General features: G+C 32.1%; 6 protein-coding genes across 7 annotated transcripts; 4 read left to right on the top strand and 2 right to left on the bottom strand.

Moving 5' to 3' along the window:
• The first annotated feature begins 22,509 nt into the window (after positions 1–22,509).
• On the top strand, positions 22,510–25,488 carry LOC115707046 (phragmoplastin interacting protein 1). Its single transcript, XM_030634869.2, has 4 exons — positions 22,510–23,164; positions 23,706–23,877; positions 24,160–24,206; positions 24,293–25,488. Exons 1-4 carry the CDS (start codon positions 22,560–22,562, stop codon positions 25,284–25,286), a joined length of 1,818 nt encoding a protein of 605 aa, XP_030490729.2. The 5' UTR covers positions 22,510–22,559; the 3' UTR covers positions 25,287–25,488.
• LOC115707008 (protein SOSEKI 5) lies at positions 25,150–27,647 on the top strand. The gene is made up of 4 exons (XM_030634803.2): positions 25,150–25,290; positions 26,383–26,638; positions 26,727–26,796; positions 26,875–27,647. The coding sequence occupies exons 2-4, from the start codon at positions 26,401–26,403 to the stop codon at positions 27,461–27,463; spliced, it is 897 nt and encodes a 298-aa protein (XP_030490663.2). The 5' UTR covers positions 25,150–25,290; positions 26,383–26,400; the 3' UTR covers positions 27,464–27,647.
• A 1,262-nt stretch (positions 27,648–28,909) lies between these two features.
• On the top strand, positions 28,910–29,218 carry LOC133037663 (secreted RxLR effector protein 161-like). Its single transcript, XM_061115063.1, has one exon. It carries the CDS (start codon positions 28,910–28,912, stop codon positions 29,216–29,218), a length of 309 nt encoding a protein of 102 aa, XP_060971046.1.
• A 3,269-nt stretch (positions 29,219–32,487) lies between these two features.
• LOC115704021 (protein ALP1-like) lies at positions 32,488–37,011 on the top strand. Its single transcript, XM_030631244.2, has 2 exons — positions 32,488–33,224; positions 34,634–37,011. The coding sequence occupies exons 1-2, from the start codon at positions 33,089–33,091 to the stop codon at positions 35,713–35,715; spliced, it is 1,218 nt and encodes a 405-aa protein (XP_030487104.2). The 5' UTR covers positions 32,488–33,088; the 3' UTR covers positions 35,716–37,011.
• LOC115704024 (actin-depolymerizing factor 2) lies at positions 36,519–38,330 on the bottom strand. Its single transcript, XM_030631246.2, has 3 exons — positions 38,053–38,330; positions 37,128–37,393; positions 36,519–37,012 (listed from the first exon to the last, which is right to left on the bottom strand). Exons 1-3 carry the CDS (start codon positions 38,053–38,055, stop codon positions 36,856–36,858), a joined length of 426 nt encoding a protein of 141 aa, XP_030487106.1. The 5' UTR covers positions 38,056–38,330; the 3' UTR covers positions 36,519–36,855.
• A 542-nt stretch (positions 38,331–38,872) lies between these two features.
• LOC115704023 (transcription factor bHLH114-like) lies at positions 38,873–42,223 on the bottom strand. Of its 2 annotated transcripts, none has more exons than XM_061104257.1 (8): positions 40,920–42,223; positions 40,646–40,810; positions 40,420–40,529; positions 40,180–40,332; positions 39,944–40,024; positions 39,751–39,816; positions 39,587–39,643; positions 38,873–39,442 (listed from the first exon to the last, which is right to left on the bottom strand). In XM_061104257.1, the coding sequence occupies exons 1-8, from the start codon at positions 40,963–40,965 to the stop codon at positions 39,323–39,325; spliced, it is 798 nt and encodes a 265-aa protein (XP_060960240.1). In that variant the 5' UTR covers positions 40,966–42,223; the 3' UTR covers positions 38,873–39,322. The 2 variants fall into 2 exon arrangements, with proteins under 2 accessions (XP_060960240.1, XP_030487105.2); XM_030631245.2 differs by having other exon boundaries at positions 39,069–39,454.
• Positions 42,224–72,089: the final 29,866 nt, after the last annotated feature.

Genomic DNA, 72,089 nt, shown 5'->3' with positions numbered 1-72,089 from the left:
AAGAGTGTTTGGATGTGCATCCTATGCACATCAGAGTGTTGGTAAATTGGAGCCTAGAGCTCTCAAATGTGTAATCCTAGGCTATCCTGAAGGCACTAAAGGTTACAGGTTATGGGTAAGAGAAAAACAAGGGTTTAAAGCTATAAATAGTAGGGATGTTATTTTTAAGGAAGACTTATTTCCTTGTACTACTAATAATAATGCTTTATCTAGTCCTACTTTAGACATTAACCCTGCAAGCACATCTGTGGACATGCAAACAAGGAACACTCAACCTAATACTGTTCAGGTGGAACCAGAACAGGTGGAAAACACTCAAGGAGATGAAAACTTGGAAGGAAATGACCAAGTTCAGGATGACAACATTCAGGTGGAACCTATTCTAGAAGAAGAGCAAGAAACTGAGGCAATACAAGATTACCAATTGACCAGAGACAGAACTAGAAGGGTTTCTAGACCCACACAGAGATTTAGTTTCACTGCTTGGGAAGAAGTGCTAGCCTATGCATTCTTCTGTGCTATGGGAGTGGAAATGACAGAACCTAAGACTTATGAGGAAGCTATGACTGATAATGTAACGCCCTAAAGCTAAGGCACGCTACAGTGCTTTTTCAATTATTGTGCAAACTTTGCTAATCAAAGTAATTTCTCGAAAAACGTGTCAAATTAAAATTTTTGCTTTAAACATTAAACTTTATAAAATAATATAATATTTACAAATCCCGGGATCCCGATTTCAAACTTTTGAAAATTTACTGTTTAAACTTTACATTCAAAATATACAAGTTCTGGGTCGCACAGCGACTTTCAAAATACAATACCCAGATGTCCCGAGACCGAACACTCCAGGTCGCGGCTAGCCGACATGTACAATCTCACCCGAGCTCGTGTTCACTCTCGTTCAGCTTTCGCCTTTCCTTTACCTACACATGGAAGCAGAAACTGTGAGTCGACAGACTCAGCAAGAAATGCATATAACATACCATATAATTTCCGACCTGTAAATAGGCGCCCATACACCTATTTACAGAGCTTAACAGATGAGCATGAACGTTCAATACCAGGGTACGACCACTATACCACATACACAACGTACCTAGCTGTACGAGTGTTGGTAGGGTTTACCTCGATCAGTGAGTAACACTGAGTAATGTACCACACACCTTAGCATTTTCCTATGCTTGTGTTGGTATCACCGTATCGTACTCAAATCAACAACAATCACTGTACCAATACACTCTATAACTTAATTATACAAGTGTTGGTAGTGTTTAACATAACTCAAGCATGCATATATAAACACATATACACACATTCAGATAATCACATCATACATTATACACAGTTCTTACCTGTTTTCCGAATTCAAGTGTGCTGGCCGACCTGAACGGAATTCACGTGCTAGATGGATGCCCTAATCACAATAACGGTAACACAGATGAGTGACTCGCCAAATCACTTTTCGGGACTTAAAACTCGAAACTAAAAGTTTCCCTATCAATAAACCTCATGGCAATACCCTATATAACCCAAAATTGGCTAAAACTAGGGTTCTGGAAAAACCCCCAACAGGCAGACCGGATCCAACCGGTATCCCGGTTCTGGGTCACCAACCGGTCGACCGGTTGGTATAGACCACCCAGAACCGGAATTCCGGTTCATCTGCAGAAACCCAAAAATTTCTCCCCCTTGATTCAAATCAAGCCCAATCTTTACCAAACTCTCCAGTATACCTATACAAAGCATACACAATGATTTCCAGGCAGTAATTCACAGAACAAACCATCACAACCCAAGTTGCCATTAATGAACAAAGCTTGAACTTTAAACCTAAATTTGCATAAAAACTATCTACAGCCATTAAAACCAGTAGCTAGGACTTAGAATCAACTCATCTAAACCCTAAAATTCGAACCTTAAACTTACCTAAACCTAACAGCCACCATATCACAAATTCATTAATTCAAACTATCATAAACTTGAAAATTCACATACACAATGATTCTAGGGTTTACCTTGCTTTGATTCCTCTTGAATCCTTTGCTGAAACACAACTTAAGCTCCCAAAATTCCTTGCCCCTTGCTGCCTTCGAAGAGAGAAAGAGAGAAGAGAGAGCTTCTCTTGATTTTCTTTGATTTTTTCCTTATTTTCCAAATGAAAAAATGAGTTAATTACTTAACTCTTCCAAATTAGATGCTAGGTGTCAACTATATGGGCAGCCACCACACTAACCTTAACCAAAAGACTAAAATGCCCCTAGACTTAAAACTAGGGTATTTCTAAAGCTAGGGGTAAAATGGTCAAAATCCATAACCCCGCTCAATCCCGGTAATTTATTTTCTCTAAAATATTCCCCACTATAAAATAGGGTTCTAAAATTACCCATGTGATTAATCTAGCCATCCATCGCATTTTCCGTTGTCGCCGAATAAAAATTACAAAAATAACATATTACACATATAAGCTAGATAATACCCCTAGAGTTTAATAAGATCTCCGAAATTGAGAAATTATAACTCTAATATTTATTTCTAAATATTGGGGTCCACATTAAAATTTAATTCACAAATAATAATAAAATAATAAAAATTAGTGCTAATTGCCTTTACTAATTCATAAACTAGAGCGGTCATTACAGATAAAGATGCCAAAAAATGGTCCAAGGCAATGGATACAGAGATGGAATCTCTGAGAAAGAACAGAACCTGGATACTAGTTAAGAAACCTAAGGGAAAGAGTATAGTTTCATGCAAGTGGCTTTTCAAACACAAGGAAGGACTTACTGAGACAGATCCTAAGAAGTTTAAGGCAAGACTAGTGGCTAAAGGGTTTACACAGAAAGAAGGGATTGATTTTAATGAGATATTCTCACCTGTGGCTAAGTGTAAAACTATTAGAATTATACTTACCATAGCTACTCAATTTGACCTAGAAGTTGATCAAATGGATGTAACTACTGCATTTCTACATGGGGAACTTGAGGAAGAGATCTACATGCAACAACCTAAGGGATGTAAGGAAAAAGGCAAGGAAGACTTGGTTTGCAAACTGATTAAGTCCTTGTATGGACTTAAACAGTCACCAAGACAATGGAACAAAAGGTTTGATGAGTTTATGATCAAGAAAGGGTTCACTAGAAGCTACTATGATACCTGTCTATACTACAAGGGCACTAAAATTGATGAAGTCATCTACTTACTTCTGTATGTAGATGACATGCTCATTGTGAGCAAAGAAAGGACCGGAATTGACCTAATGAAGGGTTGGCTAAGAGAAGAGTTTGAGATGAAGGACTTAGGAAAGGCTGCTAAGATCCTAGGCATTAATATCTCTAGGAACAGGGAACATGGAACACTAAGGCTACATCAGAAGAACTGTTGGAATATTTATTTTACCAGGATCTTAGATCTACTCACAAGTATGTTGTTTAAACACCCTAAATATGAACTTTCTAAAACGATAAATTAAACACATATAAAGTTAAGAAAACCTTACATTGATGCAGCAGAATTAATGTCTCCTTCCACTCAGATCTCTAACCCTCGAATCCTTTCTGTAGCAGAGTATAATCAAGATCTGAGCCCGAATGTCCTTCTTCTTCAAGTTTGATCCTTCACAGTCTTCCAATCTATGATTGAGTTACTGCTTGCTGTGTGTGGGCACTTACTCTTTCACTAGGGTCGAAATAGATGAAGGAGAAAAGAGGAGAGAGGGTTTCGGCCAGGTATAGAAAGTGGGGAAGGCTCAGTTTTTCTGAAGAGAGAAATTTCTGTCAGATTACTAATGAAAGCATATGAAAGCATGTGTTGTGACTGAGCCATCACTTTCTATTTATAGGCAACTACTAGGTTTAGGTTAGGAATTATTTGGCATTAAAATAATGAAAATATTAATTTGAAATCCTACATTAAGTGGCCAGCCATGGTGTTGTATTGGGCCCCACTTGATTTTGCAGTTTTATCAAATTTTATCTCTATTTTCTCAAAAACGCCAATTTTCCAATTCTAACCTTTTAAATGCCAAAACTAATTATTTAATAACTAAAATACATTATTAAATAATATTGTCATTTAATTTAATTATTAATTAGACATATAAAGTCCATTAATAAATAAATAAACCTAGAAACTCTTTTCTTTACAATTTCACCCCTGCTTAGTGAAAATTCATAAAATTAGACATAGTCTAACTTTAGAATTATAATTGATCAATCACGAATCAATTAATGAGTCTTACAAGCAGAATGTTCTCAACTAGAATGGGGACCATGGATTTATATGCTGAGCTTCCAATAAGTGAACCAAATTTACCAAGTAAATTCCTACTTATTAATTCTTCGTTGAATCCACTCTTAGAACTTAGAATTGCACTCTCAGACTTATATAGAGCATATTGTATGTTCCACGATATCAACATGCTATCTCATTTAACCATTGTTATAATCTTATTGTGATTTAAAGATCCTCTATATAGATGATCTACATCGAGATGGGATTTTTTTACCGTTCTCACCCCTCAATGTATTTTGCCCCTTAAAACACTTAGCTACCTGTAAATGGTGTTTAGTGATCTAATAATTAGTCAGTTAAACAAGAGCTCATCCATTTACTTCTATTTGCTAAGCTAGAAGGGAATCATCACTTGACTTCTATACACCAAATAGAAAGTTTATAGATTCCATATTTATGTTCAGCACTCCCACTCAATCATACTATCATGTTCCCAAAATATACGTATCACCCTGACCCAAAAGTAGGCTTAACTAATAAATCAAAGAACATGAATAGCACTCCTGAGTTGAGCCTAAGCATATCAGGATTTAGATTCTTTTAATCTTAAGATCAACTACTGATATTGACTTGGAAAGATATGTATAACGGTAAGTTTGTAATATCTTAACTTAGTTGCAATATCGGTCCAGTCCAATGTATACTCCATACATTCGAAACTAGTATACTTTACTAATGTCCTGGAAAGAACATAACACTTACTCCAAGTGTAAGTACACATCATCGCTGATTATCACATTAGTGTAAATCTAATAACACTGATGAAACAGGGACCAATACTTTTGATTCATATGATCACAATCACATTCCACTGTGTTGACGATACTATAATTGTGAATAAACATATGATCTGGATTTAACTGATTTTGTGTGTATGAATGTAATAAACATATTAAACCATTAGCATGTAAAATTCATGCAAACATCATTCACTTTAAATTTCTTATATTGATAACTAATCAGATTGTAAAGAGTTTTATTTAGGGCATAAAACCCAACAAACTCCCACTTGCACTAATATAAAACAAACTGTGCAAATAGGTCAATTTGATGTCTTGATCTTCAGATCAAGTGTAGTATATTTGAATCCACCCAAACTTCTGGAACTAGTTCATAAATACTCTTATGAAACATCATTTACTATATGCTTTACTTATCAAGGGATACTGAAATCTTTACTGTTTAAAAGTACATCTGAATTAACAGAAGACATATCTCTCATATTTTAAAATATGTAATTGAGATAATACAGTGTATACTTTTCTTCAGTGATATAACTTTCTTGGATTTCGAATACACAAAGTTATAATTCTTCTCTGGTAGAGCTTGAATTATTATACAATAATTCCTCCACCCCCAAAGTAAGCACCATCTCAAGAATTTCGAAATTAGATGGTGAGATACAAGGACAACTGATACACAGTTCCTTAATATCTGACATATAGATCACTTTCATAAATCTTTCTTGAATATCTTCTAATGTTCCCTATTTGATTACATCTCAGATAGCTCCCACTCAATAGCAGATGTCTGGTTAAATAATACTTTTAACCTCTGATTGTTTGGAGAGTTACCTAGTTGTGACTTTTGTATTAGTCTAAAACTTTAAGTTAAGACTAAGTCATCAACATAGCAGACTAGTATTTTGAAGTGAAAAATACATGCCAGAGATAAAGTAATCAAAATTAAGATACCATAAAATTTTATGAGGATTAAGAATTCTTGGTTCAAGTCATTCGAATGGACTGAACTAGAGTTCTTTATCTTATTCTCATAATTCTGATAAGCTATACCTATCCATGTGAATGGTTAGATTTGCTTTTTAGTAGTGTTCTTAAGTACCTATCACAAGTATCAACCTAATGAAGATGGGTATAGAACTTTAAAATTCTCCCACTCAATTATGGTAGTGTGAAACTTTATCAAAGAACTTTCAAAGGTATCAAACTTTTACTTACAACAGTAAAATCGAAATGGAACATACAATCAAGATCAAGAATTTATATTGATAACAGCTAACTCATTATATTACTTCCATGTTTAAAGAAGATATGTGTTACATAGGGAATTGTGGAATGGACTCCACCCCTAAGAATATACATATAGGGTACTATGGATAACCTCCACCCCTAAGTATATAGAGATTATGATCCACCCCTAAAGGTTGTAAAGATCATGATTCTCTTAGTGTGATAGAGTTTATGTGGAGTTGAATACTATCCAGAGTTCATTAGATATAAAAGATCGTTGAACTGCATAGTTTTCTTAACTTTTCTCCACCCCAATCAGATCAAAAGATCCTTTTATTAAACAAATTCTTAATAATTGTATGAGAATTAACAATTATTGATAAACATAAAAATAATTTCTAGTGTTTATTTAATATAACTCTATGAAGAGTTGTAAATATTATAGAATTTGCATCAATAATAAAAACACTTACACATACAAACATATAAATATAATGTGGTAATTGTTGATGAAGATAAAATAAATGAAGCTCAATCTCATAATTTGCAATGGTGATTTCGAAAATAAAAGAAACTTTATTAATAATAAAAAAAAATGTATTGCAACAATATGAGAAAAACAGGGATAAATATCCCTAACTAAAATTTGAAATCCAAATTGTCTTTAAACTAAAACAATTAATTCAAAAATAAATTGAAGAGCTTCATCTTCATCTCGACGATTTAACCCTTTGGTCCAGTTTTCTGATCCAACTCAATTGAGTTCAAGTAGCTTGGCCTATCAGAAGAAGAAAACAAATAAACAAAGTTAGTCCAGAATCATAAATCCAGTTGGATAACAATTCACTAAACTCTTAAAGTTTATTAATGGAAATACGTTGTTTCTTTGCAAGAACTTTAGGACACTGGAGTTTCCAATGACCTTTTTCATTGCAGTAGAAACACTTTCCTTTAAGTGTAGCATCACCAGAAGGAACAACCTTTTTATTCTTCATGGCTTTTGTTCGCTTCTTGGTGTTGTTCCACTTCCTCTTCGATTTGGGCTTTGAAGCAAAGGCAACATTTGCTTCAGGTGTCATCGTCCCATTACCATTCCCAGGATTATGAGGTTTACTCCCTTTCTTCTTGGGTCCTCCAATCAAATTTTCATAAGTTTGAAGGTCATTGACTAATTCATGAAAGTCAATTTCCTTTTTATTCATGACATAATTTGATGTGTATGGTAGAAATGCTGGAGTCAGGCTATTCAAGATAAGACTTACTTGAGTAGCACTGTCTATTTCAGCACCATGATCCTGGGCTTCTTGGAAATAACTTGACATGAGGAGAACATGGTCACGCACGTTTTGATGAGGTTGTATCCGTGCATTAATGTACTTCTTAGTCGCGTCAAAGCGTGACTGAAGTGATGCCTTACCGAATAGCTCATTTAACTTCTTCATAACTTCAACAGCCTTCTCAGTTTTAGAAAACCGAGTTTTGAGGGTGTCAACCATGCTAGAAAGCATAAAGTATAGAGCTTTGTCATTTGCTTTCTGCCAACGCTCATACTTTTCTTTCACAGCTATGGAAGCATTGTCCCCAGGCACTTCAGGTGACAGCTCAGTTAAAACAAACAAGGCACTTTCTCCTATGAGAGCAATATTTATGTTCTCATTCCACTTATTAAAGTTAGATCCATTCAGCTTGTTTTCAGTCAACAGTGATAACATGGGATTCATTTTGATAATACAGGATACTACAAAATAATAGAAATCAACAAATAGAAATTAATAATGGTTTAACACAAAATCAATTCAGAAATTATAAGCACATAGCAAGTAGGAATGATATGAGAAAATACTTAAAAATTCAATCCTAAATAATTTCCAAGGTTTTTCAACAAACTGATATCAGTGTCCCGTTTAGGCGAGAGTCAAAGCTACCATCCATTGAATAGAGTTGTCAGCTCATCTAAAATGTTAAACATTCTAGCAACCTTTTATTCGATCAAGATTGGAATCCAGCGTTGTCCCGTTTAGGCGAGAGTCAAGGCTATTCTATCTTATGAGCTTCTACCATTGTTTTGCAATTTGCAAGTCAAATATGGTCGCCACCATTAGGGTGATCCATACCATATAAAACACTTACAAACCACTTATCATGCGAGATTAAACGGTGCGAAATTGCTAATGAACGTTCCTCCATTAGGGAGGATTACTCACTAAAACAAACGCGGTGTAAAACCCACAATGGAGATCGAATATCTTAATAATAATAAAGCTCATTCTTTAAAATGTATTTTCTTTATTATTCTAATAAATAAATTCTCATTAAATTCGAAATTAAGAATTAAAATTCAAAAATAAGAATTTTATATAATATTTATAAAATTATACTTAGATGGTGATTGAAATAAAATAAATTATTTCCATCTTAGTAATAATCTTAAATATAAATATTAAGGAAATTAATTTAAGTTGAATTAAATTAAATAATTAGCAACTTAAAAATTTCCTTTGAGAATATATTTATTGAGTTCGAAAATTTAAAGTATATAAAAATACAATTTTCGAAAATAATAAAAATAGAAAAGAAATACTTCAAGCAAAAATATCACCTATCTAGATTTTCTTTTGACTAATTAATTCAATTTCTAATGTTATATATATATATTTTTTAAATTCATTTATTTTAAATTAATCAATTAAATGAAAAAATCATTGATTGTAGTTGGTCCAAGAATTAATTAAAATAAATAATTAATTTACAACTCAATCTATTTTTCAAAATAAAAAATTCGAAAATATTGCATAAATAAAATGCAATTTTCGAAATTGATTAAGAAAATAAAGAAAAAATATATATATTGAAAATTATTTAAATTTAAATTGAAAAATTAAATTTCAACCTAAAAATAATTTTCTATTTAATTAAGTGTCATGAAAAATAAATAAATATTTAAGTATCATGATGAAAATCAACTTAGATATTTAAATTTTTCAAGTTAATTAAATGTATTAAATTCAAGAAATAAATAATTAAGTGTAGAGAAGGCTTAATTATTAATTTCTATTTAATACTAGGAAAAATATACTTAATAAAATTGTACCAAAATTAATTATTTAAATAATTAATTTCACAAAGTATAATATTTTCCTATTTAAATATTAGAAATAATAAGTAGTCTAGAAATTACTATCTAGAAAATATCATATTTGACTAAGTATCTTTTCAAAAATTTAAAAAATATCTAATTTAAGTTATATAGAAAAAATCTAAAACTTAAATAATTTCAAATTTAGATTTAATTAAATATCAAAAATTAAGTTATAACCACTTAATTTGAAGATATCTTTTTAAGTTAATATTCGAAAAGATATTAACCTAAAAAATATTCAAAGTATTCCATTTTAAGTTAATATTCGAAAAGATATTAACTTAAAAAATATCTTAAGAATCTTTAATAACTAATGCCTAGGATTCCTCAACTTGATTTAAAATTTAAATCAAATATTCAAATTTAAGTTAGATAAGAAAAATCAGTTGTTACAACTAATTTATAACTTAAATAGGAATATTTAATTAAATAAGCTCCAGAAAAAGAATCTTAGTTAGTTAAAATTCTATATTTAATTAAATACAAGAAAAATACAAATAGTTTGTCTAGAAATAATATCTAAAACTAAAAGTGTTTTTCTTAAAATTAACTTTAAAATATTAAAATGAAAATAAATTTCATATATTTTAAAAGTTAATTATGTTGCTAATTCAATTTTATTAGGTCAAACTAATATAATTAATCTAGTACAGTTATTCAAATCAGGCAAATGGGCCTTCACAATTGGGGTAGTTCATGTGAGGGGGTGCTGGGTTCAGTATCTCGTACCCACTTCTATGGCTCCCAACTCTCACACAAGGTCCAAAAGAGAGGAATTTAACCTTAAAATAAATAACTGTTATTAATTGAATAGGTCCAATAACTAGATGGACCTAAATAAAATCTATCATGGTGTGACATTTTATTTAGCAACAACCTACATGCATCTATATAATAAAATAAACACATAGGCTCACACAGGCACACTTTGGATGGATCCTATCATGTTGCTAGGTCATACACAGATGAAAGAAGATTGTAAAATTTACCTGTTACAAATTATTAACTTGACCAAGGGAGCCATCAGATCATTAGATCTGGCAAAAAGTAATCATGGCTATTTGCAATCAAGTAATAATAGGTTTTGAAAACTTACACACAAGCTAAAACCACATACTCTTGCAACAAGGTTAGCTGGATAGTTGGAAGTAGGATTTATTTAATTTTAAATAAATAGATTTCGAAATTAATAATTACATAAAAAAAAATTAATTTTTCGAAAAAAAAATAAAATAAATATTTATTTTTCGAAATTAAAAAAAATATTAATTTAAATTTCGAAATTATTTTAAAAAAAATTTATTTATAATTAAACCTACAATTTTGAAAAAAAATTAGGTTTCAACCAACCTAAATATTATTTCAAAATTTGCTAACTACTTTTAAAATTTATATGTTATTTTTATAAATTAGATAAAAAATTATAAAAGACAAAATAAAATATCTTTTTCAAATTTTAAATTTAATTTAAATAGATAAAATAACAAAAATTTAAAAGTTAGCAAAATATCTTACATCTATTTAAAATTACATGATTATAATTATCTTATTTTAAATTTAAATAAGGTCAAAATATTTAAAAAAAATTAAATTTAAAAATATTTAAAATCTTACCTTAAATTTAAAAATAAGATAAGATGTAATCAAATTTAAAAATAAGATAGATAATTAAGCAATAAATAGATATTTACTATTTTAAAATTCAAATTACACTAATATCTTGAATTAAATTTAAAAAATATTAAATTAATTCATAATGATAATTAGAATTGAATTAGGAATAGTAAATATATAAATACAAAACTACACAAAAAATCGGAAGTTAATTCCATGAAAAAGCATGAAAAATCGAAGAAAAACGAAAAAATTGTGAGTTGTACGGACAATTTTCGCGATCGCAGGAAAATTTCAGCACAACTCCGATTTTGTCGAATCTTCAAAAAATCATAACTAATTCAAATTAAATAGAAATTAAAATCTGTAAAAGAATAACTTACTTAATTTTTTTCATACTATTCCAGAAACAGAATCGCAATTATTTTTTACGAAAATTTACAAACATCAATCAATCATCAAATAACACTCAATACAACATGATACCATCCAAAAACAAACAAACAATAAATTTCATGTAAGTAAATCAATTACCATGGCTCTGAGGCCAGTTGTTGGAATATTTATTTTACCAGGATCTTAGATCTACTCACAAGTATGTTGTTTAAACACCCTAAATATGAACTTTCTAAAACGATAAATCAAACACATATAAAGTTAAGAAAACCTTACATTGATGCAGCGGAATTAATGTCTCCTTCCCCTCAGATCTCTAACCCTCGAATCCTTTCTGTAGCAGAGTATAATCAAGATCTGAGCCCGAATGTCCTTCTTCTTCAAGTTTGATCCTTCACAGTCTTCCAATCTATGATTGAGTTACTGCTTGCTGTGTGTGGGCACTTACTCTTTCACTAGGGTCGAAATAGATGAAGGAGAAAAGAGGAGAGAGGGTTTCGGCCAGGTATAGAAAGTGGGGAAGGCTCAAGCGAAGAGAGAAATTTCTGTCAGATTACTAATGAAAGCATATGAAAGCATGTGTTGTGACTGAGCCATCACTTTCTATTTATAGGCAACTACTAGGTTTAGGTTAGGAATTATTTGGCATTAAAATAATGAAAATATTAATTTGAAATCCTACATTAAGTGGCCAGCCATGGTGTTGTATTGGGCCCCACTTGATTTTGCAGTTTTATCAAATTTTATCTCTATTTTCTCAAAAACGCCAATTTTCCAATTCTAACCTTTTAAATGCCAAAACTAATTATTTAATAACTAAAATACATTATTAAATAATATTGTCATTTAATTTAATTATTAATTAGACATATAAAGTCCATTAATAAATAAATAAACCTAGAAACTCTTTTCTTTACAATTTCACCCCTGCTTAGTGAAAATTCATAAAATTAGACATAGTCTAACTTTAGAATTATAATTGATCAATCACGAATCAATTAATGAGTCTTACAAGCAGAATGTTCTCAACTAGAATGGGGACCATGGATTTATATGCTGAGCTTCCAATAAGTGAACCAAATTTACCAAGTAAATTCCTACTTATTAATTCTTCGTTGAATCCACTCTTAGAACTTAGAATTGCACTCTCAGACTTATATAGAGCATATTGTATGTTCCACGATATCAACATGCTATCTCATTTAACCATTGTTATAATCTTATTGTGATTTAAAGATCCTCTATATAGATGATCTACATCGAGATGGGATTTTTTTTACCGTTCTCACCCCTCAATGTATTTTGCCCCTTAAAACACTTAGCTACCTGTAAATGGTGTTTAGTGATCTAATAATTAGTCAGTTAAACAAGAGCTCATCCATTTACTTCTATTTGCTAAGCTAGAAGGGAATCATCACTTGACTTCTATACACCAGTAGAAGCTATAGATTCCATATTTATGTTCAGCACTCCCACTCAATCATACTATCATGTTCCCAAAATATACGTATCACCCTGACCCAAAAGTAGGCTTAACTAATAAATCAAAGAACATGAATAGCACTCCTGAGTTGAGCCTAAGCATATCAGGATTTAGATTCTTTTAATCTTAAGATCAACTACTGATATTGACTTGGAAAGATATGTATAACGGTAAGTTTGTAATATCTTAACTTAGTTGCAATATCGGTCCAGTCCAATGTATACTCCATACATTCGAAACTAGTATACTTTACTAATGTCCTGGAAAGAACATAACACTTACTCCAAGTGTAAGTACACATCATCGCTGATTATCACATTAGTGTAAATCCAATAACACTGATGAAACAAGGACCAATACTTTTGATTCATATGATCACAATCACATTCCACTGTGTTGACGATACTATAATTGTGAATAAACATATGATCTGGATTTAACTGATTTTGTGTGTATGAATGTAATAAACATATTAAACCATTAGCATGTAAAATTCATGCAAACATCAATCACTTCAAATTTCTTATATTGATAACTAATCAGATTGTAAAGAGTTTTATTTAGGGCATAACCCAACAAGAACTACATAAAGAAAGTCATAGAAAATTTTTCTCTGACTAATGCAAAGCTAACTAAACAACCTATGACTAATCAGTACTACCTAAGCAAAGACCAATGCCCTAAAACTATAGCTGAGAAGGAAGCTATGAGTGAAGTGCCCTATTCAAGTGCAGTGGGATCAGTGATGTATCTAATGGTCAGTACTAGACCAGATTTAGCCTATGCCATTAGTGTACTAAGTAAGTACATGGCAAACCCAGGTAAACAACACTGGGAGGGTATGAAGTGGTTGTTCAGGTACCTATTGGGATCTACAGAAGTAGGATTGAACTACAAGAGAAGGGACAATAGTAGAATGATCACTGGGTACAGTGATGCAGACTATGCAGGTGACAGAGATAGTAGAAAATCTACCTCTGCCTATTTCTTTACACTATGGGGAAATTGTATCAGCTGGAAAGTACAACTTCAGCCTGTTGTAGCATTATCTACAACAGAATCTGAGTATGTAGTTGTTACTGAGGCAATTAAAGAGGCTATTTGGCTTAAAGGACTACTAGAAGAGCTTAACCTACTAGATGAAGAACCTATAATCTACTCAGATAGCCAAAGCTGTATCCACTTGTGTAAGAATCCTGTCTTTCATGACAGAACCAAACATGTGGAAATCAAGTACCACTTTATATGAGATAAAGTGACACAAAAGGTTGTACAGATAGAGAAAGTTCCCACTGAAGAGAATCCTTCTGATATCGGTACTAAGGTGCTACCCTTAACTAAGTTCAAGCACTGCTTGGACTTATTAGGGGTTAGTAATGGTGGATGACCATTACCACAATGAGCTAAGACCCTTGAAGAAAGATGCACTATAAGAATAAGTATTCCAGGAGAGATCTAAGGTGGAAATTGTTAAATTAGATCCCCCCTGTTATACTTATTATTACAGTTTTACAGAAAAGAGAAGAAATACAAATAAAACAGACTTGATCCTAGGTGGCTTCGCCTCTAGTGGATCAAGATTTAGTAGTTAGTTACAACCGAAATTGTAACTAACTCCTAAACCTCTGATCAACCCTAATCTACAGCTATAAAAGAAGAGCAGAGACTTACCAATCTCTCAGTCGAGAGATACCAGAAGCCAAGAGCCAGATCTGAGAGTTTAACTCTCAAAGTTGTAGATCCAAGTGTTCATGCAAAGAGAAAAGAAAAGAGAGTTAGTGAGATAGTGAGAAATCAAAAGAAAAACACAGAAAAGAAATATTGAGTGAATATCAGAAATACCAGTCGAGATTGTGACTTGTATTTCTCACCTGTTTTGTAATGTTCTTCTCCAAATAGTGCAGATCTGAGGTCGATCTTCAAGGCGAGCTCATCAGAGGACGTACCCCTAATTTTAGGGCGAACCTCTATAATTTTTGGTGTTTGTTTTTCTTTCTAACTCATATGTTTTGGTTCGATCTTTGTGCGTGTGTGTTTTATGGGGTTTCTGGGATGATTTCTGGGTGAGATCGATCAATAGATCGAGAAGGATCTCTGGTTCTAGGGTTTGAGAACCAGAGAGAAAGGAGAGAAAGAGAGAGAGAGAGAGTCTGAGAACTCTCGAAGGTTCGAATTGAGAAATGAGCTAGGGTTAGCTCTGATTGAACTTGGTTTTGTTCAAGGAAGAACGAAAAATCGTTTTGTGCAAAACGATCTGTCGTGCAGGAAGGAAACGACAAGTTTCTTTGTCGTTTGAATGTTTTCTTTAATTGACTTTTCTGGGACAATTTTGCCCCTGTCGTTTTAATCAATTGCTTGAGTTGGTGTAGGGCAATCTTGGAAATTCACACCAAGAAATCCTACAGATTTGATTGATGTTGTCACCTTGCCCTTCTTTATGGTTATTTGTGGTTTTTTTATTCTGGTTCTCCTAAAAATACATTTGATGAGCTCACTAGAAAAAAAAATTTGAGGTGTGTGGTTCTTTTATGTAATTCTAAGTGGTTATATCTGCTTATTATTTTACTTTTATTTTTGTATTGTTTTAGTAGTTTTTTTGTTCTGATTTTTTAAGATTGGGCTTGCAAATATAACTGCTATTGCATTTGGTATTGAGATTGTGCACAACATTTTTTATTTTTTTAATCATTTTTTCCTTTCTTTTGTTTGATTTATTTTAGTATTGTTTTACAATTGTTTTGTCATAATTATTTATTTGACGTCGATTTCACTGTTTTTTTCTCAATCTCACCGGAATTGATGGTTATTTTCCAATTGTTATGGCGTTCCTGTGGTGGTTCTGTCCGTGGGTGTGGAAGATGGAGGCCTCATTTTTTTTTTGGTGTTTACAGTATAAAAGAAAAAAAAACTGGCCAAGACAGTATAAAAGTTATTTCTGCCATGTGGCAGTATTTTTGTAAGTTTTCCTTTAAATTTAAAGCTTCTAAGGAAGAGATAGATGACAAGTAAAAAATATAATTATATCTTTTCCCTTTTCTTTTTAAGCTAGATTTCGAAATTCCTATGCAAATAGGAATAGGAATCTAAATTTAAAAGGTAATAATAATTCCCAATACTATTAAGATTAAGGAAAATTGGAGAATTAAAACAAAAAGATAAATGATAAGTAAAAGACCAAAAGTCTTTTCTCTTTTTTTTTCTCTCTCTAATTTTGAATGGCATCCCTTAGTAGGATTAAGATTCCAATCCAATTAATCCTCATTCCATGACAAAAATAATTAAAAAAAATTCAAAGAAAAAGGTTAAAGATAAGTTTTTTCTCTTTTTCTTTGTTAATTAATTTTCAAAATTTTCAAGGACTAAGCAAAAGATTTCGAAGTCCTAATTTAGTTGGAAATGCTTGAAGAACAGATACAATTGACTAAGAATATCAAAATTGATGCCCATCTGGTAGTTTCAAGTGAAGCAGGCTCAATGCACGTCATCAAAACACTACACAAGTGTAAAGTTGATTTGGGGTCAAATTTTAACTCAGAAACTTTTCTCGGTGATGTGGACATCAATATTTGAAACATGGCAAGAAGGATGATATCATCGAGTTGAGTAGACTCGAGTCATAGCAGTTAACCTGGCAGGGGACCCTAGCCCTATGCCCAAGTTAACTTCGGAATAGAACTTTGAACTTTAACAACTTGAATCCAACTCACTATCTTTCAGTATTATGTACCATGAAGACATGGAGCAACCTAATGCAATCCATGGGAGCTAAAATTACAAGAACCCGCAACATGGAAGCCAACTTCGGCACCTAGGGTTTCACTCGGCGCCGAGGTTGACATTTGCAACTAAGGTTTCAATTTTTAGGACTGTCTTAATGCAAAAGGGTCAAACTTACATTGGGACATCAACTAGACATTGTTGGGATTTTATGCCCTAAATAAAACACATTTCAATCTAATCTGATTTGTTATCAATGAAAGATTAGAAGTCATTTATGTTTACATGTAGTTTTCATGTTTATGGTTTAATATATACAAAATCTGTTAAGTCCAGAACATATAGTCATTCACAATTACAGTGATGTCAACACAGTGGAATGTGATTGTGATTATATGCTTCAAAAGACAAAGTCCCTGATTCATCAGTGCACTGGATTTACACTGATGTGATAATAAGCGATGAAGTGTACTTACACTTGAATAAGTGTTATGTTCTTTCCAGAACATTGGCAAAGTATGCTAGTTTCGGATGTATGGAGTATACAATGGACTGTGACCGATATTGATCTTGGTAAAGATATTATAATCTTACCGTTATATCTTTCTAAGTCAATATCACTAGTTGATCTTAGATCAAAAGATCTTAATCCTAACATGCTTAGGTTCAATCTCAGGAGTGCTATTCATGTTCTTTGATTTGTTAGTTAAGCCTACTTTCTGGTCAGGGTGATACGTACATTTTGGGAACATGGTAGTGTGATTGAGTGGGAGCGCTAAACATAGATATGGAATCTATAGCTTCTATCAGGACATAGAAGTGAAACGATGATTTCCTTCAAGCTTGGCTTAATAGAGATAAATGGAAGAGCTCTTGTTTCAGTGATTATATATATTAGTTCACTGAAACATCATTTACATGAAGCTAAGTGTTTTAAGGATAAAATACATTGAGGGGTGAAACGGTAAATTTATCCCTACTCGGTGTAAATCATCTATAGAGGATCTTTGATTATTGAGATTAGAACGATGGTTAAATGTTTATAGCGTATCTATATTGTGGAACATATAGAGCGTTCTATATGACTGAGAGTGCAATTCTAAGTTCTATGGTGGATGCAATAAAGAATTAATAAGTTAGGGAATTTACTTGGTAAATTCTAGTTCTGCTTATTGGAAGCTCGGTTGTATAGGCCCATGGTCCCCATACTAGTTGAGACCATACTGCTTGTAAGACTCAGATAATTGATTTTAATTAATCAATTATAATTCTAAAATTAGACTATGTCTAGTTTATGAATTTTCACTAAGCAATGACTTAATTGTGAAGAAAAGAGATTCTAGGTCTTATTTATTAAATAAGAAACTTTATTAAGTCTAATTAATAAATATATTAAATGACAATTTTATTTAATAATTAATTTTAATTATTAAATAAATAGTTTTGGCATTTAAATGGTTAGAATTGAAAAAATTGTATTTTTGAGAAAATAAAAGGAAATTTGTCAAAAGTGGAAAAATTCCAAAGTGGGGCCCATTACTATGGCCGGCCACTTGTGTGGTAATTTCCACTTAATTTTTCTATTATTTTAATGCCTAATAAATCCTAACCTAAACCTAGGTGGTTGCCTATAAATAGATAGTGATGGCTCACACTTAAAAGATGATGAAATTTCTTGCCTTTAGGAAAAAATTAAGCCATCTATTCTATACCTATTTTCGAACCAGCCCCTATCTTTTCTTCTTCATATTTTCATACCTTGAGTGATAGAGTGAGTGCCCACACACATCAAGTGGTATCTCAATCATAGTGTGTAAGGCTGTGAAGAATCCAGAATCAAGAGAAAGACATTCGAGCTCAGATCTTGGTGATACTCTGCTACAGACATGATACAAGGGTTAGAAATCTGAGTGGAAGAAGCCATTAAAATTCCGCTGCACCCAATGTAAGGTTTTCTAAAACTTTATATGTGTTTATTTATATTGTTTTAGAAAATCATATTTAGGATGTTAAATAATATACATGGTAGTAAATCTAGATCCTGGTAAAACATATTCCAACAGACATACCACAACATATTTGAGGCATCGGAATAAAAAACATAGCAAGTTCATTTTTGAGCAACCGAGTCCCCTAGCACTTAGGTTGACAATCTGTCAATCTGGATGCCTTCCAAGTATCAGATCAGAGATTTGACTTTTAAATCTTCTTCATCTTCATCAAAAACAGGGAAAATAGGTCCTTTTTGGAGAAGAAATAACACTTCTTATGTGCTAAAGACGAGGCCCAACACCCAGGTTTACACTTAGGGCTAGCCCAGCGCCAAGGTTGATATTTTGTCAACCTGGGCCATTTTTGATGATGTTTTTCAAGAAATCTTCTGAGGATATTCTTTATTTTATAAAATATTGAGATTTAAATATTTTTGGGGACCAAATAGAATTTTTGAAGGGGCAGAACTAGGACCCAATCCCTAGGTTGACACTTAGAGCTGGGCCCAACGCCGAGGTTGACATATTGTCAACATGGGTTGTCTTCGATCAAGTTTACCAAAAATATTAAGGCATTTTTTATCATTAAAAATAATAAAGATTCAAGCAAACTTAGGGAGAAAACCACAAACCCGAGCTCCTAGAAATGGGGCCCCAGGTTGACCTAGTGTTGGGCCCAACGCCTAGGTTGACCTAGTGCTGGGCCCAGCGCCCTGGTGTTGGGCCTAGCGCTCAAATTGACAATGAGTCTGGGGCGCTACCTTCAATTGATCAAATGCCAAATCTTATTCGACCAATGAATCTGGGATGGTCAAAAAATGGGTAGGAGACCTCGTGCTCAAGTTTATAAGCGTTAGAAGTATCAAAAATGAGATCCCAAGAGCTTGGGAGTAAGTACCCAATGCCCAAGTTGACAAATGGCCCGGTGCGCTAGGTTCTACTTATCCAATTCTGATTCTATTTTGGTTGTCTGTCTAGTTTTTTACAATCACTAAGATCCATGAAGTCAGAGAAGTCAAATTCACAACTTCGCATTTCTCATTTCCAACATGGGAAACTCACTCGGAAATGAAGAATTTTGAGCCTCTCATTTATGCAAAACGACAACATCTCCGAGAATCGGTGACCAACTTCGCCAGATTACAGAAATAGGCTAAGTGATGTCAAAATATCACTTAAACACCTTAAAGTACATCCCTTGGACATTTTTACACTTACCCAGCATCCAGGTTGACGTCATATGTCAACTTGGGCGATGGGTCATGAATTGTGTTCAGTAAAACAACTATAACTCACTCAATATTGATCTAATTGATGTGATTCAACTTGCGTTTCAAATCTAATTCAATGCTCTATCAAGTTTTGTCTCACACTTGAATCACAATTCTAAAGCTATCGTCCTCAAATTTTACCCCAAGGGAGTTACAAAAATAAGTTTCGAGTTACATGCAGCGCGACCCGCCGGGTTCCAAAAAATGGCTACACCAGCAAGAGATCATTTTCACCGTTAGATCATCATCAACGGTCAAAAACATCCAATTTGTACTTTTCCTATTTTTGTGGGCCTCCTTCACCTATAAAAGGAGAGCTCCATAAGCTCACTTTTTAAGTTCAGAAAACTACCAACAAGGTCAGAGCTTCTCTTTCTATTGGAGCTTTTGATTTTTACTTTTTTTTTTCCTGTAATTACCATCTCGTGAGAAATGAAAACTCAAGGTTGACGTAGCTCCATTACTGTCGCAATACAGGGAGTGAACTACTATAAATTTGTCGTGTCTCTTTTATAATTGCTTAACTACTCATTCATTCTTGCTAATCTAGCGAGCGAGTGTGGCTTAGAAGTTTAGTCCAAATTTTTGAGTCAACATATAACATACTACCAACCAAACAAAATGTCAAATAAGAAAATAATAGATAAATAAAGGGAAATATAAAAAAAATAATGAGACACACACCTCAAAATACTATTGATAACCACACACTTAAGCAACACACAACCCAAAAGGAAGGAGCCACTGCCGATGACCATCGAACATAGTAGAAAGCTCTGATTACCACTGAATAGAGAAGAAGAAGAAGAAAAAAAAGGAACAAGGAGCAATCCATTAACACAATATAGAAGAAGAAGGATCCAAAAATAATATAGTAGAAGGAAATGATAGAGAGATAGAAATCCTAAAATACAAATGCAAAGTAGACCAAAAAAATAAAGAATCGATCGTTCTTATAACATATAGGAGAAAATGAGCCAAAAAAATAGAGTAGGAGAAATAGGGGAACTCATTACATGTAGAATTAGAAAAGATAACTGCTATTTTTATTTTAATATATATAAATAAATTTGTTTAAAAAAACTGTTTTTAGCTTGTATAAAAATTACTAACTCACCTTTTAAAAGTTAGGTTGAAAATAAAAACATGAAATATAAGTTTTGGACATTAAATTGGCCATGCCCCCCCCCCCCCCCTAATTTTTTAGAAAAAGAAAAAAAATATACATAATATATAAATTAAATTAAGATAATTAGATTTTACTTATTAGAAAAATGTGATAATTCTCTTATTACTAAGCCTAATAATAAATTGTGAAGTTGAGATTGAAAAAGAAGCCCAAACTCAATAGCCCATTTAAATTAGTTATCTATTCTATTTTATGGTAAAAATGACAAAAAAATGATTAATATAATTTATTTTTGAAGAGTACTTTTGTATGATATATATTCATGTGTCTTTATATATGTATTTTTATGGTATCCAATACCATATTAATATGACACTTAACGGTTTCTTATATTATTTATTAAATCAAAATATATAGGACTCGATATTATTTTATAGTACTTGGCACTATAAGGTGCCCTTTATTATTTTTTATTTTTTATATGTTGTATAAAGTTACTTAACTTCTTATATTGATTTATAAAATACTACATACTAAAAAAATTAAGTGAAAATACATTTTATTTAGCCCCTCCTTTTTTCCTCGTTTGGTTTCGCCACTGTTTACAAAAATGTGACATATAAAATACCATAAAAAATCTTAAATGTAAAAAAATACCATAAAAAGGTGGCAAACTTATAACTGCCATATTTTTATAACTTTGTTATAAAATCTCATATTTCATATAATTTTTACTAAAAAATTTACCTTTATTTTTGTAATTTAAAAAATTAATGTTTTTTTAGGTTCAAAAGAATTTTATACTTTATTTCCCAAAAAAAAGGAAAAAAATTTACATAGACCAAAAATTTGAAAAAAATTACAAAAATACATCAACACGAAAAAATTTTTATTTTTACGCTTTGAACTTTTTTATTTACAAAAATATATCTTCAGTAAAAATAATAGACCATTTTTTTTGGTTATTTTATAATTTATTTATAGTTGTCATGAAGTTATTTTTTATTATTTTATAGTTTATTTATAATTGTCAACTTGTCATGATATTTATTTCTCGTTTTTTTTTTTGGAATTACCCTATATACTATTTTTTTAATTTTTTTTTTTAAATTTACGGTTTGAGTTTCTAAAGTGGTTGTAGCGCTAGTTGCAATGGGGGTTTCTCTACGATTTCTTGTTGCAATTTAAGTTGTAGCGCTAGTTGCAATATGAGTTTCTCTGTAGAATTCCGTAAAAATATAAAAAAAAACTGTTTTGAAGTGTAAAAATGAATTTTTTTTTTCCTTTTTGTTTAGCGAAGCGTATATTATAATTTTAAAACTTTATCAACGCATTTTTGTAAATAAAAACTTTAGAATGTAAAATTATAAATAAAAAAAATGGTATTTTTGAAACTTTCCCAAAAAAGAAAAATGAGTAAAACGACATTTGGTTGGTATACATGTGAATAACGACATGTCGTATCTAACACCTGGTGCGCTCCAAGCCTAAAACCCCTTCCCTAGAATGAATTAGCAAAACCTCAGGTCTCCGAATCACAGCAGCAGGGTGAGGCAAACATGGTTTTATCGAACAAGAAGCTGAAGCAACGTCTCAGAGCAGAGTTGGCCGAGTCTTTAGCTGCATCTGTAGCCAAATCAGATTCCAACAACGATGCCTCCTCCGCAAATCCAAACGGGGATAGTCATTTGCAGCAGCCTAAGCCTAAGCCTCAGCCTCTAAAAGTTCTTTTGGACTCGGCAACTCAAAGGCAGAGATTGTCCAAACGTGAAAAGCGCAGAAAAACCCTATCTTTACAAGGTCCCAAGGCGGTACACTGTGATGGTTCTGAAGAGAATATCAGTAAAGGAGGAGGAGGAGGAGAAGAAAATGGAATTAAGGAAGCTGGATTAGACGGTTTAGGGGATAAGAAGAAGAAGGAGAAGAAAAGAAAGAGAGAAACTAATGTAGACGAGAAAGATGGAGTTTTGGTGTCAGAGGAAAATGGGGTCGATAAATCGACTGAGAAGAAGAGCAATAAGAAGAAAAAGAAGAATAAGTATAAGAAGAAGAATAATAACAAGGCCAAAGTTAAGGATGAGGAAGAGAATGAGAAAGAGAAAGAGAAAGAGAAAGAGGACGAGAAAATGGTAATGGAAACGAATACGAATCTTCTGAATGATAGGTACTTTAAATTACACCCAATGCCCATATTTAGTTTAGTCATTTCCCTTTCAATTTACTTCACATTTGGTTTCATTGCGGTTGTGTTTAATTTAATGCTCTATATAGTTTTTGTTGTTTTTGCATGTTGTTTATTGGCTTGAATTTTATATTGAATCTTAACATGAACATCTCTGCCTGCCTAGAGCTCAGCATAGCTTGTGTATTCTGTTTAACATAAAATTGGATTGTTGAATGACTGTTGAATTTGTTCAAAGGAAAACTGAATTATTAGAAGGATTTGAAAGTTTCACTCTACATTTCTATGTGCCCTTAAATTTGGAATTTGTCCAAAGGGAGAGATGTTATGATTTGAGACTGTATTCATGAATGACATGCTTTTTATTTTGTGGCACAGTGGGAATTAGCGTTAATGTTGTTTGATATTCAAGTATGCTCTGGTTTGTTTGTTCTATATTTTCACTGTTCCTGGTTTTGCTGAGCACCTAAGCTTGTGGGATTTACACCGATAATTATTCACGTTTTCTCCTTTTTTTTTTCAGTCAAATAAATGGAAATGTTACTACAAAGGTTTATGTTGGAGGAATTCCTTTCTACTCAACTGAGGATGACATTCGAAGTTATTTTGAAGCCTGCGGCACAATAACCGAAATTGATTGTATGACATTTCCAGAGAGTGGAAAGTTTAGAGGAATCGCCATTATCAGCTTTAAGGTAAATTACTGTGTAAAGTAAGTTTGCATTATAGTTATGCTATATTGGAAATGGATCTGCCGTACCATTGTGTTGTCTCACTCAAAATGCACTAGTCTTTTTATGACTGTACTAATTATAGCTTATTTTCTATAGCATTTTCAATGATTCATTGTAAGTTCTTTATGTATAAAAATTTGACCATCGGAATATGATGTATGTATCTTAAACTTTGGCTCTTAAGAATTTAGAAACTATGATCTTTACCTGATACAGATCTTTCTTTGCCTTGAATTTGTACAGACAGAAGCTGCAGCTAAACGAGCCTTGGCTCTTGATGGAGCCGACATGTGAGTAAACAAATTCTTTAGTTTAAATCAATTAAATCACTATTCTTGCTCAATTCTCACATCAAGCATATTGCAATACATCTCAGGGGTGGACTCTTCTTGACCATCCAGCCATACAAAACAAATCGAACCAACAAATCATCAAATTTTGCTCCACAATATGTAGAGGGTTACAGAAGAATCTATGTTGGCAATTTGTCATGGGACATCACTGAGGACAAACTAAGGAATTTTTTCTCAGACTGCAAAATATCATCTGTACGATTTGGTATGGACAAGGAAACAAGTGAATTTCGAGGTTATGCTCATGTGGATTTCGTAGACAATCTTTCTTTGACATTGGCACTAAAATTGGATCAGAAGCACGTTTGTGGAAGACCCGTGAAGATAAGTTGTGCAGTCCCCTTGAAGAAAGCAGCAGGGACGGAGTTCTCAAGACCCATTCCTACATCTACAGAGATTACTACATCAAGAACTGTTTCGGCAACAACAGAAACTACTGCTTCAAGACCTGTTCCGACAACCACAGAAACTACTGATTTGAATACTGTAGTGCCTGCTGTTGGTACTGGTAAGATGAAGAGAAGGACATGTTATGAATGTGGTGAGAAGGGTCATATTTCTTCTGAGTGCCCAATGAAGCAAGCAGCTGTTTCAACAACTACAGAAACTAGTGATTTAAGACCTGTTCCGACTACCACAGAAACTATTGATTCAAGACCTGTTCTGACAACCACGGAAACTATTGATTGGAATAATGTAGTGCCTGCTGTTGGTACTGGTAAGTTGAAGAGAAGGACATGTTATGAATGTGGTGAGAAGGGTCACATCTCTTCCGACTGTCCAAAGAAGCAAGCAGCTGTTTCGACAACTACAGAAACTAGTGATTCAAGACCTGTTTCGACAACCACAGAAACTACTGATTCAAGACCTGTTCTGACAACCACTGAAACTAATGATTGGAATAATGTAGTGCCTGCTGTTAGTACTGGCAAGATGAAGAGAAGGACATGTTATGAATGTGGTGAGAAGGGCCATATTTCTTCTGACTGTCCAAAGAAGCAAGCCACTACAGATTAAACCTGTATGCCATCTTTCTATGTTTTTTTGTGAAACATATGTAGGGGAAGCACTTTTCAGTTAGACATGTAACATTGTTTTCAAAGTCAGTATTGTGGCTTAGTTTTTATTTGACTTGGAGAAAAAATTTTGTAGCTCTGTAAGTCAGCACATTTTTTCCCCCTCTTTATGAAAGTTTTAAAGAAGAAAACTATTATCCCAAGACTTATAATTATGAACAACACAATTACTTCATTCATACTGTTAATAATGGAATACAAAAACTAGTTTCTCTTATATGAACAGCAACACCCAAATAACTTCATATCTTTCACTCCAATATAATATGCCTAATCATTTGATTTGGATTGCACATTCTCATCATAGAAACCCTTCTGTTAAAACCAGCCGGCAAAAGAGTTGACCTGAATATTTTATTTGGTATGTTAGCTTGTTGCAAGTGGTGTGTGTTACTAAATAAAAAAATAAACTATTTTTTTTTGGCTTAAAATTCTAATGTCTGAAATTATTGCTAAAACAAAAGTTTATAATCTTAATAATAGAAGAAATTGTAACAAGGTCAAGGAATATGGACACAAATAGAGGCAAAGCAGGCAGTGCCATAAGTATCATGGCATGTAATGGCCGGACTTGGGGGGGCATGATATAACTATTGTTCATTCTCTTTTACTTATTCTGCTTGGAGCTTTGTAGATTGTCTACTAAAAATTCTCATTTTTTTCTGTTTACAAGTGAGAATTTGTCAAACTGTGTTAACTGAGTTTCATAGTTTCATGGGATTACTTTGACTTAGTATATATCGAAAAAAGAAACCTTTGTCCTTCTTCTGACTTGGGTCCCTAAACTTGTTAAGAAGGTATTAGTCAATGTGATTAAATGAACGTTTTAGAGTTTGGTCCCTATACACTAACTACAATAATAATAATAAAAAATGGTATTGATTTTATTAAGATCAATATCATATAGGATAACATGATGAAACAAATGTAGTACTTCCAAGCTTTGTTCTTCTATAAATTACAAACTTCCTTCTTTTCCTCTCAGCTGTTCCTTACTACTAAATTTATTCATTACTAATAAGCTAAACCTCTTTCAGTAAAGCTCTGTTCCAACAATGGCGGTTAGCTTACTAAAGCAGGCTGACATTTCCATGCCACAAAAATGGCAAGATATGAAAGAGAATAATAGTAGCAGTTGTAGTAACCGAGGAAGTAGAGCTTGGACAGAGACAAAGTCAGTGAAAACAGATAAAAAAGTTCCAGTGATTTACTATCTTTCAAGGAATAACCAGCTTGATCATCCTCATTTCATGGTGGTTCCTCTCTCTTCTCCCCAAGGACTTTATCTCAAAGGTAAAAACTTATACATGAAAAATAACTTCTAACATCAAATTCTTACCTTGTTTTTGTACATAACTTGTAGTATTGCTTATCTTTACAGATGTGATAAGTAAGTTGATTTCCCTTAGAGGACAAGGCATAGCCACCATGTATTCTTGGTCTTCAAAGAGGTACAAAGGTTTAGTTTATTAGCAATCATTGTTATCATTTCATGATTTTCCTTCATTAAAAGTTTTTGACATTTTCAGGAGCTATAAGAACGGGTTTGTATGGCAAGACTTATCCGATAATGATTTCATATATCCATGCCAAGGCCATGAGTACGTTGTAAAAGGGTCACAACTGCTTGAATCTTCTTTGAGCTTCAGGTCTTTCGAAAGCACGATCTCATCAAACTCATCATCGTCTTCATCCTCCTTAATTTCCCGCGAAACAGACAGTCCTATCGAGGAACATTCCAGTGTTGATCTTGATCCAACCAAAATCATTAGAAGAAAAAATCAGTCATGGGGCTCATTTGATGACCTCGGAGAATACAAAGTCTACAAGCCTAAAATCTCTAAAGAACTGGCTGCCAAAGGCACAAACGTTTCTACTCAAACTGACGAGAAGGTCAGGCCAAGAAAATCAAGACTCAGTGAGGTTTCTGGGCCTGAAAGGAATGGTGGATTGGAGAGCTCGCCGATGGAGTTTGAAGGGTCTAGGAAGAAGGATCAGACAGTTGAGAATGCTTGTGAATGTGGAAAGGCAAAGGCCTCAACAGTTTTGATGCAATTCATCACTTGTGGCTCCACAAAAATCAAAGACTCTGGGGCCATTAAAAAACAAAAGGATTAACAACTTGGGCATTCATAGAGTAAAAATCAAGGCACTACAAGAATTCAAATGTGAGAAGAAGAGTAATGTTTTACTATATCAGATTATGAACACACTTTAGTTCCTTGTTGCTGTTATGAAGCTAGCTAGGAAAGAACAAAGTATTTTGTTTTCTTTCAATAAACAAGAATTAAGAACTTCACTTGTTAGACTTTTCTCTTTAACTTTTATGCTACATTGTCATTCTTGAAATTCCAAATTGCTGAAGCTAAGTTAGATCAGATGATAGTAATAATTTTTAGATGTCATGTATAAATGGAAGCTTTATTCAAGTGTCATCATATCAACTTCAACAAGCTCAAGCCAAATGTCTATGACTGATTTCCAAGTGTTAGAGACTCAGAGTTGTTTTTATGATCAGAGATAGCTAAAGCTTAAAGGCCAATTTGGGTTTTCTCTTCTGACCAAATGCACAAAACGAAAATGAGGATATAAATGAAACCGAACCTTCGAAACGACATTAAAACCATAAAAAATGAAAAGAATGGAAGCCAAAAACCAATAGTAAAGTTAATCAAGAGGCACAGGAGGAAGATAAAGATGTAGCCCAAGATGATAAGCAGAAAACACAAGTTACTTATGATACAGGGGAGGGGATGCTTGAAATTACCATTCAGTGTGATGACTTGTTGTGATTCAATCATGCACACAACAAAAAATAGAACACCTTAGTGTGATCAACAATTAATAAAATGAAATCCAGCAAAGATTAAAAAACCAGAAAGTTAACAAAATGGAGACTTAGAGCATGTTTGGTATTGTTTTCTGTTTTTTGTTTTCAAAAAATTGTTTTTAGAAATGAGAACAAAAAATAGTTTTTGGAGTTTTTAAAAACAAGTCATGTTTAATTAGTGTTTTTTAAAAACAATATTGACCAAAAGTGAATTGGTTTTTAAAACAGAAAATAATATTTTGTTGTTTTCAAAATTCTTGTTTATTGTAACTTTGTTTTCTGAAAACTGTTTTCAAAAAACAAGGTCAAACAAGCCAAATTATTTTCAAAAAATAATTTTCTGTTTTTAAAAACAAAAAACAGTTTTTTAGTTATGATGTCAAACATGCACTTAGCTTTTACGAGGTTCGATCAATGAACATGGTGTCCATTGTCTACTCCTTAGGGAAAAAAGCCATTGTTGGCTTTGGATTTTGTTGATCTTTAGAATGTAATATATTAGTGTGCTAACTTTGTTGACCAAAGGATTAGATGTAAAATCGTGTTTAAATAGAATATTTTTTTAAATAATTGTAAGTTCACTAAATAAATATATTCAATACTAAAAGTTTATAAATTTCGAGATCCTAACGAAGTTCAAGATGTAAGATTCTAAGAGCACTTTAACAACTCTTGGAGGAAAGTTTGTATTAACCAAGAAAGAAAGCCCTACAATAGGGGAAGAGAAAGAAGAGATGGAAGAAATTCCATATGCAATGGTTTTGGAGTGTTTCATGTATGTCATGGTTAGCACAAGACCAGATATTGCTCATGCTTTAAGCATATTGAGTAGGTTCATGTCAAATCCTGGGATAAACCATTGGAGGGCACTATGGTTGCTTAGATATTTGAGAGGGACATCGAATATTGGATTGACTTACAAGAGAATTATAGAGAAAGTAACCTTGAAAGGATATGTAGATGCTGATTATGCATCAAGCAAGGATACTAGGAGGTCTACTACCTCTTATGTGTTTCAAACTAATGGGGATTGTATTAGTTAGAAATCATAGCTCCAATCCGTAGTAGCACTTTCAACTGCAGAGGCAGAATTCATGGCAAACACAGAGGCATTCAAAGAAGTAATATGGCTACAAGGAATTCTGAAAGAGTTGAAGCTTCTAGTTGGAAAGGCAAGGGTATATTCTGAACGCCAATCCTCGATTCATTTGTGCAAGAATCCAGTTTATCACGAGAAGACAGAACATATTGATATTCGGTTGTTTTGGATAAGGGAGAAGATAGAAGAAGTAATTGAGCTGGAGAAAGTGAAGTCATAAGAGAATCATGGTGATATTGGCACTAAGGTGTTACCTGTTAGTAAGTTCAAGCATTGCTTGAACTTACTCAACCTTAGTTGCTAAGTAGCTATACATGAAAGCACTACCACCTCCATTGGATAGATATGCTTAGCTTATTGGGGCTTGAAGAAATAAGGTGGAATTTGTGGTATTATTCTTTAAATCCCCAACCAAGATTCGATCAGTTAGTTAGTTGTTTATTAACTAACTTAACTATAAAATATGACAGTAAGTACTTTGGGTCCTTTGGTCTATATAAAGAGGACTACTCATCTCATTTCAAGAAAGAGAGAATAGAAAGAAGAGGAAGATGAATAACAAGAGAGACACAACACAGTAGAGAGAGAAGTTAGAGTGAGAAATTGGGAGAGATTTAGGATTGAAAAATTGTATTGAGCAACATTGTCGATTATGTTGGCTCGGGTTAGTGAGTTAATGAGTGTTGAGGGATTACACCATGGATGACTTACTGTGATTATTTTCTTGTAGCTTCTGAGATTGATATCTCTAATTCTCATTATTAATAAAGATTGGTGGCAATACTTTTAAATTGGAGTATGACCAAGTTCACATTGAACTTAGGATCAGAACTAGTATAATTCTCGTGTGTTGTTGTGTTTGAAAGCTATCTAGATTCATCTGTGTTATCTTTCTGGTTTAATATGTGTTTGCTGATTTTTGTTCTTAATTTGTTTATTTTAATTTAACTTTTATTTGTTTAAGTGTAATCTTGAAGCTAGAATTACAAAAGTTAATTCCTATGTATCATAGCTAAATTTTCTACAGATTACTTTATGAAGTAACTGTTTTAGCTTGTCTTATAAGACAAATAAATGTGTATTTTAGATTGTTATGCATATGTGATTAATTGTATCTTTTTTGACTTACGAGTGTTTTGTGGTGTTGGTAAGAGCAAGGGTAAATTAGGGTAGTCATGAGTCAGCAGTCTTCTCCGATGAATGTACATATCGACTTAACCGGCCTGTAGAGTCGAGTTGTCAGTAGATGTTTTGGTGCCGCATCTGTATAGCATTTTGAATGTAAACCTTATATTAAACTTTTTGTAAAATACTTTTATGATAGGGGATCCCCAAGATATTTATTAATGTAATCTTTATAATTAAAGTTTATTTAAATAATTCATAAAAGCACACACGTGACATTTTTTAAGGTGTTATAGTAAACCATAATTTGTTGTTCATTGTAATACTCTTCACTGTCTAAATCAACTAAATCTCATAATTTTGTGGTTTTTATTATATTATCTTTCTGTTATTTACATATAATTTGGAATTAGATTCAATTTGTCTTGAATTTCTAATTGAAGATAAATTTTTTTATTATGATCATTAATTGTACTTGCAATATATAGTATTGATTATTGTATATTATTTTTTGTGTGCAAACTAACTTTAAACGTCTTTCACTGTTAAATTTGTATGCATTTATTTTTAATTATTCCTTGTGAATTTAATTTTAATTATTATTGACACCCTAAAATATTACCCAAACAAAAGGATTTAACATGTTGTTCCTATAGCTCATTAAAAAAAAATACACAGTATAGAAATTAAACATGAGCAGGATGATTGACACGATTAATTACAAAATAAATGAAAGTTGATAATGAAGGTTAGTGGTTTCTATATTTTACTCCATAGTCTTTGGTAAAATATCTATATTACAAAATGTGAGTGAAATAGAATTCTAATGATAATGAGTTTGCATCTATCACAACTCAATATTAACAAAACATATGTCTTTTTGTGGTTTTCTCTCTTTCTAATTTATTATTTTATTAGTTTTCTATTTTTTAAGAAATTAAAATTTTAACAAGATTAATTAATTGAAAAAAATAATAGATTTTTTTTTGAACAACTAATCAATTTTTTTTTTTAGAAAAATATCTTTAGATTTTCAAATTTGTTTTTTTTTTTTTTTTTTTTATATTCTAATTAAAAGTTTCAAAAAGAAAAAAAAATAATTATATATGTAAATTGATACCATATATATGCGCGATAAAATTCAATCTCATAACTTTCACAATCATATCATCGTCGCTAAGTATTCATTGCTGTCATAGTTGTCCATGAGATCTCGACATCCCCGTTTTCAAGATTACGTTGTTGCCACAATCGACATTGTTATTATTTTTATTTTTTAATTTTTTTTATTAGATATTACTTTAAATCTAAATTTATTTAAATATGTGTATGATCGATATACTTAATAATTTATTTTATTACTTTATTCTCAATTATTTTTCTTCTTTTAGTTATATGAACATATATATAAGGACATAATTTTGTCCTGTGATTATACTTTTACGGAATGTATTCCGTGATGTACGACAACCGTTAGATGAGGGAGTTATTTGATCTGAGGGCTGAGATTGATTTAGGAGTAATTAGGGTTAAAAAATAGTAACGTACCATGACACTCATCTAATGTACCTTGAGACCCATCTAATGATATACTACGGAATACATTCCGTGAAAGTATATTATATATATAAATATATCTTTAAAATTGGTGTACTCAATTATGTAATTTGTTACATTTTTTTGTTGACAAAGTTTGATTGTTGTACTTTAAAATGTAAATTATTTTAAAGAGATGTTGATATTATATTTTATCTTGCACATTAATTTTATTTTTATAATTTAAGTAAAATTAAAAAATAGTATTTAATCCAGTTATACGAATTTGTTACGCATATAATCTTATACCCAAAAACGTTATATGAGTGTTACTAATAAATATTATAAAAATTAAAAATATATATTTAAAATTATTAAAGTTCAAATTTAATACAATTTTATTACTTGATTATTATTAAATAAAATATATAATTTACAATTTTCTTTTAAAATTATTTACTAATTTATTATATATCAATAAATATATTTTAATTTAATAATTATTATAAAAAATTATTAACCATATAAGGGAGTACACCAGTAATACATAATATCAATGTGCTTACACATATTGGAAGACATAATTTGAGGATATGTGTTTACATATATAATTTTGGAAGACATATAATTTGAGGCTTACAATTCAAATAAGTAAAGAAGAAAAAGAAACAAAAAAAGACATTGGTACACATCATATTGATTATTGTGTGTGTATATATATACATATATAGATGGAAGTATACTATACACTACGCCTTCATGATATTAGTCTCAGGTTGTGAATGAATGCGTTATCAAATATTCATGCTACTCACCATTGCCATTGATCCTTTTCAATTTCACTCTCTTTTGATTTAAGCTCTCACACACATAATCCTCATTCATTCTTCTTCCTCTTTTTGAGCACAATATATATATAGTCTTCAAGTTCAACTTTTATTATTGCATGCTTTGAAAATTAAAGAAGAGGAAAAAAGAACATCATATATGTTTTGTATGTTAACATCATAATCTCCTTCATTGGTCTGGCTTTGAATCTGAGGCTTATGATTAAAGGGTTTTCTTTTAATTTTTCTTGGTTGACGCTGTTGGGTCATTTTTATTTTCTTTCACCTGCCTTGACTCGTCTGAGTTTTCCATTTTGAGTTTTGTAATGGGACCCATTAGAGGGTTAAAGAGGAAGAAGAACCATGAGAAGAAGGCTGACAAGGATGTGTTGGTTGTTGCTCTGGGTTCCCAACTGAATCCCAAGGATTGGTGGGACGACTTTTCTAAGAGGATTATTACAGGTAAAATAGTTATCCTTTTTCTGATAAAGTTTTAGTGTTAATACATTCTCTTCAGTCGATGGTTGTTGATTGACATGGCATATTCATATGTTTTTATTACATTACATATATTGGTCTTAGTTCTAATTCTGGTTTCGCTGTTTACAAGGGGGTTGGTGAGGGATTTCTTTGTATTTGGTGAAATTTTAGGACCTGGGTTAATGTAGTTATGATTTTCATGTTACCTTCCAAAGATGGTGATTTTAGGGAAAGAAGAAGGAAAAGAAAAATCGAGTTCTGGGATGTCTCATTTATTGGTATAACTATTTCGATCTTACGATGTCTTTCTTAGCATTTGTCAGTCATGATACCTCAAGTAGGGAATTGCAGTGGTTGTGGACTCGGCTTATCCATCCTTATAATCACTGTTGAGATAGTTTGATAAACCGGGTCTGTCCAGTTTCTGACTATCAGATTGATGATTGCAATATGCATAGCTTGTAAGATTATTTCATCACTGTATGCCCATTTCTCAGGTTGATGTCAATTGTACAGCTTTTATCAAATTTCACCGTTGATTTTGTTCTACTGTCCATTCTTTTATTCTTCTTTTGTATAATTCTATATATTAGGCGAACTTGGTGAGCTGGGTTATTGATTACATAAGATTTAGAAATGTATCTCTGTTTGATTTATTTAGAAATGTGTCTCTCTCTTTGATTTTTTTGCTTACACTACATTGCAATTAATAACTACTCTGGTATGCTGTAATGAGAATCACTGCAGTTAATGTTTCATTCAAATTTTGTAGAGTCGTCTTTAATATAATCTTACTGCATATGCTGCTTAATATATTAGGGTCATTACTGCCTTTTCATTGTGTTTATACTGACTTTCTGATGGAAATCTAGTGTTGATGGTATGTAATTCGTATCAGATCAAAAATAAAATCTAACATTACATTGAACATGATCATATGTTAGTGATACTCTTTGAGATTCACTGTATTATTCTTCATTCATATCCCAGTTTAGGGAGCATTCTTTTGTGAAAAGCTTTTGTACTTGTACTTACTGTGTCTGTGAACATATTCACTCTTTAGTTAGAAACAGATCGAAACACTGTAATTTTTGAGGCCTACTGAAATCTATTTTATGAAACAGAAAAGCTATTTTGATTTCGTTGTTGAAGAGGTAGTTGAATATTGTTGTATCGACTATGGTTCATAGTTCTAGTCTCATATGTGTTACAAGTTAAAAACTACTTTGATCTGGTGGCTTGTGTCTGCTGAAAGTTAAGACTGTAACTCCCTTGCAACAAAGATTTATATCCTTATGTAGCATAAGTTTGCCTTTTCTGTCAACTGAGATAAATACTCTATAGACACAGATATAGATAAGTGTGGTGATTTTGTATGTTTTGCTTTCCAGGGCCATCATCTCAATTAAAGAATCCAGTGACATTTGAATCTGTTTTCAAAATTTCAAGAAAGACATTCAACTACATCTGCTCACTTGTAAAGGAAGATATGAAGGCTAAGGCATCAAACTTCAGTGATTTGAATGGTAAGCATCTGTCTTTAAATGATCAAGTAGCTGTTGCTCTAAGAAGGCTGAGCTCTGGTGAATCGTTATCTAGTGTCGGCGAGTCATTTGGAATGAATCAGTCTACGGTTGCTCAGTTGACTTGGCGATTTGTGGAAGCAATGGAAGAAAGAGGGCTTCACCATCTTTGTTGGCCATCAAGTGAACAAGAGATGGAAAAGATAAAGGCCAACTTTGAAAAAATACGCGGTCTTCCAAATTGTTGTGGTGCAATTGACACCACACACATCATGATGACTCTGCCTACTACTGATCCACATAATGATGTGTGGCTTGATTGTGAGAAAAACTGCAGCATGATCTTGCAAGCAATTGTTGACCCTGAAATGAGATTCAGGGACATAATTGCCGGATGGCCTGGAAGTTTTAGTGATGCTGTTGTGCTTGAAAGCTCAGGGTTTTTCAAAATGTCTGAAGAGGAGACAAGATTGAATGGCAAGAAGCTAACCCTTCAAGATGGAACCGAGATAAGAGAATATTTAGTAGGAGATACAGCATTCCCTCTTTTGCCATGGCTGCTTACTCCATACCGTAGACGAGGCCCACCAGATTTTCAGTCCGAGTTTAACAAACGGCTCTCCGCTACACGAATGGTGGCACAGAGGGCATTAGCAAGGTTGAAGGAGACTTGGAAGATAATTCATGGAGTTATGTGGAAGCCTGATAAGCATAGATTGCCGAGAATCATTCTTGTTTGCTGCATACTCCACAACATTGTTATAGATATGGAAGATGATTTGCAAGATGATGTGCCATTGTCTCATCATCATGATTCAGGCTACCGACAATTAACATGCGAATCCGCTGACAAGTCTGCCTTGATTCTTAGAGAGAAGCTTTCACTACAATTGGCAGGAAAATTACATCTCGAGAAAAAACTTTCGGTCGTTGGGAATGGTTATCTTTAATCTATATAGTTCATTTGTGAAGTGTTGACTTTGTGTTGTTTAGGTGAATAGGAACTTTTATAGTTATTCGTTTACAGATATAGCTTTATCTCGAACAGGAATCTGCTTAGAAAAGAAGATAGTTTTGACATTTAACTTCTGTCTCATAGTGACTTTTTATAGTAATTCGTTGAATCGTTGTCTTGCACACCAGTCATTTTCCAGCTTCATTTTATTATGGTCATGCTAGAAGTTGAGTTCAATCATCTAACTGTTAATTTAACTAGAGAAACTGTAGCAAAACCCATCAACAAGACGTATGATTTACCTTATTTTATATTGCTTTTATCATTGGTAGCTTTAAACCGGTACACGCACATAAAAAACAGGGGTCACATGCGTTCTTCACGATGGAATGATTAAAGAAACATGGGGCAAATCCATTGTTCTCTTTCGGCCACCGTTACCAAAACAACCTTTTTATTTTTTTTTGAAGAAATAAACATTTTAGCTATTATAAAATTGACAATTACTTCCAATTATTGTTTGACATATTTTGTGCCTAATAATATACAAGCGTTGTTAATGCGTACGTGGGGTAAGCAGACAAGATTAACAAATGACTAAAAAAAGGACAATAACGTCAAACGGTTAAGTACTTCAGTTAAGAAATCTGGTCTTTGTAGCTTCCTAAATACCCTACTTTCATCATATAACATACCTTGGGGTAGGAAATTAGAAGCATAGGATAATAAGACAAGTTTTATAGGACTAAAAAACTAGAATTCATAAATTTTGTTCAAGCAATGAGGTGTTCCAATCAATTTCCACGCAAAACCAAAAATGAAATAAATTTCTGATGAGGAAGGAAAGTTAAATTTCAACCTCTTTCTTACAGGTAGCAAACTACAGCAAAAGCTACCGTATAATATGCAAACTGGTTCCCAATAAGCCACCACATGATATTAGTTTGTATATCAAACCCAAATGAGGCACGAACAAATCCACATTACAAATCACGTCATAAACCCAATATTAATAGTAAAACACAAATTCATGTCTCATACGCTATAGACATTTCACATTGAAACAAAAAGAAGAAGAAAAAAAAAAGGAAACCAGATAGTAAGGAGGATTCTCCAATTGCATAGTTTTCAATTTTCAGGCTTTTCCAGAGCGGCTTTTAATAACATCGATATCCATCTCAGATGGGTCAGTTGCTTGCAACTCAATCTGAATTCCATCCAACTCTCTCTTGAACCTGTCCTTGGAGCTAGCATAAATCATCTTGCTTCTCACCTTTGCTGTGTCAGGGGACCTTAATCATAGACAATAAAGACAAACCTTAGAAGGGTTTCAAGAACATAAACAGCATACTGATAAATCAAATCAGAAATGAGTAATTGAAATCGCCAAAGGTTTCATTTTACTACCATGCAATGAAAAAAATCCTGCTTTTTGGTACGTTCTCCTCAGTGAGAAAATCAAAGTCATAAACAGCGTATCGGCATTCATCGGCCGGAAGGAGAGCAGAAAACTCCTCATAGCTCTGAGCTGGTTCACCGAGCTTTTCCACCATAACTTGCTTTTGCTTTTCCTCAATCTTATAGACAATGAAACGATAACTTCTTTTTGTCTTAAGCTCTAGAAACTTGAGCTTGCAGTCATCATCGACAGCCATTCCTGATGCAGCGTTTGCCTAGACAATAAATAAAAGCCAACAATCAGTGATTAAATTTTGAATCTTCAGTGAAAACCCACTTCAAAACAAAGACTTTCGGACAAACGAAAACCTCATAATAACGAAAACTTGATGAGCAATCTAGGTAACTGAGATCCATATCTTTTATTAACCCTTTTTATCCATGATCGCGGAATATGATTCAAAAACAAAATCATCTCATGATATGTATATAATATGCCAAAAATCACATCTGAGTTTACCCCATTTGGGTCAAAGCTCTTCAAAAATCAAAACGTGATAGGTAGCAATTTATATAATCATCAAATTTCATCTTAAAAATATCATAAAATTGCGGATCCATAGACACGTACTCAAATGAGCATGCAAATACATCTGATAAAAATATATAAATCACTTTGTGACCAATCAATCGGATTAAGTAGCACCGATCGGAGAATCAGACGCTTTTTCTGAAAAAAAAAAAATCCACACCGATCAACAATATCAAGACGAAGGACTTTTCAATCATTACATAAGAACCCCAATTTCATCCAAATCGAGCGATGACTTTCATAGATCGAACACTAGAACGAGATAAAATGAAATAAAAAAAAATGGGCATGAAAGTTAAAACAGTAGAGAAATACAGAAGAAAATTAGCAAAAAGTACTCACCATTTTGGACGAGAGAATATCGGGAAGAGAAAATCTAGGGCTTCAGGACAGGGAGGGAGAGAGAGAGAGAAAGAAAGGGGACGATAAAGATGGATAAATGAGTGTGTGTTTGTGTAGAGAAGAGAGAAAAAGAAGGGCTGTGACTTGAAAATGTGGACTGTGGAGTTCTCCTTTGCTTTTTAGCTAATCCAACGGTGATCGATCGCTCTGATTTAGAGCTGATCTGGTCACGTTGCGCCACCTGTCCTCTTGAGGGAGAAATGATGCCACCGCACATGAAGTTGTCATGCGCTTCACGCAAAAGGCGCTTTACCCGATTTGCTGTACGATGCTATTTGGGCTGGGTCATAACATGGGCTCGGCCCAATCTCGAAATCTAATTCCGCTTTTCAACCACAGGATATTTGAGAATAAGAATAACTTTTATGACAATGAAATAATGTGATATTACTTTTTCTTTTCTTTCTTTCTTTTCATTTTAAATGGTTCCCTTCTCACTATGAAATAAAGTATAATTAAGAATAATGTTGTCCTTTCAAAAAAAAAAAACGAATAATGTTGCATTGTTTTACTCAAAATTTAATTTTTTTTCCGGCTATCATTTTCCATTTGCTTTGAAAATGCTTAATTTAAAAAATATTGGAAGGAAAGAAAAAAAAAATATCACAGATGGCGTCAACTCTCTCAATAAAGTTGTGGTGTTAGACCAATTTGGCAAACAGCAGTGTACGAACTTAATTTTTTATTTTTTGTTAAATGATAGTGTTTGAATAGAGCATTGCTATTAAGTGTTGGAATTAAGCACAGTTGCCTTTTAGCATTTTTCGTTAGAATTTGTGAAGATGAATTTTTATATGAATATTTACATTATATTATACAAGGTTTTGGTAGGTGCATGAATATATTTTCTTTCATCATGTACACCAAACGTGTGAGCATTTCTCCAGTTGAAGCTATGCACGTTTAACTCAAAAGTCAAAGTTTGACACAAGAGTATATACCATAATCAAATTTTGGACTCTAATCATGATCATCATAATAATAATCTGATTAAGCAAAAGAGAGATTCACTCAAACTTCCTCTTTGAATAATACATATTTAAGAAAAGTACTATGTATATATATAACATGTAAAATATGTTCTCTAGCTTAAAAAAAATGGAGAAAATAGTATAATAAATATATAATGTAAATTGGCAATAATAATTGGATATATGTGTGTGCCTATGAATGGGTTATTTTCTTCTTTTAAATATCTAATAATTAAGAACTAATGTTTGTAGGTTGAACATTTATCAATTGGATCGTCCAACGCCACTGCCTTGGTAAATGAGACCGGAACCAAGCAAAGCTCTCTACTTCGCAAATCTAGCCATCTTTTCCCACTTCCCTGTTCATAATTCTATTGTCAAAAAAAAGGTGAGCATAATAAACTTCATATAAAATAAAAATATATACATATTATAAAGCTAGTCAATTTATATATATGAATAAATATGTATATAGTAAAACGTGTTTGGCCCAATGTCTATACCTGTGATTGAGAGACTCTTATACTCTCGCATGGGCTACTCATCATCCTATAAAGGTTCTGCATGAAGAAAAAACAAGGCATATATAAATAATGAATAACATATATATGTATATATGTAGGTGTGTATATTATGCAAGTATTCTTAGAGTGATATAAATATGTACCTGAATTTGCTCTTGAATAAGCTTGATATATAGGGAAGCCTCTTGAAGAACTGAGGCAGTGTCAGTCTACAATATTAATTCAATTTAGATTCAATATTTAAATTTATTCATCTTCTCATAAATATATATTATGATTTTCAACAACATACTGAGATTCAAATTAGTAAACATGAAAAAAAAATGGCACAAATACCTTGCCATAGGGGGAAACCAGCTTTTGAAGGGCAGTGATTTTGTCACTGAGCTTTTGGCTCCTCTTTGTAGGCATCCCCAACTGTAAATTAAATATTGCAAAATCCCATTTAGTGCTCTGTTTCAAATGGCCATATGTATAAATAATTGTTTTTTTTTTTATGTCTCATTCTCCAAGCTTATTAAGCTTGATAAAGGATTATCCCATAAATCATATTATTATTAATATTAACTCACCTTGTGCTCTTGCATTGCTTCTTGGTCATTTCTTGTCACTTTGTTTCTTTTATTTCTTTTGTCACTATGCAACTCCCATCTGCTACTTCTGGGAAAGTGTATGGCATTATCTTCAGTTGGACGTTTCCTTCTCCTTTCAATAGTATGAAAATCCTTCAAAAAAAAAAATTAGGGATGCCATTCATTCATTGGCTAGGTTATAAAAAGAAAAACTAAGTGGAGGAAGAGATTAACATATACCACTTCAAATTGTGGAGCCAAAATCTTCTTGCCAAGGAAGATATTTGACTGCTGGTGATGATCAGAGCTATTATCAATGACATCACAGCTCAAAATGTTGGATGGAAAAGCTATAGAAGAACAGTATGTTGGTCAAAATAGTATATATTAGATTTAATTTTAAGTTTTCTGAAAAGGGTGGTTAACAAGGACAGAAAAGATAAGAAATAAAAAAAAATGTTTAAACCTTGTTGAGGATAGGTGAGCAGAGATGATGGTTGAAAGGGAAAGGAATAGTCTTCAAGTCTTGTGTGATTGTAATTGTCCAAGCTGGGAATAGTATCCATGCAAAACCCAAAACTGTTTTGAGGATTAATGTCACTAAACATCTGGAGATCATAATTAAAGTTACCTGAAACATATCAAACAAACAAAAAAAAGAAAAAAAAATCATTATCGAAGCTATAACTAAACACTAAAAAGAATGAAAAATGCTCCAATACTCCCAAATGGGTCATTACCAAAATCATAATGTGTGGTTACAGATGGAAGAATTGCGTTTTTCATTTTTGTAAAAATTTTCCAAATCTCTGCCTCCAAACCCCTGACAGTGGCCTAATATAATAGTCTTGCACAAAGAGAAGAAGTCTTCACCAGAAAATCAAAGCAGAAGCTTTGGTCTTTCCTCAAGCTAAGTTCAAGAAGTAATCAAACAAGTTATGGATTAATACTACTATTATTTTTGTGTCTGTAAATAGGGGTTTGCCTTTTTTTCCAAAGTAACATTGAGTATAATAAACTGATGTTTTCCTTTTAAGAGAGTTCTCAAGTCACAGACTATTTAATATTATTACATTAAAGGAATATATAAAACCTCTGAGGTGACTCACAAGTCAGAAGAAGGCTTATAATTAATATTGATAGGACAAGGACGGCTAATTAGCCCAACCAAACCATCCAATCCAATACTTTTGTATTTGTTCAATTAATACTATGATATAATCTGTTTCATTTCACTTTCACTCTAATTTGACTTGCTTTGCTGATGCATATTATTATTATTATTATTATTATTATGATTATTATTATTATTATACATTGGAAAAGGATTTATTTATTTTTGTTATGAGGACTTAATTACGAATTAAAATACTAGTATTTGTTCAGATGAGTCCATTTATTGAAAGTCATTGTTGTAGCTGGTATGCTAGATTAGATATATTCATTTTGTTTATAGGTTGTGTACTAAATAGCTACAAACAAACTATAATCACAAAAAGGGTAACATACACCTCATATTTCATTACTAGGCCTAATTATAAGTTGATTAAATTAAGATATAATTAAAACTGATGTAGGTGTGTTGTTTAAATGAATAATGATCACATTTATTCACATTTGGCATTGATTTAATCGTATAGTCTTTCTAAATTAAGAGTGGTACACCCTTCTTAGTAATATGAAGGGAAAAAAAAGAAAAGGTAATGAAGTTTTAATAATCAAAAATAGAAATTTAGTAAGGCAAAATACATATGTATGGGAAGGGATATCCAGGATTGCTATTTGTGTTTGTGGGTCATATTCGTGTCGTATCAAGACTCATGTATTAAATATCACCCGTTTAATAACTATGCCAAAAAAATAAAACATTAACACAACCACACCAAAAGAAAAGTGATGGTCAAGAAAAGTAGTACGTAGTAAAAAAGGTAAATACCATTTTGGACCATGTGTTTTACAAAAGTTACCAATTGGACCCTCTATTTTGTTAAATGATAAAATGGACCATGTATTTTCCAAAATGGTAAAAATAGGACCTTGAGCTTAATTTTTGACAATTTTTTTTTTAATATAATTAACTTGAAGATAATTCTTAACACAAATAGTTACAAAAAATGTAAACAATTTTATCATAATACTTTTAGATCGGATTATTATTAAATTTTATTTTGATAAAAAATTAGTTCAGAGTCCTATTTGTACTATTTTGGAAAATACATAGTTTATTTTGTCATTTAACAAAATAGAAGATCCAATTAATAATTTTTTGCAAAACACAGTGTCTAAAATAGTATTCACCCTAATAAAAAATAATAAGAAATGAGAATAGTAAAAAATAAAAACATTATTATTTAATAACTAAGATGCTTAGTAATTAGCATTATAGCTATGGGGATTCTAATATATAGTTGGTTTTTTTTTCTTTGGGAAAATTTACACAAACTATTTTTTTGACAAAATTTTTTAACATTTTTATGATTAAATAATTCTTTTTATATTCTTACAATTTTTTTTTTTTCAATTTTATGATTTTTATTTTTTAATTATAATTTTACAATGTTTTATTAAAAAAAATAATTAAAAATTACATAAAAATAACAAAAACAACATAAAAACAATATATAAATAACAAAAAAAAAAATATTACAATACAAAAAAAGCATGAAAATATCAATAGTTCTTATTTTTCGTAAATAAAAATTCATAAATAGTAAAAATATTTAAAATTTCATACAATTATATATATATTTTCTAATTTATAAAAATATCTCCTCTTTTTTTTTTTTTTTTTTTTAATGTTAAATGTCTAGTATTTTATATTATTTAGAAAATTCAATATTGAAATGCACAACTTAATGATATACCACTACTTCTTGTGATACATGATATAAATACTAATTGATAATAGTTTGTGAATCATATATAACTAAGGCTTGTCATATATGCAAGCCAAAGATTTATTTTTTAAAGGTAATAGCCTTTGAAAAGCACCACCTTTAAGTGAACCGCTAAAAAGAAAATGGAAAGAAAATAATTTTTATTTTATTTATTATTGTTTGGTTGTATTTTAAAGTATATTGAAATGTTATTCTAATTTCTATCATTTTGATGGAATGAGTATTTTATTTTTGAAGTTCAATAAAAAGAAAGACCATTCTAATGTAACAAGAGAAAAAATTTAATGATTTTTTTAATCAATTTTTGTATGCATTTTAAATTTTATTCCATTCTATTGCTATTCATATTCTCATTCTTATTCTTATCTTATATTTTTATTCTTCCCAACTAAACTTCACTTAGGTGGCGTTTAGTTGGAGGTAATAAAATAAAATGAAATGGAAATAAAACAATTTTTATTCCATTCCTTTGTTTGGTTACATTTTAAAGTATTTGATGGCTATTCCATTTTAAAAAAGAAAGGAATGATCATTCTAATGTAACAAGAAAAAAAAAATGAATAATTTTTTTATCAATTTTTTTTTATGCATTTTAAATTTTATTCCATTCCATTCCTATTCTCATTTCTATTCCCATTCCTATATTTTTATCCCTCCCAACCAAACGCCGTGTTCTAGGATAACATCAGAATTTCACAACTAACAAACTCCACAAATAATACCATTTAAAATAAGTGCTAAATAAGAATTAAACATAGAAAACTTACTCAATCCGATTCAATTAGAAGGCGGTCAAGGCCAAAGACTCTTGGCCCCTCATTTTCTTTTTCTTTATTTTGGCCACCTCTCAGTCTTGGTCCTTATAGCTCCGATATACAATTTCACAGAATCACTAGATCATAACATTACTTTCATTTCAATATTTATACTACTTGAGTTTTTATCATTGATCATTATTAATTTTTAATTAGTTATAAAATTAAATTAATACTTTTACAAACATATGTAATATGCATGTCACAGGATTTGTTTTGCATTGCATGGATTCTTTAACTTGTCTCTACATGTGACATGGGTCATTAGGGAACCATTTGACTTCTTCCCACTATGATTGACCATATTATAAAATTAAAGGGATGATTTTTTAAATTAAAATTAGTTAATAATACTGTTTTATTATGATATCCATATCCAGAAATTTTGACCATGCAACACTTAAAACAGCCCAAAATTTAGTTCACGTATATAATATTACAGTGAGATTCAAACTTGATTCCATTAAAGAAAAAAAAGTCAAACTTAAGTATATGTTTAGAAAATTGTATACATATTCTAATTCTTGATTATATATAAACTCACTCATATAATGATTCAAAAGGAAATCCGGCAAGTGCAGTAGTTAATTAACGTAGGTCTTTGTCAATAATAAAAAAAAAACATTATATTATTTATTATATATATTAATTAAAAAAATTATTTATCATGAAAATGTTATAATTTTTTTTTTTCTGAAACTAATCTTTTTAAAATTAAACTCAGCGAAAACTTCGTAAGAAAAAAGAATGTCAAGACAATAATATTAGATCTTTTATTTGGGTTTATATTAACTTTTGAGAAAATTACAATACCTAACAAAATTTTCAAAATATTCTTAACAATAGCCTTCAACATTTTAATATCATCAATATAAAAGGAGGGTGGTTCAATGTTCGGTACAACTACCGATTTTCTAGACAGCTAAATATTCATACTTTTTCTCATTAATTTGCTTCCCTTCTTTCATTATTCTTCTTTATTTTTTTGTAATATTTTTTTTATATAAAAAGATAAACTATTATTATAATGTATATTTTTCTCTCTCTTATTTTTTTTTTCTTTTCTACTAAATTTTTTTAAAAAAATTCTAACCATATTAATGATTGTTTGTACACTAAAACTATATTCATTTAAGAAAATAATGATCAAACTTCAATGTAAATAATGATCAAACTTCAATGTAAATAAAGTTTAATTTACCAACTAGTTTGATAAGTTATTAAAAAGTAATGTGTTAATTTATATTTAAAAGTAACTAAAATATAAGCTTTTTTTTCAGTGTAATTTTGATAAGATTCTAAAAAAAAATACTCATTTGTTTCTCACAAGTAATATCATTGGATCTTATTTTTTAAGATGGTCATTTTAATATGTGAGAAACATATATTTTTTTTATTATCAATAGAAAAAATGATCGAAATTAAAAAGCAACATTTTAATTTTTTTATATTCTATTATCAAAAAGTAATTGAACTATAAATTAAACAAAATTTAATTACAAACAAACTTTATGGTTATTATAAATTATTTTATGATTTTATATTTAAAAGTTATTCAATAATATACTAAAAGTTTAAATACACTTTTTTAGTTATAATTTTAAAGTAGCTTAAATGTTTTTTTTTTTCTTGGTCAATCAAAATACTAATAACAATTCATATATAAATACTATTAAGTGACTGAAAATATGTATTGATTGAAAAAAAAAATGTTACTTTATAGTATACAAAATAGAATATGGTAAATTATCTTATTATATGGCAACTAATAAATTTTTAAAATAAATTTCAAGCTTATCCAAATGTATTTTTTTTTTTATTTTTCTAATAATATATATAAAAAAAAGTTATTATTGTAAATAATAATTAACTGACTATAAAAATATTAAATAAAAATAAAAGGAAAGAAATATATATGGATGGTTTTATATTTGAAAAAAAAAAAGAAATCAATTCAAACGTTATCTCAATCAGTTTCTTTTCTTATTTTGTTTTTTCTAATATTAGTGGGCTTTATGTTGTGATTCGGTAAAAATACCTCCGTACAATATATTTATTTGACTAACGCTATTTCCATAAATATTTTACAATTTTTGTATATAACTGAAAAAACCCCTTAACTTTTATTGGTTTTATTAAAACTTAGGTTGATTGGATAGTTCTTTGCTGTGTTAGCCCATATTGTTGGTGATCAATTGGTAATGGGCTTAGCATCTGTGAGTAAAGTCTAGGTGAAGCAGAAGTGTGGCTTTTCTAGTTGACTGAAGCCTTTGATGATCAAACTAGGGTTATGTAGCTAAGTCCCCTCCCTAACTCTATAAATACGTATTGTCTCATCACAATTGTATACCTTTTGATAATCAGATAAATAAACTGCTTCTGAATTAGAGATCTAGGGAGAAAGACTTAGTTGATAGTATTGGACTATTGAATTGAAGTAATTGCTATGGATCAATCAGGTACGCATACCTAATTATTATATATTATTATTGTGTTCCATGTTATATACAAATTGATCTTGGGTTTATTATTAATTTTTTTCTAACATGTGGTATCAGATTGCCTATTGTATATGATTTAGAACCTATAATTTGTATAACAATTAATATGTATATGTTAATTTTCTTCAATTACATATTGATTTCGTTATTATTTTATGTTGAATTTTTTGTTTTTCAATCTTAAAAGTTTAGGGTTTTTATTCCTCATTAAATTCTCTTTCTTTTGATATATTACTTGCATACAATTATTGAGTAAATTAGGAGAATTTTAAGATTAAACTTTAAGGGTTTATATTTTTCTTTACGAAATTAAATTTGGGTTTTTTGATTCAATTGTTTCTACACTAAAATTGATGGTGCAAATCTCATTACCAACTAATTTATAATGTTTCTACACGTTTAATTTCTGAATTGGATCACATATTCGGGCTACTTTCTTCTTTAGTTTTCGGATTTGTTTTAGATTAGATTTACCTAAGTTTATGTGTTGTTACATGAAATTAATATCGTAGATCTATTAGAAATTGTAAACCGAACAAAATCCTATTTTTTCCGTCTGTTTTGTTACCTTTTTGGCCGAAATTTCATTACGACCCGACCGGGTCTGAACTGGGTCGCTCAAGATCCGTGTTGCAGCCATGGAAGCTGCTGGAGGTTGAAGACAACCTGCTGGGACAAAGCCCACTCACGGCTGCCGGAGAGTGAGAGAGAGTGAGGTAGTTTTGTAACTGTGTTTTTGACGATTCTTTTTTCCAGCATTATTAGAATTTAATTTTTGATTTTTGGGTGATTTATAATTAATTTTTTGACTCCGTTTAATAATAATAATTATTTTAATGATAATTATGCAGTTAAAAAATTATTAAAAATAATTTTTGATGATTTTTCGAAATCTGTAAATCATAGAAATTTTTTTGGGTTTCTTCTTGTTCCATATAACATAGTCACTCTCGTATATAATTTATCTTAACTATATAATCTCCACCAATTCTCTTTATTTCACATCTTTTTATTATTTGTTGTTCTAAAATTTTTAAAACTTGATTGTTTGATGTAAAAATAATGTGTTATGGTGGACACTTTATTATTTATTATCAATATATTACAAGCAATTAATATATAACTTTTTGGAAATTTGGCTGAAAATTATTAAATTTTCAATGATTTTTTTTACCAAATTTCATATGTTGTAGAACATATTTATTTTGGTTGACTATATGTATAATTACTTGCCCAAAGATAGTAGTTATATATATTAGTTCACATTCCATGAAGTGAGTTAATATTAAATGTGTATATTTTAATTATTTGCCCAAAGGTAATAATTTAAATATATATATATTTATTATTATTTTCAGTTTGAATTAATATATATTATTTAAGAAATTTATTGCCCAAAGGTAATAAATTCTTAATTGATATGTATTTTTTTCTTTATTGTTAACTTCATGAAGATAGATCATGTGTGTGTTATATTCTCACCCCAAAGGAGAGTTTATAATGACCAGTTGACTCAACAATATTTTCTAATTGCTTAGCTCATATAGCTTGATCAAGTCTTAATTTTTGAATTTTTTTTGTGTCCTTTCTGCGAACAACAATAACGTTTTCATCTGAATTCTGAATGCTTCCAACTTTAAGATATGGAAACAAGATGTGAAAGTTACTTTAGGCATAATAGATTTGGACTTATGCCTTTGAGAAGAAAAATCTGCTGATCTTACTAATATCAGCATTGTTGCCTAAAAAAAAAAAATCTTCATGCACAATGAAAAAATTCAAATCATCTTAGTCTCATTGCTATGAAAAGTTCAATTCTTAAACATTCATTTAGTGGTTTGCCAAACACCACAAATGCTAATGAGTTTTTCAAAGCAGTAGAAAAACTATTTGACACTAGTGAAAATGCCACAACTGGACATCTTATGAATGAAATGACAACCATTCAGTATGATAAATCAAAGGAGTGCGAGGTTTTATTCTGAAAATTATTAATGTTCAGTCCGAGTTGAAAGATCATAATATTCCTCTTCCCAGCTTTTACACCATTCTTCAAGTTCTTCATGAACTTCCTGCCTCTTTTAGCTTTATCAAGATAGCCTGAACACTTATAATAAAGTATGGAGTTTTAGTGACCTAATTTCTCAGTGGGTAGCTGAAACAAGCAAGCTAATAAAATGAGAAGAATGGATCTTCTCACTTTGTTTCTCAACTCAAGTCCAACAAAGGATAAAGAAAATATGAAAAGAAGCAACCACAACCAGGGGCTAAAGGATCTCAGAAAGCCAAGTGAGAGGGAGTCAAAGCTTAAAGTGGACACTTATATTGGAGTTGACGTTATCTATGTTGGTACATTTATTCTTGAATTACAGTGTAGTGTTCAAATTGTTTTGAACAGTACTTTCTTTGTTCCTACTTTTAAGAGGAATTCAATTTCGCTTCCTTTTTTTTGGTTAAATAATGATATTCTTTTCCTTTTGCCAATCATAATGTTGACATTATGTTTGACTCTAGATTAGTGATTTTTTTTTTTATTCTGATGGTCTTTTAAATTGTCATTGGCTCCTTTAACTTCCCCTCTCATATTAAGGTAACATCCTTAGATTGGGTCAAATTTTTGAAACAAGTTTGAATGATTAATTAGAGCTAAAATTCTTCCTCCTCTTGATATTTTCGGTTGGGATACTTTTGCTGATTATACTTATGGAAAATTGACTAAAATTAGAAAGTAGACTGCTAACTATAGTCACTCTTTATAAGAGATTATCCACACTTACATCAGTAGACCTTATTCCACCACGTTGTGTAGAAATAAGTATTTTATAACTTTTATCGATGTTTTTTCTTCTTATGGCCTCACCTACCTGATCAAAGACTATCCAACGTGTTTGATAAACTCAAAATCTTTTCTTGAGAAACAATTGTGAAGAGTCATAAAATTTGTTCATTCTGATTGCAGAGGAGAATATTATGGTTGTTATAAAGAATCTAAACAACATATGGGGCCTTTTGTTGAATATTTTCAAGAAAATAATGTAGTTTCTCAATACACTATGTTAGGTTCAGTTGAGCACAATGGCGTTGTTGAAAGGAGAAATCGCATTCTCATGGATATGTTAGATGCTTGATGAGTAGATCAAATCTTCTAGAGTTTTTATAGGGTGAAGCACTTATGACTGCAATTTATCTTTTAAATCGTGTTCCAAGTAAATCTGTTCCTGAAATCCTTTTGAGTTGTGGATTGGAAGAAAGCCTAGTCTGAATCATCTTCGTGTATGGGTTGTCCAGCTTAAATAAGGATTTATGATTCTAATTTGAAAAAGTTAGATCTAAGAACAGTTCGCTGTTATTTCATTGGTTATCCAATGCACTCAAAAGGCGATCACTCTTATTGTCCTACTCGTGGTACGCAGATTTTTGAATCTCAGACTGCTAAATTTCTTGAATTCATTGTTGCTAAAAATATTCCTTCAACATCTCTTGAAATGGGGGAGTCATCTAAAGGAATTTTTATTCTATGTCTTTTTCAAGAGATGATAATAATAGCAGTCTTATTCTTACTCTAGTTGATAACGCTCCCATTGCTGATGAATATATTGCTCCTAATGTCTAAGATGACGAGGGTCCTATTATTGATGAAGAACCTATTATTGAAGAAGGTTTTGTTGTTGATGAGGGTCTTATTATCGGAGAAATCCAATTGTGGAATATGTCATTCAAAATGATGATCAACAAATAGAGGTTATTACAGAAGTACCTCTTCTATGGAGATCTCAAAGACAAAAGAAGTCAACAAAATGTCATACTAATTTTGTTTGCCTTGGAGAAGGAGAATATGATACTGGTCATTTTGTGGATCCTGTCACTTATAGTGTAGCAGTTAATAGTCCACATTCTTCAAAATGGATAAAAGCTATGGATGATGAGATTAATTTCATGGACAAAAATAATGTGTGGAAGTTAGTTCTATTACCTGATGGTTTCAAAAATAAGGGACGTTTAGTGACAAAAGGCTTTACTCAAAGAGTGTATTGATTACGTTTAAACTTTCTTGCCTGTTTCCACTAAAGATTCATTTAGAATTATTATAGATTTAGTTACGCACTTTGATTCAGAGTTGCATCAAATGGTTATTAAAACTGTTGTTCTGAATGGAGAATTGAGTGAGCAAGTCTATATGTCTCAACCTGAAAGCTTCGAGGAAAATAGAAATGACAATTTAGTTTACAAATTGAAACGATCCATTTATAGTCTCAAACAAGCATCTCAACAGTGGTACTTGAAGTTTGATAAGGTTATGACACTGTTTGGTTTCATTGAGAACAAGTTTGACTAGTGTAATTATATGAAGATCAGTGGCATCATATTTTTCTTATTCTTTATGTGGACGATATTTTACTTGCCGGCAGTAATTTGTCATTACTAAATGAGACCCAAATTTTTATGTCTACCATTTTTGATATGAAGGATCTTGGAAATGCATCTTTTGGAGATTGAGATTCATCATCATAAGAATCGAAAATTTCTTGGCTTACCTCAAGAAACTTACATTAATCGTGTGCTCAAAAGGTTTAACATGAATTTATGTAAGGTTGGTTTCGTTCCTATTCTGAAAGGGACAAATTTACTAAGCAACATTGTCCCAAGAACGACTTAAAAAAAGAAGCAATGAAGAATATCCCATATGTGTAATAGGGAGCTTGATGTATGCTTAGGTTTGTGCTAGACCTGACATTGGTTTCATAGTCGATGTTCATGGGAGATATTTATCTGATCCTAGCCATGATCATTGGATTGCAGCCAAGAAAGTTTTGAGGTATTTGCAAAGAACAAAGAGTTTTATGCTTATGTATAAGCATGTCGACAATCTTCAAGTTGTTGGTTATTCAGATTCAGATTTTGGTAGTTATGTAGATGATTTAAAGTCAACTTCTGGCTATATTTTTACTTTTCTTGGTGCTGCTATTTCTCGAAAAAAGTGTTAAATAGACTTTAATCACATCATCTACTATTTATGTTGAATTTGTCGTATGTTATGGGGCATCTTTGCAAGTTTTATGGTTAAAGAATTTAATTTTAGAGATACGACTAGTTGATCCTATTTCCTCTCATATACTAATCTATTGTGATAATAATATTGTTGTTTTCTTTTCAAAGAATAATGAGATTAGTAGTGCTTCCAAATATATGGAAATAAAGTATCTCACTGTTAGAGACTTGGTCAAGAAAGGAGACATTGTGATAGAATATTGAAAGACCGAGTTGATGTTTATAGATCCTCTAACCAAAGGATTAAGTGCCATATTGTTTGATAAACATGTTATCGATATGAGTATTTTATAATCTTTTGTTCCTTTGGGTTAGTGGGAGTTTCTTGTTTTATCTTTTGAGATTACATTTATATGTAATTTACTTGTTGATGTTATGAACTACTTTGTGGGCCAATACTTTTTTGATTATTGGATGTTTATGCTTTCCGTTAGGCTTTGTTATATTCTCGAGAATAATTGAATTGAAAGCATGTAGTTCATATCTTGTTTTGATCATTGTATTTTAAGTATATTTGCTTAATGACAATGATATTTTGTTGGCTTAATTTTTTAAGCAAGTTTAATGACACTGACTTATTTATTAAGTAGTGTATGTTTAATTTCACTGGCTTATTTAATAAGCATCACAGTATCAGTGAAATTAAGGACTGATAAGGATATTATGTTATTTTAAATTGATTTCATGTTGAACATAATTCCTTACCACACTACTAGAGTTATTGACCATGTCGATTTAATACTTTGGTATTTGTGATTATGAATGTCTTTTGTTGAGTTAAAAATAATATGACTGTCATAGTTCATTATCAAAGGTTAAATTGGACCGGTATGTTAAGATGCTATCAGAGAACTATCATTTTTAAAGTGGCCACAAATGTTTTCCTGTTGTTCAACCCATGAGTCGTTTTCAAACAAAATTATTTTGATATATAATATATATATGTATTAAAATTAATGTAGCCCAAGTGGGAGAATGTTAGACTTTTTATTTGGGCTTACATTAACTTTTATTGGTTTTATTAAAACTTGGGTTGATTGGATAGTTCTTTGTTGTGTTAGCCCATATTGTTGGTGATCAATTGGTAATGGGCTTAGCATCTGTGAGTAAAGTCTAGGTGAAGCAGAAGTGTGGGCTTTTCTAGTTGACTGAAGCCTTTGATGAGGAGGCCCAGTCCAACTATGGTTATGTAGCTAAGTCCCCTCCTTAACTCTATAAATACATATTGTCTCATCACAATTGTATACCTTTTGATAATCAGATAAATAAACTGCTTCTAATTTAGAGATATAGGGAGGAAGACTTAGTTGATAGTATTGGACTATTGAATTGAAGTAATTGTTATGGATCAATCAGGTACGCATACCTAATTATTATATATTATTATTGTGTTCCATGTTATATACAAATTGATCTTGGGTTTATTATTAATTTTTTCTAACAAATAAATCAACCTGAAAATAGGTACTAATAAAACAAGATAGCCATACCACCAAACAAAACAATCATCCAAGGTAAGAGCTAATTTTTCCAATGAGTGAGCAATACTATTAGCGATCTTAAGACAATAAACAAAAGAAAAATCTCTACTACAAGGAGTACAATAAGCCAAAGTATCTCTAATATTACACCCTAATTAAGAATGATTCATTGATTCATGGAATGAGTTTTAAGCACATTAATGACATACCAAAACACTAGCCAAGATGAACACAAAGTCCAATACAATATAAAATGGTCGTAGCTTCATCCATCACATGAGTTACCTTACCATGGAAATGTTGGGTTTTAGGCCCTAAATAAAACTCTGTTTCAATGTAATCCAGATTATTCAATATCAATAAAGTAACAGAAGTAATTTTTCATTCACTTGTGTATGTTTTGGTTCACTTAATCAATTGCTTGTCTATTTGATTTATAAATTCATCCAAACCCCTTTTCACATACTTGATCATGTTTATTGTGTTGTCAACACAGTGGAAAATAAACATGACTATGTGAATAAAGTATTCCTAGATTTATCAAAACACTGGGTTTTACTGATATGATAATCTACAACAGAGTTTACTTACATTTGGAGAAATGTTATGTTCTTTCCAGAACATAGGTTAAAGTAAAGCTCAGGTTGGATGCATGGAGTATGCATTGGAATGGACCGATATTGAACTTTGAATTAGATTTTGAAACTTACCGTAAACATCTATTAAATTCAATATCATAAGTTGATCCTAGATCACATGATCGAAATCCTGATATGGTTAGGCTTAATTTCAAGAGTATTATTCGTGTTCTTTGATTTGTTAGTTAACCCTAATCTTTAGTCTGGGCAATACATACATTTTGGGAACACGGTAGTGCGATTGAGTGGGAGCGCTAACATAAATATGGAATCTATAGCTTCTATCTGATGAATAGTAAGCAAAGGGTGATTTCCTTCGAGCTTAACCAAACAAGATAAATGATTGAGTACTCATTTCACATAGTTGAAATATCATTTATACAGGGTTAAGTGTTTTAAGGATAAAATACATTGTAGGGTGTTACAGTAATTTAGTCCCTTTACAGTATAAATCATCCATATAGAGGATCATTGATCACATTAGGATTATAACAATGGATAACTAATAATGTGTCTATATGGTGGAACATATAGAGCATTCTATATACTGAGAGTGCAATTCTGAGTTCTATGTGTGGATTTAACAAAGAATTAATAAGTCAGTGAATTTAAGTGGTAAATTCTAGATCTGCTTATTGGAAGCTCGGATATATAGACCCATGGTCCCCTCACTAGTTGAGATGATATTACTTGTAAGACTCATTTAATTGATTTTAATTAATCAATTAAAAATTCTCAAGATAGACTTGTCTATTTGAGAATTTATCACTTATTAAGGGCAAAACAGTAAATAGAGATTTTGAAGGACATATTTATTAATTAGGAAACTTTAATTAGTTTCATTATTAATAAAATCAATGACAATATATTATTTGATAATTAATTTTAATTATTAATTAATTAGATTTGACATTTATGTGATTGAACAAAGGAATTGGCAGTTTTTGACAAAACAGGAAATTATCAGTGTAGGAAAAGGAAAGTTGGAAAAGTGGCAAGCCTTGTTTCCACAATGCCTAGGCCGGCCACTTAACTTCCTTTTCTCTTAGATTTTTTCAATTCCAAATGTCAATCATAGCCCTTGGTGGTCTTCTATAAATAGAAGACAAAGGCTTCAGAGTTGAACACAACTGTACAACCTTTTCACAACATTATTCTGAAAGAATTTTCTCTCAGAAAATTCTCTCTGAGCCGCCACCCTCTCTCTCTCTCTCTCTCTCTCTCTCTTCCTTCACTGTTTCGAAATGTATAAGTGCTAGAGTAGTGCCCACACACATCAAGTAATACCTCAATCATAGTGAGGAAGGCTGTGTAGAATTCAGAAACAACAAAGAAGGACTATCGGGCTCAGATCTTGATTATACTCTGCTACAGAAAGGAATCAAGGGTTAGAGATCTGAGTGGGAGGAGACATATATTCCGCTGCAATCACTGTAAGATTTCTGATGCTCTTATGTGTTTAATTTCCTATCGTTTTAGAAGTTCATATTTAGGTTGTTAAATCAACATACTTGTGAGTAGATCTAAGATCCTGGTAAAATAACTTCCAACAACTGGCACCAGAGCCATGGTAATTGATTTGCTTGCAAGAAATTTGGACTTAAAACGATTTGCTTGATTTTTAGATGGTATCATGTTTCTTTGAGTGTCATATTGATGTTTGATTGTTGTTTGTGAATTCTGGGAAAAATAGTTACTGTTCTTATTCTGTAATTATTTTTGTTGGATAGTTTCGAAAATTCTAAGCAATTTACTTTTTTACAGAACTTGATTTCGATTTAATTTGAATTAGTTATGAATTTTTGAAAATTGGAAAAATCGGGGTGACGAGCAACCTCATCACGCGCGCGGAATGGCTGCCTGCAGCCTTCCTGCGCCGTGATTTCTCGGCCAATCACCCCAGATAGGCGCGCGGATGGCCATGCATGGCATGCAGTCCGTACAGTTCATCTAATTTTTCAATTTTTTCGATTTTTCATGCTATTTCATGGAATTAAATTCCGATTTTTTGTGTAGTTTTGTATGTTGATTTTTGTTTTTCAAATTTCAAATCTAATTATCAGAAATAAATTAATTTTAATTTTTTAAAATTAATTTTAAATATTAGTGTAATTTGATTTTGAAAATAGGAAAAATCAAGTTTAGCTTACCTCTTTCTTATTTCCTTTAAAATTTGATTATTTTATTTTTTTTAACGTCAGATATTAATTTTTTTTGGTAACTTGACCTTAATTAAAATAAGATCAAGATAATCATGATAATTTTAAAAGAAAAAATAAGGTATTTTTGTTAACTTTTAAATTTTGTTATTTTTTTTAATTAAATTAAATTGTAAAACAAGAAAAAGGGTATGTATTTACCATTTTCTATTTTATTATTTAATTTATTAAATAACATGAAATTTAGAAGGAAAGTTAGCAATTTAATTTTGAAATGACATTTAGGTTACCCAAAACCTAATTTTTCAAAATAGTAGGTTTAATTTTAATTTTATTTTCGAAATAAATGTTTAAAATTAAATAAATCCTACATCCAACTATCCAAATCTAACCTTGTTGCAGGAGTATGTGTTTTAGATTGTTTGTAAGTTTTCTAAAACCTATTATTGCTTGATCTAAATTGCCTTGATTAACTTGATGATAGATCCGATGATCTAATTTTAACCAAAGGTTCAATTGATGATAGATCAAGTAAATAATTTGTAACAGGTAATTTTTACAAACTTCTTTCATCTGTGTATGACCTAGCAACATGATAGGATCCATCCAAATGTGTATGCCTGTGTGAGCCTATATGTTTAATTTCTATTATCGATACATATAGGATGTTGTTGCTAAATAAAATATCATAACTGATAGATTTTATTTAGGCTCATTTAGTAGTGAGCCTATTCAATTAATAACAGTTATTCATTTTAAGGTTAAATTCCTCTCTTTTGGGCCTTGTGTGAGAGTTGGGAGCCTTAGAAGTGGGTACGACATACTGGACCCAGCCTCCCCTCACATGAACAACCCCAATTGTGAAGACCCATTTGCCTGATTTGGATAACTGTGCTAGGTTAATTATATTAGTTTGACCTAATAAAAAATTGATTAGCAACATAATTAATTTCATTCTTCCTTGAAATTAATTTAAGAAAAGCATAGTTTGAATAGTTATATTCTGGAAAGCTATATGTATTTTTCTTGTTTTTAATTAAATATGGAATTATAACCATATAAATTCTTTCTGAATCTTAATTTTATAATTTCATTAAATATTCCTATTTAAGTTGAGATTTAGTTAAATCTATCAAATCAACTTAGATTTGAATATTTTTGAATTTCCTATTATAATTTAAGTTGAGGAATTTTGGGAATTGGTTATTAAGATTCTTTAGATATTTTTTTAAGTTGATATTTTATAAATATGGGAACTTAAAATGGAATATCTTCTAAATTAAGTGGTTACTACTTAATTGGTAATATTTAATTAAGTCATTGGTTGAAGAATATTTTAAGTTGTGTATTTAGATTTTTCTAAACAACTTAAATAAGATATTTTTCAAAATTATTCCATTTTTGAAATTTAATTAAAGTTCTTACTTTAATTTGTAATATTTCAGTATTGAGATATGGAATATAAATGATTAAACAAAATACATTGTTAAATAATGAGCTTTAATCAAGAGAAATTCGATCTCCATTGTTGGTTTTACATAGCTATTGTTTTAGTGAGTAATCCTCCCTAATGGAGGAACGTTCATTAGCAAGTTAGCGCCGTTTAATCTCGAAAGATAAGTATTCTTATAAGTTTATTTTATATGGTTCATGACCACCCTAATGGTGGCGACTGTATAAGACTTACAAGAATGCGAAACGATGGTAGAAGCTCATAAGATAGAATTGCCTTGACTCTCGCCTAAACGGGACAACGCTGAATTCCAATCTTGTTCGAATAAAAGGTTGCTAGAATGTTTGACATTTTAGATGAATTGGCAACTCTATTCAATGGATGATGCTTTGACTCTCGCCTAAACGGGACACTGTATCAGTTCGTTGGAAACCTTAGAAAATAAACTATGTTAGATTTAGTATTTTTATAACATATGTGATTATTTGTTTTCTGAACCTGTGTATGAATTTATAGAACCAAAACCTTACTTTTATTGATATGTTGTAGTGCCAATATGAATAACCCTCATCCCGATCCACTCCTAGTTAGTATCTTTGCAAAAGAACTCAATAGTGTGAAAATGCATCCTGGTAGTTGCATTAACTCACACCTATTGTTGATGAATCTGAAATTCCAAAAGGCAAATCTACTAGGAATTGATTTATCAAAGGAACAATGGGTAAAACTCATACTTTATAGTCTTCCTCAGGAGTATAACAGTTTTGTTCTGTATTACTTATTGAACAATCCTAACTCCTCCGACATGGACAAACTCGAGTCTGAGTTAAGGGCCCATGAGCGGAATCTGATTGCAATGAGACCTCCTGGCATTGCAAGCTTTAATCAGAGGAAGAAGATTAAGCATGAGGGCTCTAACAAAGCTGCTTCTTCAAGTACAATTATCAGACATCATGTTCTATGTGCGAATTGTAATGGAAAGGGACATAAAGAAGAACAATGTCCCAGGCTTCTAGACAATTCAAACGAAGGTGATGCTTTTGTATTTGAATCATGTGTTTTAGAGAACGACAAATCCTCCTGGATTGTTGATTCTGGATCTACTAACCATGTATGTTCTTCATTCCAGCTACTTGAAACTTGGGAGAATCTTCACCCAGATGAGTTAAAGCTTAAAGTTGGAAATGGCGAGTTGGTATCAGTTAAAGCAAGAGGAACAACCTGAATCAAGTTTAATTCTAAGAAGTTTTTACTTTTAGAGAATGTTTTATATATTCCCAATTTTAGTAGAAACTTGATTAGCGTTTCATGTTTACAGACACAATTTTATATATTGAATTTTTCGAGTTCAAATTGTTCAATTTCTCGTAATGGATTTCATATATGTGTTGCAAACATGGAACGAGGGCTTTATGTTTTAAGACCTGATACTCAAATCTCACTAAATACTGAACTTTTCAATGTAGCTAAACCTAGAAGCCTTAAGAGAAAAGAGATTGATAATGATGATCAAACTTATCTATGGCATTTACGTTTAGGTCATATAGGTTTTGATAGACTCAATAGGCTAACCAAAGACGGTCCATTGAAAAATGTCGTCTTAGGAGAACTGCCAGTCTGCGAGTCTTGCCTAGAAGGAAAAATGACAAAACGTTCTTTCTCTGCAAAGGGAGAGCGTGCCAAAGAACCCCTACGGTTAGTACATTCAGATGTTTGCGGACCGCTGAATGTAAAAGCCAGAGGAGGTTATGAGTATTTCGTCACTTTCATTGACGATTTCTCTAGATATAGTTTTCTTTACCTAATGCAAAAGAAATCTGAAACGTTTGAAAAGTTTTAGGAATTTCATGCTTTGGCTCAAAACCAATTAGGTAAAACATTAAAGATCTTGCGAACTGATAGGGGTGGAGAATATATGGATATGCAATTCAAAGATCATTTAATTGAACTTGGAATTGAATCCCAATATACTGCCCCAAGCACTCCACAGCAGAATGGAGTTGCAGGAAGAAGAAATCGCACTCTCTTAGAAATGGTTAGGTCTATGCTGAGTTATTCAACTCTGTCTACGTCCTTCTGGGGATATGCTATTCAAATGGCAAACGACATTTTAAATGTTGTTCCATCTAAAGCAGTCCCTAAGACACCCGTCGAACTATGGAATGGTCGCACACCTAGTTTACGCCATTATAGGATTTGGGGGTGCCCTGCTCACGTCTTAAGAAAGAAAGAAGGCAAACTGGAATCGCGAACTGAAGTTTGCATGTTTGTCGGAAATTCTAAAGAGACTAGAGGTGGACTATTCTATAGTCACAAGGATAACAAAGTGTTTGTTTCTACAAATGCTACTTTCCTTGAAGATAACTATATGAAAGACAACAAACCAAAAAGTGAAATTGTATTAGAGGAAATGCTCACAGATACTGTTCCTTCAAATGTACCATCTTCTTCTACTCAAGAAGAGGAACATCCCACTCCCTCAGTTGTAGCAACTGAGAAAACTACTACTAAAGCTCCTGTTCAGAAGGTCACCGCTCCTCGTCGTAGTGGGAGGGTTTCTACAAAACCATCTCGTTATGGCTTGGATGGTGAAATCAATATGGTCGTTGGTGACGGTATTGATGATGACCCATTAACCTATAAACAGGCAATGGCAAGTCCGCAACGGAAGCGATGGTCAGCCGGTATGGATTCAGAAATGGATTCCATGAAAAAGAACAAAGTCTGGGAATATGTAGAACCACCTGATGATTTTCGTCCAATTGGATGTAAATGGGTCTACAAGAAGAAAAGAGGTGTTGGAGGCGAAGTCGAAACTTTCAAAGCTAGACTGGTCGCCAAGGGTTATACCCAAAGAGAAGGTGTGGACTATGAGGAAACTTTTAGTCCGGTTGCCATGCTCAAATCCATCCGAATTCTTCTCTCCATAGCTGTCGCTTTAGATTATGAAATTTGGCAAATGGATGTCAAGACAACCTTTCTTAATGGGCTTCTTGAAGAAACCATCTATATGGAGCAACCAGAAGGTTATGTTCTTCCTGGGCAGGAGAATAAAGTTTGCAAATTAAATAGGTCCATATATGGGCTTAAGCAAGCTTCTCGCTCATGGAATAAAAGGTTTGATGAGATCATCAAAACCTACGGCTTTCATCAGAATGAAGATGAACCTTGTTTTTACCAACTCAAGGAAAATCAAGTACTGGTAGTATTCTCGGACTTTTATGTGTATGACATCTTGATCATTGGAAAGAATGTCAAGAAAATGACTCACATCAAGGAATGGCTTGACACTCAATTCGACATGAAAGACTTGGGTGAGGCAGCCTATGTTCTTGGTATTCAGATTGTCAGAAACCGAAAAAACAGATCCCTTCCTCTCTCTCAAACAGCTTACATTGACAAAGTTCTAGAGAGATTTTCCATGACCAATACCAAAGGGGAAAACATGCCCTCTAGACATGGTATCCGTCTATCTAAGGAACAGTGTCCTACTGATCCTCAAGAGATAGAAGACATGGCAAAAATTCTTTATGCTTCTGCAGTTGGAAGTCTAATGTATGCTATGCTATGCACTAGACCTGACATCTGCTATGCAGTTGGAATCGTGAGCAGGTATCAGTCAAATCCAGGACGGGTACATTGGAATGCTGTTAAGTATATTTTGAAATACTTAAAGAGTACAAGAGATTATGTATTAGTCTACAAGGGTGGTGCTTTAAATCCCTTAGGCTATACAGACTCAGATTTCCAGGGATGTCTTGAAGATAGGAAATCTACATCTGGGATGGTGTTTACTCTTGGGGGTGGAGCAGTGGTTTGGAGAAGTGCTAAACAAACTGCGATTTCGGATTCTACCATGGAGGCAGAATACATAGTCATGCTGGTGAAGCGGCTAAAGAGGTTGTACCGGCTTAGGAAGTTCTTCACCGGTCTCGGTGTAGTTCTGGAATGGAAAGGCCTCTAGTCCTGCTTTGTGATAACACTGGAGCTATAGCCAACAGTAAGGAACCTCGGAGCCACAAGAGAAGTAAGCATATAGAAAGAAAGTATCATATTATCAGAGAATATGTGGCAAGAGGGGATGTACTGGTGGAGAAAGTGGATACGCAGGATAACTTGGCTGATCTATTCACCAAAGTCTTGGCAGTAACTTCATTCGAAAAGCACCGTCAGAATTTAAGATTAATTGAAATGTACTGATTTTTTTTATATTAGTGCAAGTGGGAGTTTGTTGGGTTTTATGCCCTAAATAAAACTCTGTTTCAATGTAATCCAGATTATTCAATATCAATAAAGTAACAGAAGTAATTTTTCATTCACTTGTGTATGTTTTGGTTCACTTAATCAATTGCTTGTCTATTTGATTTATAAATTCATCCAAACCCCTTTTCACATACTTGATCATGTTTATTGTGTTGTCAACACAGTGGAAAATAAACATGACTATGTGAATAAAGTATTCCTAGATTTATCAGAACACTGGGTTTCACTGATATGACAATCTACAACAGAGTTTACTTACATTTGGAGAAATGTTATGTTCTTTCCAGAACAAAGGTTAAAGTAAAGCTCAGGTTGGATGCATGGAGTATGCATTGGAATGGACCGATATTGAACTTTGAATTAGATTTTGAAACTTACCGTAAACATCTATTCAATTCAATATCATAAGTTGATCCTAGATCACATGATCAAAATCCTGATATGGTTAGGCTTAATTTCAAGAGTATTATTCGTGTTCTTTGATTTGTTAGTTAAGCCTAATCTTTAGTCTGGGCAATACATACATTTTGGGAACACGGTAGTGCGATTGAGTGGGAGCGCTAACATAAATATGGAATCTATAGCTTCTATCTGGCGAATAGTAAGCAAAGGGTGATTTCCTTCAAGCTTAACCAAACGAGATAAAGGATTGAGTACTCATTTCACTTAGTTGAAATATCATTTATACAGGGTTAAGTGTTTTAAGGATAAAATACATTGTAGGGTGTTACGGTAATTTAGTCCCTTTACAGTGTAAATCATCCATATAAAGGATCATTGATCACATTAGGATTATAACAATGGATAACTAATAATGTGTCTATATGGTGGAACATATAGAGCATTCTATATACTAAGAGTGCAATTCTGAGTTCTATGTGTGGATTCAACGAAGAATTAATAAGTCAGTGAATTTAAGTGGTAAATTCTAGATCTGCTTATTGGAAGCTCGGATATATAGACCCATGGTCCCCTCACTAGTTGAGATGATATTACTTGTAAGACCCATTTAATTGATTTTAATTAATCAATTAAAAATTCTCAAGATAGACTTGTCTATTTGAGAATTTATCACTTATTAAGGGCAAAACAGTAAATAGAGATTTTGAAGGGCATATTTATTAATTAGGAAACTTTAATTAGTTTCATTATTAATAAAATAAATGACAATATATTATTTGATAATTAATTTTAATTATTAAATAATTAGATTTGACATTTATGTGATTGAACAAAGGAATTGGCAGTTTTTGACAAAACAGGAAACTATCAGTGTAGGAAAAGGAAAGTTGGAAAAGTGGCAAGCCTTGTTTCCACAATGCCTAGGCCGGCCACTTAGCTTCCTTTTCTCTTTGATTTTTTCAATTCCAAATGTCAATCATAGCCCTTGGTGGTCTTCTATAAATAGAAGACAAAGGCTTCAGAGTTGAACACAACTGTACAACCTTTTCATAACATTATTCTGAAAGAATTTTCTCTCAGAAAATTCTCTCTGAGCCGCCACCCTCTCTCTCTCTCTCTCTTCCTTCACTGTTTCGAAATGTATAAGTGCTAGAGTAGTGCCCACACACATCAAGTAATACCTCAATCATAGTGAGGAAGGCTGTGTAGAATTCAGAATCAACAAAGAAGGACTATCGGGCTCAGATCTTGATTATACTCTGCTACAGAAAGGAATCAAGGGTTAGAGATCTGAGTGGGAGGAGACATATATTCCGCTGCAATCACTGTAAGATTTCTGATACTCTTATGTGTTTAATTTCCTATCGTTTTAGAAGTTCATATTTAGGTTGTTAAATCAACATACTTGTGAGTAGATCTAAGATCCTGGTAAAATAACTTCCAACAACTGGCACCAGAGCCATGGTAATTGATTTGCTTGCAAGAAATTTGGACTTAAAACGATTTGCTTGATTTTTAGATGGTATCATGTTGCTTTGAGTGTCATATTGATGTTTGATTGTTGTTTGTGAATTCTGGGAAAAATAGTTACTGTTCTTATTCTGTAATTATTTTTGTTGGATAGTTTTGAAAATTCTAAGCAATTTACTTTTTTACAGAACTTGATTTCGATTTAATTTGAATTAGTTATGAATTTTTGAAAATTGGAAAAATCGGGGTGACGAGCAACCTCATCACGCGCGCGGAATGGCTGCCTGCAGCCTTCCTGCGCCGTGATTTCTCGGCCAATCACCCCAGATAGGCGCGCGGATGGCCATGCATGGCATGCAGTCCGTACAGTTCATCTAATTTTTCAATTTTTTCGATTTTTCATGCTATTTCATGGAATTAAATTCCGATTTTTTGTGTAGTTTTGTATGTTGATTTTTGTTTTTCAAATTTCAAATCTAATTATCTTTAAAATTAATTTTAGATATTAGTGTAATTTGATTTTGAAAATAGGAAAAATCAAGTTTTGCTTACCTTTTTTCTTATTTCCTTTAAAATTTGATTATTTTATTTTTTTTTAAGGTCAGATTTTAATTTTTTTTTGGTAACTTGACCTTAATTAAAATAAGATCAAAATAATCATGATAATTTTAAAAGAGGAAATAAGGCATTTTTGTTAACTTTTAAATTTTGTTATTTTTTAATTAAATTAAATTGTAAAACAAGAAAAGGGTATATATTTACCATTTTCTATTTTATTATTTAATTTATTAAAGGGTAAATACCATTTTGGACCCTCTGTTTTGCAAAAGTTACCAATTGGACCCTGTGTTTTGTTAAATGACAAAATGGACCCTGTATTTTCTAAAATGGTACAAATAGGACCCTGAATTGATTTTTTTGTCAAAATAAAGTTTAATTGAAATCCGATCTAAAAGTGCTGTGATAAAACTGTTTACATTTTTTGTATCTATTCGTATTAAGCATTGTCTTCAAGTTGGTTGTATTAAAAAAAAAAGTTGTCAAAAATTAAGCTCAGGGTCCTATTTTTACTATTTTAGAAAATGCAGGGTCCATTTTGTCATTTAACAAAACACAGGGTCCAATCTGTAACTTTTGAAAAATACAGGGTCTAAAATGGTATTTACCCTTTATTAAATGACATGAAATTTAAAAAGGAAAGTTAGCAATTTAATTTTGAAATGACATTTAGGTTACCCAAAACCTAATTTTTCAAAATGGTAGGTTTAATTTTAATTTTATTTTCGAAATAAATGTTTAAAATTAAATAAATCCTACATCCAACTATCCAAATCTAACCTTGTTGCAGGAGTATGTGTTTTAGATTGTTTGTAAGTTTTCTAAAACCTATTATTGCTTGATCTAAATTGCCTTGGTTAACTTGATGATAGATCCTATGATCTAATTCTAACCAAAGGTTCAATTGATGATAGATCAAGTAAATAATTTGTAACAGGTAATTTTTACAAACTTCTTTCATCTGTGTATGACCTAGCAACATGATAGGATCCATCCAAATGTGTATGCCTGTGTGAGCCTATATGTTTAATTTCTATTATAGATACATATAGGTTGTTGTTGCTAAATAAAATATCATAACTGATAGATTTTATTTAGGCTCATTTAGTAGTGAGCCTATTCAATTAATAACAGTTATTCATTTTAAGGTTAAATTCCTCTCTTTTGGGCCTTGTGTGAGAGTTGGGAGCCTTAGAAGTGGGTACGACATAATGGACCCAACCCCCCTCACATGAACAACCCCAATTGTGAAGGCCCATTTGCCTGATTTGGATAACTGTGCTAGGTTAATTATATTAGTTTGACCTAATAAAAAATTGATTAGCAACATAATTAATTTCATTCTTCCTTGAAATTAATTTAAGAAAAACATAGTTTGAATAGTTATATTCTGGAAAGCTATATGTATTTTTCTTGTTTTTAATTAAATATGGAATTATAACCATATAAATTCTTTCTGAATCTTAATTTTATAATTTCATTAAATATTCCTATTTAAGTTGAGATTTAGTTAAATCTATCAAATCAACTTAGATTTGAATATTTTTGAATTTCCTATTATAAATTAAGTTGAGGAATTTTGGGAATTGGTTATTAAGATTCTTTAGATATTTTTTTAAGTTGATATTTTATAAATATGGGAACTTAAAATGGAATATCTTCTAAATTAAGTGGTTACTACTTAATTGGTAATATTTAATTAAGTCATTGGTTGAAGAATATTTTAAGTTGGGTATTTAGATTTTTCTAAACAACTTAAATAAGATATTTTTCAAAATTATTCCATTTTTGAAATTTAATTAAAGTTTTTACTTTAATTTGTAATATTTCATTATTGAGATATGAAATATAAATGATTAAACAAAATACATTGTTAAATAATGAGCTTTAATCAAGAGAAATTCGATCTCCATTGTTGGTTTTACATAGCTATTGTTTTAGTGAGTAATCCTCCCTAATGGAGGAACGTTCATTAGCAAGTTAGCGCCGTTTAATCTCGAAAGATAAGTATTCTTATAAGTTTTTTTTATATGGTTCATGACCACCCTAATGGTGGCGACTATATAAGACTTACAAGAATGCGAAACAATAGTAGAAGCTCATAAGATAGAATTGCCTTGACTCTCGCCTAAACGGAACAACGCTGAATTCCAATCTTGATCGAATAAAATGTTGCTAGAATGTTTGACATTTTAGATGAATTGGCAACTCTATTCAATGGATGATGCTTTGACTCTCGCCTAAACGGGACACTGTATCAGTTCGTTGGAAACCTTGGAAAATAAACTATGTTAGATTTAGTATTTTTATAACATATGTGATTATTTGTTTTCTGAACCTGTGTATGAATTTATAGAACCAAAAACCTTACTTCTGTTTATTGATATGTTGTAGTGCCAATATGAATAACCCTCATCCTGATCCACTCCTAGTTAGTATCTTTGCAAAAGAACTCAATAGTGTGAAAATGCATCCTGGTAGTTGCATTAACTCGCACCTATTGTTGATGAATCTGAAATTTCAAAAGGCAAATCTACTAGGAATTGATTTATCAAAGGAACAATGGGTAAGACTCATACTTTATAGTCTTCCTCAAGAGTATAACAGTTTTGTTCTATATTACTTATTGAACAATCCTAACTCCTCCGACATGGACAAACTCGAGACTAAGTTAAGGGCCCATGAGCGGAATCTGATTGCAATGAGACCTCCTTGGATTGCAAGCTTTAATCAGAGGAAGAAGATTAAGCATGAGGGCTCTAACAAAGCTGCTTCTTCAAGTACAATTATCAGACATCACGTTCTATGTGCGAATTGTAATGGAAAGGGACATAAAGAAGAACAATGTCTCAGGCTTCTAGACAATTCAAACGAAGGTGATGCTTTTGTATTTGAATCATGTGTTTTAGAGAACGTCCTGGATTGTTGATTCTGGATCTACTAACCATGTATGTTCTTCATTGCAGCTGCTTGAAACTTGGGAGAATCTTCACCCAGATGAGTTAAAGCTTAAAGTTGGAAATGGCGAGCTGGTATTAGTTAAAGCAAGAGCAACAGCCCGAATCAAGTTTAATTCTAAGAAGTTTTTACTTTTAGAGAATGTTTTATATATTCCCAATTTTAGTAGAAACTTGATTAGCGTTTCATGTTTACAGACACAATTTTATATATTGAATTTTTTGAGTTCAAATTGTTCAATTTCTCGTAATGGATTTCATATATGTGTTGCAAACATGGAACGAGGGCTTTATGTTTTAAGACCTGATACTCAAATCTCACTAAATACTGAACTTTACAATGTAGCTAAACCTAGAAGCCTTAAGAGAAAAGAGATTGATAATGATGATCAAACTTATCTATGGCATTTACGTTTAGGTCATATAGGTTTTGATAGACTCAATAGGCTAACCAAAGACGGTCCATTGAAAAATGTCGTCTTAGGAGAACTGCCAGTCTGCGAGTCTTGCCTAGAAGGAAAAATGACCAAACGTTCTTTCTCTGCGAAGGGAGAGCGTGCCAAAGAACCCCTAAGGTTAGTACATTCAGATGTTTGCGGACCGCTGAATGTAAAAGCCAGAGGAGGTTATGAGTATTTCGTCACTTTCATTGACGATTTCTCTAGATATAGTTTTCTTTACCTAATGCAAAAGAAATCTGAAACGTTTGAAAAGTTTCAGGAATTTCATGCTTTGGCTCAAAACCAATTAGGTAAAACATTAAAGATCTTGCGAACTGATAGGGGTGGAGAATATATGGATATGCAGTTCAAAGATCATTTAATTGAACTTGGAATTGAATCCCAATATACTGCCCCAAGCACTCCACAGCCGAATGGAGTTGCAGAAAGAAGAAATCGCACTCTCTTAGAAATGGTTAGGTCTATGCTGAGTTATTCAACTCTGTCTACGTCCTTCTGGGGATATGCTATTCAAATGGCAAACGACATTTTAAATGTTGTTCCATCTAAAGCAGTCCCTAAGACACCCGTCGAACTATGGAATGTTCGTACACCTAGTTTACGCCATTATAGGATTTGGGGGTGCTCTGCTCACGTCTTAAGAAAGAAAGAAGGCAAACTGGAATCGCGAACAGAAGTTTGCATGTTTGTCGGAAATTCTAAAGAGACTAGGGGTGGACTGTTCTATAGTCACAAGGATAACAAAGTGTTTGTTTCTACAAATGCTACTTTCCTTGAAGATAACTATATGAAAGACAACAAACCGAAAAGTGAAATTGTATTAGAGGAAATGCTCACAGATACTGTTCCTTCAAATGTACCATCTTCTTCTACTCAAGAAGAGGAACATCCCACTCCCTCAGTTGTAGCAACTGAGAAAACTACTACTAAAGCTCCTGTTCAGAAGGTCACCGCTCCTCGTCGTAGTGGGAGGGTTTCTACAAAACCATCTCGTTATGGCTTGGATGGTGAAATCAATATGGTCGTTGGTGACGGTATTGATGACGACCCATTAACCTATAAACAGGCAATGGCAAGTCCGCAACGGAAGCGATGGTCAGCCGGTATGGATTCAGAAATGGATTCCATGAAAAAGAACAAAGTCTGGGAATATGTAGAACCACCTGATGATTTTCGTCCAATTGGATGTAAATGGGTCTACAAGAAGAAAAGAGGTGCTGGAGGCGAAGTCGAAACTTTCAAAGCTAGACTGGTCGCCAAGGGTTATACCCGAAGAGAAGGTGTGGACTATGAGGAAACTTTTAGTCCGGTTGCCATGCTCAAATCCATCCGAATTCTTCTCTCCATAGCTGCTGCTTTAGATTATGAAATTTGACAAATGGATGTCAAGACAGCCCTTCTTAATGGGCTTCTTGAAGAAACCATCTATATGGAGCAACCAGAAGGTTATGTTCTTCCTGGGCAGGAGAATAAAGTTTGCAAATTAAATAGGTCCATATATGGACTTAAGCAAGCTTCTCGCTCATGGAATAAAAGGTTTGATGAGATCATCAAAACCTACGGCTTTCATCAGAATGAAGATGAACCTTGTGTTTACCAACTCAAGGAAAACCAAGTAGTAGTATTCCTGGTCCTTTATGTTGATGACATTTTGATCATTGGAAACAATGTCAAGAAAATGACTCACATCAAGGAATGGCTTGACACTCAATTCGACATGAAAGACTTGGGTGAGGCAGCCTATGTTCTTGGTATTCAGATTGTCAGAAACTAAAAGAACAAATCCCTTGCTCTCTCTCAAACAGCTTACATTGACAAAGTTCTAGAGAGATTTTCCATGACCAATACCAAAGGGGCAAACATGCCCTCTAGACATGATATCCGTCTATCTAAGGAACAGTGTCCTACTGATCCTCAAGAGATAGAAGACATGGCAAAAATTCCTTATGCTTCTGCAGTTGGAAGTCTAATGTATGCTATGCTATGCACTAGACCTGACATCTGCTATGCAGTTGGAATCGTGAGCAGGTATCAGTCAAATCCAGGACGGGTACATTGGAATGTTGTTAAGTATATTTTGAAATACTTAAAGAGTACAAGAGATTATGTATTAGTCTACAAGGGTGGTGCTTTAAATCCCTTAGGCTATACAGACTCAGATTTCCAGGGATGACTTGAAGACAGGAAATCTACATCTTGGATGGTGTTTACTCTTGGGGGTGGAGCAGTGGTTTGGAGAAGTGCTAAACAAACTGCGATTTCGGATTCTACCATGGAGGCAGAATACATAGCTTTGGCTGAAGCAGCTAAAGAGGTTGTCTAGCTTAGGAAGTTCTTCACCAGTCTCGGTGTAGTTCCTGGAATGGAAAGGCCTCTAGTCCTGCTTTGTGATAACACTGGAGCTATAGCCAACAGTAAGGAACCTCGGAGCCACAAGAGAAGTAAGCATATAGAAAGAAAGTATCATATTATCAGAGAATATGTGGCAAGAGGGGATGTACTGGTGGAGAAAGTGGATACGCAGGATAACTTGGCTGATCCATTCACCAAAGTCTTGGTAGTAACTTCATTCGAAAAGCACCGTCAGAATTTAGGATTAATTGAAATGTACTGATTTGTTTTATATTAGTGCAAGTGGGAGTTTGTTGGGTTTTATGCCCTAAATAAAACTCTGTTTCAATGTAATCCAGATTATTCAATATCAATAAAGTAACAGAAGTAATTTTTCATTCACTTGTGTATGTTTTGGTTCACTTAATCAATTGCTTGTCTATTTGATTTATAAATTCATCCAAACCCCTTTTCACATACTTGATCATGTTTATTGTGTTGTCAACACAGTGGAAAATAAACATGACTATGTGAATAAAGTATTCCTAGATTTATCAGAACACTGGGTTTTACTGATATGATAATCTACAACAGAGTTTACTTACATTTGGAGAAATGTTATGTTCTTTCCAGAACATAGGTTAAAGTAAAGCTCAGGTTGGATGCATGGAGTATGCATTGGAATGGACCGATATTGAACTTTGAATTAGATTTTGAAACTTACCATAAACATCTATTCAATTCAATATCATAAGTTGATCCTAGATCACATGATCGAAATCCTGATATGGTTAGGCTTAATTTCAAGAGTATTATTCGTGTTCTTTGATTTGTTAGTTAAGCCTAATCTTTAGTCTGGGCAATACATACATTTTGGGAACACGGTAGTGCGATTGAGTGGGAGCGCTAACATAAATATGGAATCTATAGCTTCTATCTGACGAATAGTAAGCAAAGGGTGATTTCCTTCGAGCTTAACCAAACGAGATAAATGATTGAGTACTCATTTCACTTAGTTGAAATATCATTTATACAGGGTTAAGTGTTTTAAGGATAAAATACATTGTAGGGTGTTACGGTAATTTAGTCCCTTTACAGTGTAAATCATCCATATAGAGGATCATTGATCACATTAGGATTATAACAATGAATAACTAATAATGTGTCTATATGGTGGAACATATAGAGCATTCTATATACTGAGAGTGCAATTCTGAGTTCTATGTGTGGATTCAACGAAGAATTAATAAGTCTGTGAATTTAAGTGGTAAATTCTAGATCTGCTTATTAGAAGCTCGGATATATAGACCCATGGTCCCCTCACTAGTTGAGATGATATTACTTGTAAGACTCATTTAATTGATTTTAATTAATCAATTAAAAATTCTCAAGATAGACTTGTCTATTTGAGAATTTATCACTTATTAAGGGCAAAACAGTAAATAGAGATTTTGAAGGGCATATTTATTAATTAGGAAACTTTAATTAGTTTCATTATTAATAAAATAAATGACAATATACTATTTGATAATTAATTTTAATTATTAAATAATTAGATTTGACATTTATGTGGTTGAACAAAGGAATTGGCAGTTTTTGACAAAACAGGAAACTATTAGTGTAGGAAAAAGGAAAGTTGGAAAAGTGGCAAGCCTTGTTTCCACAATGCCTAGGGCGGCCACTTAGCTTCCTTTTCTCTTTGATTTTTTCAATTCCAAATGTCAATCATAGCCCTGGGTGGTCTTCTATAAATAGAAGGAAAAGGCTTCAGAGTTGAACACAACTGTACAACCTTTTCACAACATTATTCTGAAAGAATTTTCTCTCAGAAAATTCTCTCTGAGCCGCCACCCTCTCTCTCTCTCTTCCTTCACTGTTTCGAAAAGTATAAGTGCTAGAGTAGTGCCCACACACATCAAGTAATACCTCAATCATAGTGAGGAAGGCTGTGTAGAATTCAGAAACAACAAAGAAGGACTATCGGGCTCAGATCTTGATTATACTCTGCTACAGAAAGGAATCAAGGGTTAGAGATCTGAGTGGGAGGAGACATATATTCCGCTGCAATCACTGTAAGATTTCTGATACTCTTATGTGTTTAATTTCCTATCGTTTTAGAAGTTCATATCTAGGTTGTTAAATCAACATACTTGTGAGTAGATCTAAGATCCTGGTAAAATAACTTCCAACAGGAAAGGCCAAGTGGCCATTGGTAAAATCCCACCAGAAGAATCCCGCTTCACCAAGCCAAAACCAGATCTAGCATTTAGAATATCTAAACTAGCGTCACAATTTATTTTAATAATACCATCCGGAGGCTTCACCCACTTGTGAGTAATAACTGGCCTATAGCCATCACTAGTTCCATGAAAATACAAACCATTGGCCTTACGATATCGTTCAATGTACTCAAGGATCCACTCAACAACAAGCTTATTATAAATCATTTTCTTTTCATTAACAAGTATATTGCGT

Source organism: Cannabis sativa, chromosome 1 (assembly GCF_029168945.1).
Source record: "Cannabis sativa cultivar Pink pepper isolate KNU-18-1 chromosome 1, ASM2916894v1, whole genome shotgun sequence".
NCBI lineage: Eukaryota > Viridiplantae > Streptophyta > Magnoliopsida > Rosales > Cannabaceae > Cannabis > Cannabis sativa.
The sequence above is the reverse complement of the archived record's forward strand: the minus strand, read 5'-3'. Positions and strand labels throughout refer to the sequence as shown.

What these genes read in the sequence shown, in the direction of transcription:
- LOC133037663 (XM_061115063.1), top strand. Translation starts at nt 28,910, where the DNA reads ATGGAAGAAATTCCATATGCAATGGTTTTGGAGTGTTTCATGTATGTC.
- LOC115704024 (XM_030631246.2), bottom strand. An exon ending in AGGATTTTTTTCATTGCATG is followed by an intron (nt 37,013 to 37,127) that starts GTAGTAAAATGA and finishes TCTATGATTAAG; the next exon opens with GTCCCCTGACACAGCAAAGG.
- LOC115707046 (XM_030634869.2), top strand. Translation starts at nt 22,560, where the DNA reads ATGGTTTTATCGAACAAGAAGCTGAAGCAACGTCTCAGAGCAGAGTTG. An exon ending in ACGAATCTTCTGAATGATAG is followed by an intron (nt 23,165 to 23,705) that starts GTACTTTAAATT and finishes TTTTTTTTTCAG; the next exon opens with TCAAATAAATGGAAATGTTA. An exon ending in GCTCTTGATGGAGCCGACAT is followed by an intron (nt 24,207 to 24,292) that starts GTGAGTAAACAA and finishes AATACATCTCAG; the next exon opens with GGGTGGACTCTTCTTGACCA.
- LOC115707008 (XM_030634803.2), top strand. Translation starts at nt 26,401, where the DNA reads ATGGCGGTTAGCTTACTAAAGCAGGCTGACATTTCCATGCCACAAAAA. An exon ending in CCAAGGACTTTATCTCAAAG is followed by an intron (nt 26,639 to 26,726) that starts GTAAAAACTTAT and finishes TTATCTTTACAG; the next exon opens with ATGTGATAAGTAAGTTGATT. An exon ending in TATTCTTGGTCTTCAAAGAG is followed by an intron (nt 26,797 to 26,874) that starts GTACAAAGGTTT and finishes TGACATTTTCAG; the next exon opens with GAGCTATAAGAACGGGTTTG.
- LOC115704021 (XM_030631244.2), top strand. Translation starts at nt 33,089, where the DNA reads ATGGGACCCATTAGAGGGTTAAAGAGGAAGAAGAACCATGAGAAGAAG. An exon ending in TTCTAAGAGGATTATTACAG is followed by an intron (nt 33,225 to 34,633) that starts GTAAAATAGTTA and finishes TTTGCTTTCCAG; the next exon opens with GGCCATCATCTCAATTAAAG.
- LOC115704023 (XM_030631245.2), bottom strand. Translation starts at nt 40,965, where the DNA reads ATGAAAAACGCAATTCTTCCATCTGTAACCACACATTATGATTTTG. An exon ending in TTATTCAAGAGCAAATTCAG is followed by an intron (nt 39,644 to 39,750) that starts GTACATATTTAT and finishes TTCTTCATGCAG; the next exon opens with AACCTTTATAGGATGATGAG. An exon ending in TAAGAGTCTCTCAATCACAG is followed by an intron (nt 39,455 to 39,586) that starts GTATAGACATTG and finishes TTTTGACAATAG; the next exon opens with AATTATGAACAGGGAAGTGG.